The sequence below is a fragment of the Delphinus delphis genome, chromosome X (genome assembly GCF_949987515.2).
Source record: "Delphinus delphis chromosome X, mDelDel1.2, whole genome shotgun sequence".
NCBI lineage: Eukaryota > Metazoa > Chordata > Mammalia > Artiodactyla > Delphinidae > Delphinus > Delphinus delphis.
The window spans coordinates 80,133,483-80,205,571 of NC_082704.1; positions in this window are offsets into that span (position 1 = coordinate 80,133,483).

Consider the following 72,089-nt stretch of genomic DNA (forward strand, 5'->3'; position numbering starts at 1 on the left):
TTATTGATGGGAAAAGGCTTACAATATCAATCTTCTGGGAGAGTGAGCACATTCCCTTAATTTCATTCTTCTTGATGTTAGATTTTAGTAGAGAACACTTGGGATGGAGATTGATGTCCAATTAACAAGGATTTACCTCTTTGGAATTGGTTTGAAACCATGGGTTGTCCTGTGATGGCCATGTCTGATGTCTATGATATGTGAACCTTCCTTAATGACCATCGTAACTTATTCCAGGGAAATATCCCTGACCCAACTAGTTTCTCTGTCCCAGGAACATGACATTTTGAGTTGAAACAGAGATTGGGATTACTGGGGGGTGGGGAGTCACTTTAAAGTGGAGAGAAGATCCATAAATGTACACTGTTTTTGTACCCAGATCTAACCTGGTTCCTGCTGTTTCTGAGTCAACTCTTCCCTTAACCCTGTGAGATAGCCCACTATCCTTTCAATAAGTTCCCTAGTCCCCTATTTTTTTAAACTTTTATTAATTATTCTAGCTAGAGTCTACTTATTTACTGCTATAATCACTATGTGCCTGGAAAAAAGTTGAAGCTCAATACTTTTTATAACAAGTATTTATTGAACTTATTTTTCTACCAGACATACAGTGAGTATGTAGCAGTAAATAAGAAGATGAACAAGCTCTCCCTCACCAAGTCATTTGTCCAGACCTGATCCAAATCCTCACTTCTCTATGCTTCCATTACGTCCACATTGTCTTAGGATACAGTTGTATAGATGCTATCTTACTGGACTGTACAAGCTCCTTGGGAATATGGTTTGTGTCTTTTTCATTTTCAAATCTTTTGCGATGACTACCTCAGAGTTTTGTACATAATAGACACTCAAGGCATATTGGAATGAATTCAGTTCCGCACTACACATGTAACCTCAGTCATTCATGTAGCAAACCCAAAAGCCTCCCAGATATGAAAAGTAGCTGTGATGCCTTGGAAAGAAGACTGGATTTGGAATGAGGAGACTTCCATTTCTAAATTTGTCATTGCCTAGCTGTTTTGCTTGTGGCAAGTTACCTAATTCCTTTGAGCTCTAGCTTCTTCAAAATACAAAATACAAAAATACAGGAGACAATAATAATACTTCTTTCAAGTTCCTCTGTGCACATCCTAAGGTGGCTAAGGAAGTAGAAAGTGATCATCTCCATGTTATTAAATCAAGTGGCCACTTTTCAGTTCTTAATTTGCTTTACCTTTTTTTGGCATAGTTGACCGCTGTTGTTTTCTTGAAGCATTTTTTTTTCTCTTGGCAAAAATACTTCCATGATTTTACTCGTGCCTCACTGACTTCTTCTTTTTAGTCTCCTTTTCTCCTCCTCTAACTAAGTCTATATATTAGAGTACCTCAAGCCATCTCCTTAACCCTCTTTTCTTTTCTATCTATGCTCTCTCCCTAGGGTGATCTCATTCAGTTCTGTAGCTCTGACTATAAGCTGATGAATACCTAGATCTGTCTCAAAACCAAACCTCTCTGAACTCTAGATCCATATATAGATTCTCTCTGAACCTTAGTTTTCTTATCTGTAAAGTGGGGACAATAATAACACCCACCTCAAGATTGGATTCTTGCTACCTCTTCTCAATCTATTGAGTAGCCAGATTAATCTTTTAAAATTGGCCAACCAGAGCATGTTATTCCTCTGCCTAATGACTTCCATTGCACTTAAAAAGCCCAGATCCTCACTATGATTTAAAAGGCACTTTGTAGTCCCTCCCTGGGCTGCTGCTCCAAACTCATCTTCAATTACTCTTCCCTCAAGTCTCAGTACTCCAGAGTCACTCATGTTCCTTTCTATAGTTCCTCAAGATTGGTGTGCTTTTGCCCAACTCAGGACCTTAACACATGCTATTCTTTCACATGAAGTACTCTTCTACTCACTCTTTACCTGGTTTGCTTCTATTAATTATTCAAATAGAAATTAACAATAGAGTAATGCAACGCAATGACCAGATTTTAATAACATAATGTTGAATGGACAAAGCAAGCCCCAGAAGACAGACAGCACATGATTTAATATCAATTGATAAAGTTTGAAAATAAGTAGAACTAAGAAATATGTAGCCTATTCATTTCATATATACATATATATAATAAAACTATTTTTAGGTCAAGGGAATAAGAGATACTTCTAGGTTACTTCTGAGGAAGGAGAATGGGATAGAATAGATACCCATAGGTAGATATAAGTTATTGGTAATGTACTAGCTTTTGGGTTGAGTGGTGTTTCCCAGATATTTGTTATATTATTTTTAAAAAGTGATGTAAATGGACAAGGAATAATGTGTCAAGGACTAAAGATTATCATTAATCTAATTCTACATAACTGAACTCCACTAACAATGTTTTTAGAAACTATAAAAGACCAGAGAAGAATACTGGAATTCTCTCAGAATGAGAAAGCTATTTTAAAACATGACACCAGTGGAAACACCACAAAGCAAAACATAAGTAGACTTGTTAACAGACAAAAGTTAAATATTCCACCACATACCATAAGTAAAGGCAAAAGGCAAAGGACAAATTGGGTGAAAGTATTTGCAACAAAGGGTTAATGTCCTTAATATATAAAGTGCTCTTATAAATATTAAGAAAAATAGTCATCAGCACGGAGAAAGTGAGTCATCTTAAAGCAAATTTTATTTTATTTTCAGCTTTGAGGTATAATTGACAAATAAAATTGTATGAGTTGAAAGTGTACAACATGATGATTTGATAATTGAGAAGTGATTATCAAAATCAAGTTATCTAATACATCCATCCTCTCATGTAGTTACCTTTTTTGTCCAGTAGTAAGAATGCTTAAGATCTACTTTCTTAGTAAATTTCAAGGATGAAATACAATATTATTAACTATAGTCACATGTTGTTCATTAGATTCTCAGGACTTATTCATCATATAACTAAAAATTTGGACACTTTGACTAACATTTTTCCATTTTCCCCACCTCCCAAACCCCTGGCAACCATCATTCACTCTCTTTCTCTGTGAATTTGACTTATTATTTTTTCAGATTCCACATATAAGTGATACCATACAGTATTTGCCTTTCCCTGTCTGGTTTAGCATAATGCCCTCCAGGTTCATCCATGTTGTTGCAAATGGCAGGATTTCCTTCTTTTTACGGCTTAATAATACTCTATTATATGTATATTATAATATATATTATATTATATATGCCACCTTTATAGTATATATATATATATATATATATATATATATATATATATATGCCACATTTTCTTTATGCATTCATTTTTCAGCACACACTTAGGTTCTTTCTATATCTTGGCCGTTGTGAATAATGCTGAAATGAACATGGGAGTGCAGCTCTCTCTTCAAGATACTCATTTTGTTTCCTTTGGATATATACCCAGAAGTGGGATTACTGCATCATATGGTAATTCTATGTTTAATTTTTTTAGAAACCTCCATACTGTTTTCCATAATAGCTATACCAAGTAACATTCCACCAACAGTGTACAAAGTTTCCCTTTTCTTCACATCCTCACCAACATTTTTTATCTCTTGCCTTTTTGATAATAGCCATCATGACAGGTGTGAGTTGATTCCTCATTGTGGTTTTGATTTGTATTTCCCTGTTGATTGATAATGTTGATCATATGTTCAAGTATCTGTTAGACATTTGTAAGTCTTCTTTGGAAATATTCAGGTCCTTTGTCGATTTTTTAATCTGAACATTTGTTTTGTTTTGTTTTTTGCTTTTGAGTTATGTGAGTTCTTTATATATTTTGAATATTAACACTTACCAGAAATGTGGTTTGCAATATTTTCTTTCATTCCATAGGTTGCCTTTTCATTTTGCTAATGGTTTCCTTTGCTGTGCAGAAACCATTTAGTTTATTGTAGTCCCACTTGTTTATTTTTGCTTTTGTTGCTTGGCTTTCGTTGTCATATTCATGAAATTATTGCCAAAACCAATGTCAAGGAGATTTTAGCCCTGTTTTCTTCAATTAGTTTTAGAGTTTCAGGTCTTACCTTTAAATATTTAATCCATTTTGAGTTAATTTTTGTGAGTGGTGTAAGATAGGAGTCCAGTTTCATTCAACTGAACGTGAGCATCCAGTCCGAAACATTTATTGAGGAGACTATCCTTTCCTCATTGTGTGTTCTTTGCTCCCACGTCAAAGATTAGTTGAGCATATATGCACGGGTTTATTTTTGTGCACTCTATTCTGTTCTCTTGATGTATGGGTGGTTTTTACTAGCTTTTTGTTTTGTTTTGTTTTGTTTTGTTTGTGGTACGCGGGCCTCTCACTGTTGTGGCCTCTCCCGTTGCGGAGCACAGGCTCCAGATGCGCAGGCTCAGAGGCCATGGCTCACAGGCCCAGCCGCTCCATGGCATGCAGGATCCTCCCAGACCGGGGCACGAACCTGTCACCCTGCATCGGCAGGCGGACCCACAACCACTGCGCCACCAGGGAAGCCCCGTATGGGTGGTTTTTATGTCGGAACCACACTGTTTCGATTACTATACTTTTGTAGCATAATTTGAAATCAGGAAACTTGATACCTCCAGCTTTGTTCTTCTTGCTCAAGATTGCTTTGAGTATTCAGAGCCTTTGGGGTTCCATACAAATTTTAGGATTTTTGCTTATTTTTCTGTAAAAAATTGACATCAGAATTTTGATAGAGGTTGCACTGAACCTATAAATCACTTTGGGTAGTATGGACATTTTATCAATATTTATTCTTCCAACCCAAGAACTCAGACTATCTTTCCATTAATTTGGGTCTTCATCAATTTCTCTCATCAGTGTCTTATAGTTTTCAGTGTACAGGTCTTTTACCTACTTAGTCAAATTTATTCCTAAGTATTTTATTATTTTTGATGCTATTGTAATGGCATTGCTTTCTTAATTTCTCTTTCAAGTAGTTTGTTGTCAGTGTATAGAAACATAACTGATTTTTGTATGTTGATTTTGTATCCTTCAACTTTACTGAATGTGTTTAGTAATTCCAACAGTTTTTTGTTTTGTTTTGTTTTTTGGAGTCTTTAGGGTTTTCTCTATAGAAGATCAGGTCATTTGCAAGCAAAGATAATTTAACTTCTTTCTGACTTGTATACCTTTATTTCTTTTTTTTCTATTTTTTTTTGGCCTAATTGCCCTGTCTAGGACTTCCAATAATATGTTGAATAAAAGTGGGAAAAATGGGCATCCTTGTCTTTCAGCTTTTTAGCGTTGATTATAATGTTAGCTGTGGGCTTGTTATTATAGACTTTATTATGTTGAGATACATTCCTTCTATAATTAATTTGTTGAGAGTTTTTATCATGAAAGGATATTGAATTTTTCAAATGTTTTTCCTGCATCTATTGAGGTGAACATATGATTTTTATTCTTTATTCTGTTAACGTGATGTATAACATTTATTGATTGTATATGTTGAACCATTCTTACATCCCAGTGATAAACCCCACATGATATATTATCCTTTTAATATGCTGGTGAATTAAGTTTGCTAGTAGTTTATGGAGGATTTTTGCATCCATGTTCATCAGAAATATTGGCCTGTAATTTTCTTTTCATGTAGTATCCTTTCCTGGCTTTGGTATCAGGAGAAATCTTGGTTGATAAAATGAGCTTGGAAGCATTCCCTCCTCTTCAACTTTTTGGAAGAATTTGAGAAAGATTGGCATTAATTCCTGTTTAATTGTTTGATAAAATACATCAGTTAAGCCATCTGGTCTGGGGTTTTCTTTGTTGGGAGATTTCTTATTACTGATTCAATCTCCCTACTAATTATAAGTCTATTCAGATTTTCTATTTCTTCATGATTCAGTTCTTAGTAGGTTGTATGTTTCTAGGATTTGTCTATTTCTTCTTGGTTATCCAATTTGTTGGCTGATTATTGTTTATAGCAGTCTTTTATGATCCTTTTTATTTCTGAAGTATCAATTGTAATGTCTCCTCTTTTGTTTCTGGTTTTATTTTAATCATCTCTCTTCTCTTAGTCTAGTTAAAGATTTCTCTTTCTTTCCCTGTCTTTTAAAAAAAACAGCTCTTAGTCTTGTTGATCTTTTCTATTTTTTTCTGTTCTCTTATATTTATTTCTGTTTTGATTTTTGTTATTTCCTTCCTTCTGCTAACTTTGGACTTAGTTTGTTCTTCTTTTTCTAGTTCCTTGAGGTATAGAGTTTAAGGGGTTTTTTTTTTTGAGAGATTTATATAAATGTATATATATATATATTTTTTCTTAATGTTGGTGTTTATCGCTATAAACTTCCCTCTTAGAACTACTTTTGCTATATGCTGCAAATTTTGGTGTGGTGTGTTTTCATTTTTGTTGCCTCAGGACATTTTTTGATTTCTTCCTTGAGACATTTATTATTTAAGGATGTATTATTTTGTTCCCACATATTTGTGAATTTTCCAGCATTTGTACTGTTTTTTTGTACTGTTTTTGATATCTAGTTTCATACCACTGTGGTTGGAAAAGATACTTTATATGATTTCAGTCTACTTAAATTTGTTAAGACTTGTTTTGTGACCCAACATATATCCTGAAGAATATTTCTAAGAATGTGTATTCTGCTGCTGTTGTATGTATGCCTTTTCTCCATCCTACAAATCCAGAGTGGGTGCTGAGAGCCTCCTATTTGTTTTTTCTAGGGTGGTGCCCTGAAATGCTTAAGTCTGTGAGCCTTTTCTTTATCTCTCATATTTGGGTCTGCTTTCTGTGCTTGCACACTAGCAAATACCAGCACTCACTGTCTACAAAAGTACATGTGAGGACCTGGCCATTGGAGGATTAAAGAGAGTGAAGGTGAGATGGGCAGAGCATTTGGGGTACATGTGTGCCAGTTTGGGTGTTCTTCAAGTGAGCATTCCTAGCAATTCATGGGCAGGATTCTTGATGGTGTCCAAGAATAAGTTAATAGGAAGAACAATGAAGAAGTTAGTAGTGTTCCTTTGATGAGTTCTGAGCCCTGGCTGCTATGCTCCCAACCTCTCTTAACCCCTCAGCCTTGCAGATTACCTTAGTAATCTGGGTAAGGTGAGAAAGAATGGGACCTTTTGGGCGGCATCCTGCGTGTCTGGGAAAGCCATTCACCCACATCTCTCACTTTCCCTTATGAGAAAAATTGTGTGTTGAGGGGATCTCCCTAGGCATTGAGTCATACCACCTTGAGAAAGGGATGATATGGGCAAAGTGAAGTTGCTCCTCTTAAACTCTTCAATGCATCTATTCTCAGACTTTTTTGCTCCAACAGTGCTCTGGACTCACGGACTCCCACAAAGGTACTCTCATCTGTGGGTAATGGACAAAATCAATGTTACAACGAGAAATGACAATAGAGAACTCCTCTTTTGCCATCTTCCTGTCATCATGCCCTTAAAGCAAATTGTAAAAATCAGTAATTTGGAAAGGACAGTCAGTTCAACAATTGGTTTGGGGAAAATTATGTCCACATGTGAAATAATGAAGTGACCCTTACCTTATATCATATACAAAAATTAACTCAAAATGGATTAAAGACCTAAATGTGAGAGATACCACTATCAGACTCTTAGAAGAAAACATAGGGGGAAATCTTCATGAAATTGGATTCCACATTGATTACTTGGATATGACATCAAAAACTTAGGCTACAAAAGAAAAAAAAACTAAATACATTGGATTTCATCAAAATTTAAAAATTTTCTGCACAATCAAGAGAGTGAAATGAAGACCCATTGAATGAGAGAAAATAATTTCAAATCATATATCTTATAAGAGATTAGTATATAAAGAACTCCTACAACTCAAAAACAACAAAATAACCCAATACAAAAAATGGACAAAAGAGTTTAATAGACATTTTTCCAAAGAAGATATGCACATGGCCAGCAAGCATATGAAAATATGATCAACACTACTACTCACTAGGGAAATACAAATCAAAACCACAATGAGATAACACTTCATATCCATTAGGATGGTTATTATCTTTAAAAATAAGAAAATAGATGTTCGTGAGGATGTGGATAAATTGGAAACCTTGTATATTGCTGATGGGAATGTAAAATTGTGCACTCATTGTGGAAAATAGCATGGTGTTTCCTTAAAAAATTTAAACATGAAATTACAATATGATCCAGCAATCCACTCCTAGGTGTAAACTTAAAAGAATTGAAAGCAAGGAGTCAAACAGATACTTGTACACTAATGTTCATAGCAGCATTATTCACTATAGCCAAAAGGTATGAACAACCCAAATGTCAACTAATGGATGAATGGATAAGTAAAATACAGTATATGCATACAATGGAATTTATTCTGCCTTAGTTTAGTTAATATCTGGAAGAATGAAATTCTGATATATGCTAAAACTTGGATGAACATTTAACAGACACAAAAGGACAAATGTTGTATGATTCCACTTATATGATATACTTAGAAAAGGCAAATTATTCAATAATAGAGACAGAAGGTAAAGTAGAGATTACCAGAGGCTGGTGGGGAAGGAGGAAGTGGGAAGTATTGACTAATAGGTAGAGAATTTCTGTATGGGATAATGAAAAAAGTCCGGAAATGTATAATGATGATGGTGGCACAACATTGTGAATGTACTTAATTGTATTCTTGAAAATGATTACTAAAAAAATCATACGCACATGGATTAATATCCATATTTAGCAGTACCTATCTGTATGAAAAGACATTTTCAAAGGTGAAATACATAAAATCTCATTGCAAATCATCATTGACAGACACATTTCAATTGATGTTGGTAATAGGAACAATAACTTTGAAATATTACCTTAAAAATTTAATTGTTGGATGAAGGTTGTCAAAAAGTACAAACTTTCAGGTATAAGATAAATAAGTACAACTTGTACATGTACAGCATGATGACTATATTTAACACTACTGTATGATATATATGAAAGTTGTTAGAGTAAATTCTAAGAGTTCTCGTTACAAGAAAAAATTTATTTACTTTTTTTGCATTTTCTTTTTATTGTATCTATATGGGATGGTGGATGCTGACTAAAATTTATTGTGATAATCGTTTTAATATGTATGTAAGTCAAACCATTATGCTGTATACTTTAAACTTATAAAGTCATGTATGTCAATTATATCTCAATAAAACTGGAAAAAATTTAAAAATCAAATTTAAAAAATGTATATATATCACTACTTTAAAAAATAATTCTCAATATTAAAACTATATTACAAAAATTATATTCAACTATAATAATATTATAATTATATTATTATTAGAATTTCATCAATAAAATATTTATGGGAATAAATATCAATAATCTGCCTTTTACTCTCTCCTTCATCTGGAGAGCCAGTGAGCCCACAGGAAATATGGAACTGCACTTCTCTTTGCCATAGGTTCTCTCTCTATGGGAGAGAAAAATTTTGCTAGTACCATCTACTTCTGAGAGGGAACGAGTATCTGGAACTTCCACCATCAGAAATCTAATACTTCATTTTAAATCCTGAAGTCTCTACGTATATTCTGCTAAAAGTAAATAACTGGGGAACTTCCTGTCTATTTAAGATGATATAGACCTATTTTTCCTTGCTCCCATCCACTAAGCACAACTATAAACCCTTGAAATTATTCAAGAGACAACCAAAGGAGAAATCTGCTGTAAGAAGGTCATAAGAGAAGGTGAACGTGTTTGTGACCTCAGGACTGGAGAAACATGTCAGCATGCCATCTTATGTCCCCTTCCCACACACAACAAAAGAAGGTGACTCAGAACCAGCATTTCCTAATCTTCAACCTAGCAACAAAAGACAACCCAAGTAAGCAATTATACTCCAATAAAGATGTTTTTAAAAAAAAAGACAACACAAGTAGGCACATTTATCCCCTAGATTAAAAGGGAATCCTTCTGACACCACCAGCAAGGGGTAATCCATTGGGAGCCCCACGAAGTATAAGAGTTCAGGGGAAGTCCTCTCCTTCCCTGAAGATCCTGAGACTGCTAAGACATACCCAGGTGGACAGACAAAACTAGCAAGAGAGACTGAGCCACAGTAACCAGCCTGGCCTGAGGGGCTTCTTTTTCCCCATTGGTCATGAGGCTCCCTTCACACTGAGATTATTGGACCAGGTAAGCAGATCCCCCTTCAATCTTACAGGCCTGAGAATCTCACTTGCCCAGAGAAGCCAAGGGGCACAAATAGAGGAATCCCACCACAACAAGCATCTGGCTCAGGAAATACTCACCATCACCCACTGCAGGGCATCATTTCCCACCACAACAAGGGCCTTCAAGGGAAGCATCTTTGATCTTGTAGCCATAAGACTTCCCTCTTCCACCTGGGGACCAGGTAACCTAGAGACACCAAGAAGCCTGTCCTGGAGAAACCTGAAGTTTCTCCAGGTGGCCTTTTTGCCACTTCAGGTTCCACCAGCAGGGTCCAGTGACAGCCCTAATGGCACCAAGTCAATCAAAATAAGACCAGAACGATTTAAACTGTCATTAAAACCACAGACAACCAAAGTAGGTGTGCTAAACTGAAACAAAGTAAGTGCCTTCTGAAATAAATTATATTAAGGTAGTAGACAAAATTTTCAGGATACAATAGAAAATAATACATCATGCCAAAGGTCAAGAAAATCACAACTCGAATAAGTAAAGGTAATCAACTTATACCAACGCTGAAATTTTGAATTGGTGGAATTATCTGGCAAAGATTTTTTTTACATCTTTATTACAGTATAACTGCTTTACAATGGTGTGTTAGTTTCTGCTTTATAACAAAGTGAATCAGTTATACATATACATATGTTCCCATATCTCTTCCCTCTTGTGTCTCCCTCCCTCCCACACTCCCTATCTCACCCCTCTAGGTGGGCACAAAGCACTGAGCTGATCTCCCTGTGCTATGCGGCTGCTTCCCACTAGCTATCTATTTTATGTTTGGTAGTGTATATATGTCCATGCCACTCTCTTGCTTTGTCACAGCTTACCCTTCCCCCGCCCCATTTCCTCAAGTCCATTCTCTAGTAGGTCTGTGTCTTTATTCCTGTCTTACCCCTAGGTTCTACATGACATTTTTTTTCTTAAATTCCATATATATGTGTTAGCATACGGTATCTGTATTTCTCCTTCTGACTTACATCACTCTGTATGAGAAAAGGGAGAAGACTCAAATCAATAGAATTAGAAATGAAAAAGGAGAAGTAACAACTGACACTGCAGAAATACAAGAGATCATGAGAGATTACTACAAGCAACTCTATGCCAATAAAATGTACAATCTGGAAGAAATGGACAAATTCTTATAAATGCAAAACTGCTAAGAAAGAATCAGGAAGAAATAGAAAATATGAACAGACCAATCACAAGCACTGAAATTGAAACTGTGATTAAAAATCATCCAACAAACAAAAGCCCAGGACCAGATGGCTTCACAGGTGAATTCTATAAAACATTTAAAGAAGAGATAACACCTATCTTTCTCAAACTCTTCCAAAATATAGCAGAGGGAGGAACACTCCCAAATTCATTCTACAAGGCCACCGTCACCTTGATACCAAAACCAGACAAGGATGTCACAAAGAAAGAAAACTACAGGCCAATATCACTGATGAACATAGATGCAAAAATCCTCAACAAAATACTAGCAAACAGAATCCAACAGCACATTAAAAGGATCATACACCATGATCAAGTGGGGTTTACTCCAGGAATGCAAGGATTCCTCAATATACACAAATCAATCAACGCGATACACCATATTAACTAATTGAAGGAGAAAAACAATATGATCATCTCAGTAGAGGCACAGAAAGCTTTCGACAAAATTCAACACCCATTTATGATAAAAACCCTGCAGAAATTAGGCATAGAGGGAACTTTTCTCAAAATAATAAAGGCCATATGCGACAAAACCACAGCCAACATCATTCCCAATGGTGAAAAACTGAAACCATTTCCACTAAGATCAGGAACAAGACAAGGTTGCCCACTTTCACCACTCTTATTCAACATAGTTTTGGAAGTTTTAGCCACAGCAATCAGAGAAGAAAAGGAAATAAAAGGAATCCAAATCAGAAAAGAAGAAGTAAAGCTGTCACTATTTGCAGATTACATGATGTTATACATAGAGAATCCTAAAGATGCTGCCAGAAAACTAATAGAGCTAATCAATGAATTTGGTAAAGTAGCAGGATACAAAATCAGTACACAGAAATCAGTGGCATTTCTATACACTAATGATGAAAAATCTGAAATTGAAATCAAGGAAACACTCCCATTTTACCACTGCAACAAAAAGAATAAAATATCTAGGAATAAACCTACCTAAGGAGACAAAAGACCTGTATGCAGAAGATTATAAGACACTGATGAAAGTAATTAAAGATGAAACAAAGAGATGGAGAGATATACCATGTTCTTGGATTAGAAGGATCAACATTGTGAAAATGACTCCACTACCCAAAGCAATCTAACGATTCAATGCAATCCGTATCAAACTACCACTGGCATTTTACACAGAACTAGAACAAAATATTTCACAATTTTCATGGAAACACAAAAGACCCTGAATAGCCAAAGCAATCTTGAGAATGAAAAATGGAGCTGGAGGAATCCAGCTCCCTGATTTCAGACTATACTACCAAGCTACAGTAATCAAGACAGTATGATACCAGCACAGAAACAGAAAGATAGATCACTGGAACAGGATAGAAAGCCCAGAGATAAACCGACACACATATGGTCATCTTATCTTTGATAAAGGAGGAAGGAATATACAGTGGAGAAAGGACAGCCTCTTCAGTAAGTGATGCTGGTAAAACTGGAAAGGTAAATGTAAAAGTATGAGATTAGAACACTCCCTCACACCATACACAAAAATAAGCTCAAAATGGATTAAAGACCTAAATGTAAGGCCAGAAACTATCAAACTCTTAGCGGAAAACATAGGCAGAACACTCTATGACATAAATCACAGCAAGATCCTTTTTGACCCACCTCATAGAGAAATGGAAATAAAAACAAAAATAAACAAATGGGACCTAATGAAACTTCAATGCTTTCTCACAGCAAAGGAAACCATAAACAAGACAAAAAGACAGCCCTCAGAATGGGAGAAAATATTTGAAAATGAAACAACTGACAAAGGATTAAGCTCTAAAATTTATAAGCAGCTCTTGCAGCTCAATAACAAAAAAACAAACAGCCCAATCCAAAAATGGGCAGAAGACCTAAATAGACATTTCTCCAAAGAAGATATACAGACTGCCAACAAACACATGAAAGAATGCTCAACATCATTAATCATTAGACATATGCAAATTAAAACTACAATGAGATATCATCTCACACTAGTCAGAATGGCCATCATCAAAAAATCTAGAAACAATAAATGCTGGAGAGGGTGTGGAGAAAAGGGAACCCTCTTGCACTGCTGGTGGGAATGTGAATTGGTACAGCCACTATGGAGAACAGTATGGAAGTTCCTTAAAAAAGTATAAATAGAAGTACCATACGACCCAGTAATCCCACTACTGGGCATATACCCTGAGAAAACCATAATTAAAAATGATTCATGTACCAATATGTTCATTGCAGCTCTATTTACAATAACCAGGACATGGAAGCACCCTTGGTGTCCATCAACAGATGAATGGATAAAGAAGATGTGGCACATATATACAATGGAATATTACTCAGCCATAAAAAGAAACGAAATTGAGTTATTTGTAGTGAGGTGGATTGACCTAGAGTCTGTCATACAGAGTGAAGTAAGTCAGAAAGAGAAAAACAAATACTGTATGCTAACACATTTATATGGAATCTAAGGGGAAAAAAGTTCATGAAGAACCTAGGGGTAAGATGGGAATAGGCACAGACCTACTGGAGAATGGACTTGAGGAGGGGGAAGGATAAGCTGTGACAAAGTGAGAGAGTGGCATGGGTATATATACAGTACCAAACATAAAATAGATAGCTAGTGAGAAGTAGCCGCATAGCACAGGGAGATCAGCTCGGTTCTTTGTGACCATCTAGAGGGGTAGGATAAGGATGGTGGGAGGGAGGGAGACACAAGAGGGTAGAGATATGGGAACATATGTGTATGTATAACTGATTCACTTTGTTATAAAGCAGAAACTAACACACCATTGTAAAGCAATTATACTCCAATAAAGATGTAAAAAAACAAACAAAAAAAAAGAGTCATGTAGAAAATGTTCTTTGCAGCTTTATTTACAATAGCGAGGAGATGGAAACAACTTAAGTGTCCATCATCGGATGAATGGATAAAGAAGATGTGACACATATATACAATGGAATATTACTCAGCCATAAAAAGAAACAAAATTGAGCTATTTGTAATGAGGTGGATGGACCTAGTTTCTGTCATACAGAGTGAAGTAAGTAAGAAAGAGAAAGGCAAATGTCGTATGCTAACACATATATATGGAATTTAAGAAAAAAAATGTCATGAAGTACCTAGGGGTAAGACAGGAATAAAGAAACAGACCTAGTATGGAATGGATTTTAGGATATGGGAATGGGGAAGGGTAAGCTGTAACAAAGTGAGAGAGTGGCATGGACATATATACACTACCAAACGTAAGGTAGATAGCTAGTGGGAAGCAGCCGCATAGCACAGGGAGAGCAGCTCGGTGCTTTGTGACCACCTAGAGGGGTGGGATAGGGAGGATGGGAAGGAGGATGGGAGGGAGGGAGATGCAAGAGAGAAGAGATATGGGAACATATGTGTATGTATATCTGATTCACTTTGTTATAAAGCAGAAACTAACACACCTTTGTAAAGCAATTATACTCCAATAAAGTTGTGTGTGTGTATATATATATATATATATATATATATATATATATATATATATGTCACAGATTAAGGAGAAAGTTAAAAACCTACAGTACTAAGTATATGAAAAAGAAAGAGGCAAACTACCTGAAGAAGAATTCAGAGTAATGATAGTAAAGATGACCTAGAATCTCAGTAATAGAATGGTAGCACAGATTGAGAAAAAACAAGAAATATTTAACAAAGATCTAGAAGAACTAAAGAACAAAGAAACAGATGAACAACAAAATAACTGAAATGAAAAATACACTAGAAGAAATCAATAGCTGAATAACTGAGGCAAAAGAACGAATAAGTGAGTTGGAAGACAAAATGGTGGAAATAACTGCTGAGGAGTGGAAAAAAGAATGAAAAGAATTGAATACAATCTCAGAGACCTCTGGGGACAACACTAAATGCACCAACATTCAAATTATAAGTGTCCCAGAAGAAGAAGTGAAAAAAATGTTCTTAGAAAATATTTGAAGAGATTATAGTGGCAAACTTCCTTAACATGGGAAAGGAAAGAGTCACCCATGTCCAGGAAGCAAAGAGAATGCCATACAGGATAAACCCTAGGAGAAACACAGCAAGATACATATTAATCAAACTAATAAAAATTAAATTCAAAGAAAAAATATTAAAAGCAGCATGGGAAAAAAAAAATAACATACAAAGGAATTCCCATAAAGTTATCATCTGATTTTTCAGTAGAAACTCTGCAGGCCAGAAAGGAGTGGTGGGATATACTTAAAGTGATGAAAGAGAAAAACGTACAACCAAGATTACTCTACCCAACAGTGGTCTCATTCAGATTCAATGGAGAATTCAAACTTTTGAGACAAGCAAAAACTAAGAGAATTCAGCACCACCAAACCAGCTTTAAAACAAATGCTAAAGAAACTTCTCTAGGTGGAAAACACAAGAGAAGAAAAAGACCCACAAAAACAAACCCAAAACAATTAAGAAAATGTAACAGGAACATACACATCGATAATAACCTTGACTGTAAATGGATTAAATGCCCCAAAAAAAAGACACAGACTGGCTGAATGGTTACAAAAACAAGACCCATATATATTCTGTTTACAGGAGACCCACTTCAGACCTAAGGACACATACAGACTGAAAGTGAAGGGATGGAAAAAGATATACATGCAAACAGAAATCAGAAGAAAACTGGAGTAGCAATACTCATATCAGACAAAATACAGTTTAAAATAAAGAATATTACAAGAGACAAAGAAGGACACTACATAATGATCAAGGAATCAATCCAAGAAGAAGATATAACAAATATAACTTTTTATGCACCCAACATAGGAGCACCTCAATGCATAATGCAAATGCTAACAGCTATGAATGGGGAAATCAACAGTAACACAAAAATATGGGGGAATTTAACACCTCATTGACACCAATGGACAGAGCATCAAGACAGAAAATTAATGAGGAAACAAAAGCTTTAAATGACACAATAGACCAGGTAGATTTAATTGATATTTATAGGGCATTCCATCTGAAAATAGCAGATTGCACTTTCTTCCCAAGTGCACATGGAACATTCTCCAAGATAGATAATATCCTGGGTCACAAATCAAGCCTTGGCAAATTTAAGGAAATTGAAATCATAACAAGCAACTGTTCTGACCACAACGCTGTGAGATTAGAAATCAATAACAGGAAAAAATGTAAAAAAAACAAATGCATAGAGGCTAAACAATATGCTACTAAATAACCAAGATATCACTGAAGAAATCAGAGGAAATCAAAATATACCTAGAGACAAATGACAACAAAAACATGACAACCAAAACATATGGGATGCAGCAAAAGCAGTTCTAAGAAGGAAGTTAATAGCAATTAAATCTCACGTCAAGAAACAAGAAAAACTGCAAATAAACAATCTAACCCAAAACCTAAAGCAACTAGAGAAAGAATAACAAAGAAAATCCAAAGTCAGTAGAAGGAAAGAATTCATAAATATTGGAGCAGAAATAAATGAAATAGAAATGAAGAAAACAATAACAAACATCAATAAAACTAAAAGCTGCTTCTTTGAGAAGATAAACAAAATTGATAAACACTTACCCCAACTCATTAAGAAAAAAAGGGAGAGGACGCAAATCAAAAAAATTCGAAAAAAAATAGGAGAAATCACAACTGACACCACAGAAATAAAAAGGATTATAAGAGACCACTGCAATCAACTATATGCCAATAAAATGGACAACCACGAAGAAATGGACAAATTCTTGGACAGGTACAATTTTCCAAGACTGAACCAGGAAGAATTAGAAAATATAAACAGACCTATCACAGTAACGAAATTGAAACTGTAACTAACAATCTTCCAACAATCAACAGTCCAGGACCAGATGGCTTCACAGGCGAATTCCATCAAACATTTAGAGAAGAGCTAACACCCATCCTTCTCAAACTCTTCCAAATATTTGCAGAGGGAGGAACACTCCTATATTCATTCTACAAAGCCACCATCACCCTGATACCAAAAACAGAAAAAGATATCATCACAAAAAAAGAAAATTATAGAAGAACATCACTGATGAACATACATGCAAAAATCCTGAACAAAATACTAGCAAACAGAATCCAAAAACATATTAAAAGGATCATACACCATGATCAAGTGGGATTTATCACAGGGATGCAAGGATTTGATACACCATATTAACAAATTAAGGAAGAAAAACCATATGATCATGTCAATAGATGCAGAAAAAGCTTTTGAAAAAATTCAACACCCATTTATGATATAAATTATCCAGAGAACGGGCATAGACGGAACCACCTCAACATAATAAAGGCCATACATGAAAAAAACCACAGCAAACATTATACTCAGTGGTGAAAAACTGAAAACATTTCCACTAATATCAGGAAGAAGACAAGGATGTACACTCTCACCACTCTTATTCTACATAGTTTTGGAGGTCTTAGCCACGGCAATCAGAGAAGAAGAAATAAAAGGAATCCAAACTGGAAAAGAAGTAAAGCTGTCACTGTTTGCAGATGACATGATACTATATATAGAAAATCCTATAGATGCCACCAGAAGACTACTAGATCTAATCAATGAATTTGCTAACGTTGCAGGATAGAAAATTAATGCACAGAAATCTCTGGCATTCCTATACAGTAGCAATGAAAAATCAGAAAAAGAAATTAATGAAACAATCCCATTTACCATTGCAACCAAAAGAGTAAAATACCTAGGAATAAACCTATGTAAGGAGGAAAAAGACTTGTACTCCAGAAACTATAAAACACTGATGAAAGAAATCAAAGATGACATAAACAGATGGAGAAATATACCATGTTCTTGAATTGGAAGAATAAATATTTTGAAAATGACTATACTACCAAAAGCAATCTACAGATTCAGTGCAGTCCCTATCAAATTACCAATGGCATTCTCAACAGAATTAGAACAAAAAAATTTACAATTTATATGTAAACACAAAAGACCCTGAATAGACAAAGCAATCTTGAGGGGGAAAAAAGGAGCTGGAGGAATCAGGCCCCCAATTTCAAACTATACTACAGAAAGACAGTAATCAAGACAGTACGGTACTGGCACAAAATCGGAAGTATCGATCAATGGTACAGGATAGAAAGCCCAGAGATAAACCCATGTACATATGGTCACCTAATTTAGGACCAAGGAGGCAAAGCATACAATATAGAAAAGACAGTTTCTTCAATAAGTCGTGCTGGGAAAACGACATCTACATGTAAAAGAATGAAATTAGAATACTCGCTAACACCATACACAAAAATAAACTCCAAATGGATTAAAGACCTAAATATAACACCAGACACTACAAAACTGGTAGAGGAAAACATAGGAAAAACAATGTTTGACATAAACCACAGCAAGGTCTTTTTTGAACCACTTCTTACAGTAATGAAAATAAAAATAATAAACAAATGTGACCCAATGAAACTTAAAATCTTTAGCACAGCAAAGGGAACCATAAACAAGATGAAAAAACAACCCTCAGAGTGGATGAAAATACTTGCAAGTGAAGCAGCGGACAAAGGATTAATCTCCAAAATATACAAACAGCTCATGGAGCTCAGTATCAAAAAAAACAAACAATCCAATTTAAAAATGGGCAGAAGACCTAAATAGACATTTCACCAAAGAAGGGATACAGATGGCCATGAGGCATATGAAAAGAAGCTCAACATCACTAATTATTAGAGCAATGCAAATCAAAACTACAATGAGGTATCACCTCACACTGGTCCGAATGTCCATTATCAAAAAATCGAGAAACAATAAAAGCTGGAAAGGGTGTGGTGAAAAGGGAACACTTCTGTGCTGTTGGTAGGAATACAAATTGATACAACCATTATGGAGAACACTATGGAGGTTCCTTAAAAAGTAAAAATAGGGCTTCCCCAGTGGCTCAGTTGTTAGTAATCTGCCTGCCAATTGAGGGGACATGGGTTCGAGCCCTGGTCCGGGAAGATCCCGTGCACCATAACTACTGAGTCTGCACTCTAGAGCCCATGAGCCACAAGTACTGAGCCTATGTGCCACAACTACTGAAGTCCCCGTGCCTAGAGCCCGTGCTCCACAACAAGGGAAGCCATCACAATGTAAAGACTGTGCAGCACGACGAAGAGTAACCCCTGCTCACTGTATAACCAGAGAAAAGCCCGTGTGCAGCAATGAAGACCCAATGCAGCCAAAAATAAAATAAAAATTAATAAACTTATTTTTAAAAACTAAAAATAGCGCTACCATATGACCCAGCAATCCTACTACTGAGCATATAGCCTGAGAAAAACATAATTCAAAAAGAGTCATGTGGGAGACCTTCACGATGGCGGAGTAGGACGTGGAGATCACCTTCTTCCCCACAAATACATCAGAAATACGTCTAGGTGTCAAAAAACTCCTAAAAAAGCACCTACTGAAAGCTGGTAGAAGACTTCTGACTTCTCAAAAGGCAAGAAACTCCCCACGTACCTGGATAGGGTAAAAGAAAAAACAGAGACAAAAGAATAGGGACAGGACCTGCACCTCTGGGAGGGAGCTGTGAAGGAGTAAAAGTTTCCACACACTAGGAAGCCCCTTCACTGGTGGAAACAGGGGGTGGCAGAGGGGCAAGCTTCAGAGCCATGGAGGAGAGCACAACAATAGGGGTGCAGAGAGCAAAGAGGAGAGATTCCCACACAGAGCATTGGTGCCAACCAGCACTCATCAGCCTGAGAGGCTTGTCGGCTCACCCACTGGGGTGGGTGGGGGTTGGGAGCTGAGGCTCAGGCTTCGGAGGTCAGATCCCAGGGAGAGTACTAGGGTTGGCTGCATGAACATAGCCTGAAGGGGACTAGTGTGCCACAGCTAGCCAGGAAGGAGTTGGTGAAAAAGTCTGGAAGTGCCTAAGAGGCAAGAGAGCATTGTTTCAGGCAGCACGATGAGAGAGGATTCAGAGCACTGCCTAAATGAGCTCCAGAGACAGGCACGCGCTGCGGGTATCAGCGTGGACACAGAGATGGGCATGAAATGCTAAGGCTGCTGCTGCAGCCACCAAGAAGCCTGTGTGCAAGCACAAGTCAATTTGAACACCACCCCTCCAGGGAGCCTGTGCAGCCCACCATTTCTAGGGTCCCGTTATCCAGGGAAATCCTCCCCGGGAGAACACAAGGTATGCCTTAGGCTGTTGCAACATCACGCCGGCCTCTGCCACCATAGGCTTGCCCCACATTCCGTACCATTCCCTCCCTCCAGCCTGAGTGAACCAGAGCCCCCTGATCAGCTGCTGCTTTAACCACGTCCTGTCTGAGTGAAGAACATATGACTTCAGGTGACCTACACGCAGAGGTGGAGCCAAATCCAAAGCTAAACCCCAGGAGCTGTGGAAACAAAGAAGAGAAAGGGAAATTTCTCCAAGCAGCCTCAGGAGCAGCCAATTAAATTTCCACAATCAACTGGATGTACTCTGCATCTCTGGAATACTTGAGTAGACAACTAACCATCCCAAAACTGAGGCAGTGGATTTTGGGAGCAACTGTAGACTTGGGATTTGCTTTCTGCATCTAATTTGTTTCTGATTTTATGTTTATCTTAGTGTAGTAATTAGATTTTATTATCATTGGAAGATTTGTTTATTGATTTGGTTGCTCTCTTCCTTTTTTAAATATATAGATATATTGATTTTCCTTTTTCTCTTTTTGTGAGTGTGTATGTTTCTTTGTGTGATTTTGTCTGTACAGCTGTGCTTTTACATTTGTCCTAGGGTTCTGTCTGTCCGTTTTTTGCTTTGTTTTGCTTTTATTAGTATAGTTTTTAGGGCTTGATAGCATTGGTGGATTTGTTTTTTTTTTGTTTGGTTACTCTCTTCTTTCTATATTTTTTAAATTACATTTTAATAATAAGTTTTTAATTTTTTATTTTAATAAATATTTTCTTTGCTTTTATTTATTTCACTTTTTTTCAATTTTCTTCTGAGCCATGTGGCTGACAGGGTCTTGGTGCTCTGGCTGGGTATCAGGCTTGTGCCTCTGAGGTGGGAGAGCCAAGTTCAGGACATTTGTCCACCAGAGACTTACCAGCACCACATAATAAAAAATGGCGAAAGCTTTCCAAGAGATCTCCATCTCAATGCTAAGACCCAGCTCCACTCAACCACCAGCAAGCTACAGTGTTGGACACCCTATGTCAAACAACTAGAAAGACAGGAAAACAACCCCACCTATTAGCAGAGGGGCTGTATAAAATCATAATAAGTTCACAGACACCCCAAAACACACAACTGTACATGGTCCTACCCACCAGAAAGTTAAGATTCAGCCTCATCCACCAGACACAGGCACCATTCCCCTCCACTGGGAAGCCTAGACAAACCACTGAACCAACCTTAGCCACTGGGGACAGACACCAAAAACAACAGGAACTATGAAACTGCAGCCTGTGAAAAGGAGACCACAAACCTAGTAAGTGAAGAAAAATGAGAAGACAGAGAATCACACAGCAGAAGAAGGAGCAAGGTTAAAACCACCATACCAAACAAATGAAGAGGAAATAAGTAGTCTACTTGAAGAAGAATTCAGAGTAATGAGAGTACAGATGATCCAAAATCTTGGAAATAGAATGGAGAAAATACGAGAAACATTTAACAAGGAACTAGAAGTACTAAAGAGCAAACAAACAATGATGAACAAAACAGTAAATGAAATTAAAAATTCTCCAAAAGGAATCAATAACTGAGGTAGAAGAACAGATAAGTGACCTGGAAGACAAAATAGTGGAAATAACTAATGTAGAGCAGAATAAAGAGAAAAGGATGAAAAGAAATGAGGACAGTCTCAGAGACATTGGGGACAGCAATAAATGCACCAGTGTTTGAATTATAGGGGTCCCAGAAGAAGAAGAGAAAAAGAAAGGGACTGAGAAAATATGTGAAGAGATTATAGTTGAAAACTTCCCTAATATGGGAAAGGAAATAGTCAGCAGAAGGAAAGAAATCATAAAGATCAGATCAGAAATAAATGAAAAAGAAAACAATAGCAAAGATCAATAAAACTACAATCCAGTTCTTTGAAACGATAAACAAAATTGATAAATCATTAACAAGACTCAACAAGAAAAAAAGGGAGAAGACTCAAATCAATAGAATTAGAAATGAAAAACAGGAGAAGTAAGGACTGACACTGCAGAAATACAAAGGATCATGAGAAATTACCACAAGCAACTATATGGCAATGAAATGGACAATCTGGAACAAATGGACAAATTCTTAGAAAAGCACAACCTTGCAGGACTGAACCAGGAAGAAATAGAAAATAAAACAGATGAATCACAAGCACTGAAACTGAGACTGTGATTTAAAATATTCCAGGAAACAAAAGTCCAGGACCAGATGGTCTCACAGGCAAATTCTATCAAACATTTATAGAAGAGCTAACAACTATCCCTCTCAAACTCCTCCAAAATATAGCAGAGAGATAAACACTCCCAAACTCATTCTACAAGGCCACCATCACTCTGATACCAAACCCAAAGATGTCACAAAGAAAGAAAACTACAGGCCAACATCACTGATGAACATAGATGAAAAATCCTCAACAAAATACTAGCAACAGAATCCAACAGCACATTAAAAGGATCATACAACATGATCAAGTGGGGTTTATCCCAGGAATGCAAGGATTCTTCAATATATACAAATTAATCAATGTGATAAACCATATTAACAAACTGAAGGAGAAAAAATTATATGATCATCTCAATAGATGCAGAAAAAGCTTTTGACATAATTCAGCCTCCATTTATGATAAAAACCCTCCCGAGAGTAGGCATAGAAGGAACTTACCTCAAAATGATAAGGGCCATGTATGACAAACCCACAGTCAACATCGTTCTCAATGGTGAAAAATTGAAACTATTTCCTCTTAGATCAGGAACAAGACAAGGTTGTCCACTGTCACCACTATTATTCAACACAGTTTTGGATGTTTTGGCAAGTAATCAGAGAAGAAAGAGAAATAAAAGGAATCCAACTTGGAAAAGAAGAAGTAAAGCTGTCACTTTTTGCAGGTAAAATGATACTATACAGAGAGAATCCTAAAAATGCGACCAGAAAACTACTAGAGCTAATCAATGAATTTGGTAAAGTTGCAGGATACAAAAATAATGCACAGAATTCTCTTGCATTCTTATACACTAATGATGAAAAATCTGAAAGAGAAATTAAGGAAACACTCCCATTTACCATTGCAACAAAAAAATAAAATACCTAGGAATAAACCTACATAAGGAGACAAAAGACCTGTTTGCAGACAACTATGACACTGATGAAAGAAATTAAAGAGGATACAAATAGATGGGAAGATATACCATGTTCTTGGATTGGAAGAATCAACATTGTGAAAATGACTCTACTACCCAAAGCAATCTACAGATTCAGTGCAATCCCTACCAAACTACCAATTACATTTTTCACTGAACTAAACAAAAATTTTCACAATTTGTATGGAAACACAAAAGATCCCGAATAACCAAAGCAATTTTGAGAAGGAGAAACGGAACTGGAGGAATCAGGCTCTTTGACTTCAGACTATAATACCAAGCTACAGTAATCAAGACAGTATGATACTGGCACAGAAACAGAAATATAGATCAATGGAACAGGATAGAAAGCCCAGAGATAAACGCACACACATATGGTCACGTTATTTTTGATAAACGAGGCAAGAATATACAGTGAAGAAAAGACATCCTCTTCAATAAGTGGTGCTGGGAAAACTGGACATGTAAAAGAATGAAATTAGGACACTGCTTAACACCATACATAAAAATAAACTCAAAATGGATTAAAGACCTTAATGTAAGGCCAGACAGTATAAAACTCTTAGAGGAAAACATAGCCAGAACACTCTATGAGATAAATCACAGCAAGATCCTTTTTGACCCACCTCCAATAAAATGGAAATAAAACCAAAAATCAATAAATGAGACCTAATGAAACTTAAAAGCTTTGCACAGCAAAGCAAGCCATAAACAAGATGAAAAGACAACCCTCAGAATGGGAGAAAATATTTGCAAATGAAGCAACTGACAAAGGATTAATCTCCAAAATATACAAACAGCTCATGCAGCCCAATATCAAGAAAGCAAACAACCAATCCAAAAATGGTCAGAAGACCTAAGTAGATATTTCTGCAAAGATGACATACAGATAGCCAAGAGGCACATGAAAAGCTGCTCAACATCGCTAATCATTAGAGAAGTTCAAGTCAAAACTACAATGAGATATCACTTCACACCAGTCAAAATGGCCATCATCAAAAAATCTACAAACATAAATCCTGGAGAGTGTGTGGAAAAAAGGGAACCCTGTAGCACTGTTGGTGGGAATGTAAATTGATACAGCCACTATGGAGAACAATATGGAGGTTCCTTAAAAATCTAAAAATAGAACTACCATACCATCCAGGAATCCCACTACTGGGCATATACCCTGAGACAACCATAATTCATAAAGAGTCCTGTACCACAACATTCATTGCTGCTCTATTTACAATAGCCAGGACATGGAAACAACCTAAGTGTCCATCGACAGATGAATGGATAAAGAAGATTTTGCACATATATACAATGGAATATTACTCAGCCATAAAAAGAAATGAAATTTAGTTATTTGTAGTGTGGTTGATAGGCCTAGAGTCTGTCTACCACAGTGAAGTAAGTTCGAAAGAGAATAACAAATACCATATGCTGACACATATATATGGAATCTGAAAAAGAGAAATGGTTCTGAAGAACCTAGGGGTAGGACAGGAATAAACACACAGATGTAGAGAATGGACTTGAAGACACAGGCAGGGGGAAGTGTAAGGTGGGACAAAGTGAGAGAGTGGTATGCACATATATACACTGAAAAATGCAAAATAGATAGCTAGTGGGAAGCAGCCGCATAGTACAGGGAAATCAGCTCGGTGCTTTTTGTCCACCTAGAGGGGTGGGTTAAGGAGGATTGGAGGGAGATGCAAGAAGGACGAGATATGGGTATATATATATATATGTATATATATCTGATTCACTTTGTTATAAAGCAGAAACTGACACACCCTTGTAAAGCAATTATATTCCAATAAAGATTTTTTAAAAATTCATGTACCATACATTCATTGCAGCACCATTTACAATAGCCAGGACATGGAAGCAAGCTAAGTGTCCATCGGCAGATGAATGGATAAAGAAGATATGGCACACATATACAGTGGAATATTACTCAGCCATAAAAAGAAATGAAAATGAATTATCTGTAGTGAGGTGGATGGACCTAGAGTCTGTCATATAGAGTGAAGTAAGTCAGAAAGGGAAAAACAAATACTGTATGCTAACGCATATATATGGAATGTAAAAAAAAAAAAAAAAAGGTACTGATGAACCTAGTGGCAGGGCAGGATTAAAGACGTAGACATAGAGAATGGGCTTGAGGACACGGGACATGGAGAGGGACACTGGGGCGAAGTGAGAGATTAGCATCAACATATATACCCTGCCAAATGTAAAATAGTTAGCTAGTGGGAAGCAGCCACGTAGCACAGGGAGATCAACTTGGTGCTTTGCGAGGACCTAGAGGGGTGCGATAAGGAAATTGGAGGGAGGCTCAATAGGGTGAGGATATGGGGATATATGTATGTTTATGGCTTATTCACTTTGTTGTACAACAGAAACTGACAGAGGATTATGAAGCAATTATACTGCAATGAAAGTTTATTAAAAAATAAACAATCCCCCTTCAAAAAATAAAGAAATAGAAAAAGCTTGTTAAAGTTTCCCTGTATCCCAATTCCACTCCTCCTTGCAATTGGTCCTGATCACTTACTTTCCCTTGACTTTCTCTCTATCAGTTATCTTATGTAACATGTGTTTTCTCTTCTCTGCCCCCACAAGCATCCTAATGTTGAATTCAGCCCCTTTACCAGTTTCCACAAGAAATCCACTTCAAGTATTTTGTGATTTTTTAGACTCTGCTGAGAATGATTTTGAGAGTTTTATAAGGAGAGTTAAATACTGTCCTGCTAGATCCAACCTCTCGCCCTCAAACACTCACATACATTCCAGTTATCTCTACCTCCCTCCTCTATCTTCTCTTTCTTCTCGTCTCCAACCTCACTTACCTCTAAGCCTGGAAGAGAGAATTTATTAGTCTTAGTGAAAGTCAAGCACATTTGAAAATAACTAATAACTTGATGCCAATTCTTCCATCAAAAATGTATCATACTGGAAGATCTTTCCATAGAATGTAGTCGGTGATCTTCATGAAATAGAGAAACGATTCCAGTAGGATTATTGTGAAATGATGATAAATCAGCAGCCTCTCTGGGAAAATGTGTTACTCCCTGACCGAGACCCACAGCCTACCCTACCTTAAACGTGCTCAGAACACTTTTATTAGTCTACAGTTGGGCATCACTTAACACAAAGCCTATTTTATAATAGTTTTGAATACATTATGCACTTTATTGAATATTGTACTGATTTTGAAAAATAGAATGGTTGTATGGGTACAAAACGTTTGCAAGTGTATCATTTGTTTATTCTTGTGATGGCATGTCTGACTGGGAGCTGTGGCTCACTGCTGATTGCCCAGTGTCACGGGAGAGTATCGTACTACATATCACTAGCAATGGAAAAGATAAAAATTCAAGATTCAATGTACAGTTTCTAGTAAATGTATACTGCTTTCACACCAGCGTACAGTCAAAAAAATCATAAGTCAAACCGTTGTAAGTTAGGGACCGTCTGTATTGAATTTTTATTATATGCTGGGCACAGTACTGACTTCACATGCTTTATCTCATTTAATCATCATAACAACTCTATGAAACAAATACTGTTACTATTCTAATTTTGTAGATAAAGAAGTTGAGGCTCAGAAAGGATAACATTTCAAAAGGTAACAAGACTAGCAAGGGATAGACACACGTTTCAAACACAAGCACTATGACCCCAGAGCCCTTAATCTTAACCTTTACCATATGCTCTTTTCTTACATAGACAGTCCAAATTTGTACCACAAAAGTGGACTCTGAGTATTCAAAAAAAGTCCAAAGATCTGGACCAGGCAGCAGAGCCTGAACAGAAACTGAATCTAAATATATAGCCTAAAACCAAGTTCTAGAGTAATGAATTAGAAAAAATGATATTATAATGAGATTCTTAGTACATAGAGATGTTATTAGTGTGAGACTCTCTGATTATAGTTATTTGGACTAATGGTGGCATCCATGTCACAGATATGAGTTGATGGGGAGAGACTAGAGTTAGGCAGGAGCAGCTCCAGCAGGGGATCACGGGCAGAGGGAATCACATGAATTGAATTCAGGCATAAGGATCCAGGTAGAAGCAGAGTGGGATTAAGATCTAGGGTACTTACTGGACAAAAGATGGAGTCTAGACTAAAAAAGCAGAATATATAGACCATTGTTCCAGTTAGGTCTATAAGCAGCCTACTTAGTGCCAACAGGTAAAGCCTGAAAAGATCTCATTGATGGCTTATATGCCATCCTCTTTCTACCTATTTTGCTTCCTGCTTATAATCTTTCCCTGTGTAGTCCATCTACTCTGGTCATAAGTCTCAAATTCTTGCCGACCTTATTCAATAATTATTCCATTGAAGCCTGCAATAATCCAGGCCTGCCTTACCCAGTCTGGTTAGAAGAGGCTCTCTACCATTTTTCTGTCTATTGTGCCTCATCCTGGTAGTTGTACTTGGCCTTTGTGATGATAGGAAAGGCAGGGTAAAATTAGGCAAATATTTGAGGTAAAGACTGCTAGGTATCCTCTGTTTGTTTGTCCCTCCAAATCCATTTTTGATCTCTTTCCACCCTGCTCTGTGCATCCAGAGGCAGACCTATATGGATCCTCTTATCTTCTGAATTCTTGTTGGGTCAGCCAATGTGAACCACTGACAGGAAGTCAAAGGGACAGCAGAAACTAAAGTTGAAATATTTATTTCCCTGGCTCCTTCCCTGAAGGGCCACAACTGGCTGGATACTCTTCTCAACCAAAATACACATCTTTGTCAAGCAACCCTCTCCACATAGCTCCTCTGAATCCAGGTTCCAGTAACTGCTCCTTCTCCTTGACTAAATCAAACCTAGGGATGATAATAACAAATGTCTGTTACTAGCTTATAGTACTATAATATGTATTGTGGTTTCTCTACACCATAAGTATTTAAACTCTCTTAAATAACCCAGTTTGAGTGTGTCATCTGTTTCCTGTCAAGACCTTGACTGTTACACTGCCCTTAGGTCTTTCCACCACCCTGGTTCCCACATCCTTGTAAGCCTTTTAGTAATAGCTTATAGGCTTTAGACATCTTTTGTTTTAATGAATAATCTGTATTTATTTTTCCTATAAGCTGTCAGTGATATCTTAAAAATATACTTTAAAAATTGGCTATAAATATAATTGAATTTGTCCTTTTTTTATTTAACCGGCAATTTTTTTTCTTTTTTTAAATTAGTTTTTATTGGAGTATAGTTGCATTACAATGTTGTGTTAGTTTCTTGCTGTAGAGCAAAGTGAATCAGTTATACATACATATACCCACTCTTTTTTAGATTTCCTTCTCATTTAGGTCACCATGGAGAGTTGAGTAGAGTTCCCTGTGCTAGACAGTAGGTTCTCATTAGTTATATATTTTATACATAGAAGTAGGTATATGTCAGTCCCAATCTCTCAATTCATCCCACCCCCTTTCCCCCTTGGTAACCATAAGTTTGTTCTCTATATTTGTGACTCTATTTCTGCTTTGCAAATAAGTTCATCTCTACCATTTTTCTAGATTCCACATATAAGTGATATTATATTTGTTTTTCTCATTCTGACTTACTTTACTCTGTATTACAATATCTAGGTACACCCACATCTTTGCAAATGACACTATTTTGTTCCTTTTTATGGCTGAGTAATATTCCACTGTATATATGTACCACATCTTCTTTATCCATTCATCCATCAATGGAAAATTAGGTTGGTTCCATGTCTTGGCTATTATAAATAGTGCTGCAGTGAACATTGGGGCACATGCATCCTTTTGAATTATGGTTCTCACCAGATATATGCTTAGGAGTGGGATTGCTGGGTCCTATGGTAGCTCTATTTTTAGCTTTTTAAGGAACCTCCATAATGTTCTCCATAGTGGCTGTACCAATTTATACTCCCACCAACAGTGTAGGAGGATTCCCTGCTCTCCACACCCTCTCCAGCATTTATTGTTTGTAGGTTTTTTGATGATGGCTATTCTGACTGGTGTGAGGTGATACCTCATTGTAGTTTTTGTTTGTTTGTTTGTTTGTTTGTTTTTGTGGTACGTGGGCCTCTCACTGTTGTGGTTTCTCCCGTTGCAGAGCACAGGCTCCGGACGTGCAGGCTCAAAGGCCAATGGCCCACGGGCCCAGCCACTCCGCGGCATGTGGAATCCTCCTGGACCAGGGCACAAACCCGTGTCCCCTGCATCGGCAGGCAGACTCTCAACCACTGCACCAGCAGGGAAGCCTGCTTATTGTAGTTTTGATTTGCATTTCTCTAATAATTAGTGATGTTTGGCATCTTTTCATGTGTTTGTTTTATGTCTTCTTTACTTCTAAAATTCTCAATTCATAGCAATATAATATCTTTATCTCAGTGTTCCACTAAACCTGAACTGGTTAAAGTATACAATAATAACCTTCTAATTGCCAAATCCAAATTAATATTTTCTAGTCCTTGTCTTATTAACCACTTATTTAACTACTGCATCTGTAACTGCTGAACATTTTCATTGTAAACACCTTCACCTTTGGGTTTCATAATACATCACCATCTAGGTTCTCTTCACATTTATCTGACCACTTCTTCTCTGTCCTCTGTCTTCATATGCCCTTTTTTTTGGTCTATCTTACCATTAAATGTTGGTGCTCTCAAGAACTCCATCTTCAGATCACTACTCTTTTCCCTCTATATACTCTCTTTGGATGATCACATTTACTCTCATAGTTTTGACTCCCATTTCTATCCTTATGACTCTCAAATTCATATCTTTAGCCCAGTCCTTTCCTCAAACTTCCTGATGTTCATCTTCACTTTAATATTACAAATTTAGAGATCAAACAGCCATACAGTCCCCTCCTGGGCTTCTTTGATATTTCATACAGTTGATTGCTTCCTTCTTCTTATAACTCTTTCCTTCCTTTAGCCTCTATGACAATTTTCTTAGTCATTTCAGGCTGCTATAACAAAGTACCATAGACTGTGTGGCTTATAAACAAAGGAATTTACTTCTCACCGTTCTGGAGGCTGAAGATCTCTCATGTCTGAGATCAGGCTGCCAGCATGGTCCAGTTCTGGTGAAAGCCCTTTTTCAGGTTGCAGACTGCTGACATCTTGTATCCTCACATGGAAGAGAGCAGAGGGTGAAGGGAAAACAGGTTCTTTCACGATGCTTTTAAGGACACTAATCCCATTCATAAGGGCTCCATTCTCATGATATCATCTAATCCTAATTAACTCTCAAGGCCCTACCTCCTAATACCATCACATTGGGGTATAGGGTTTCAATAATGTGCATTTTGAGGGGGACACAAACATTCATAACAATAATAAAATATTCTTGGCAATCTTCTACATTTTTGACTATTAATTCTTGTCCTCCTTGAGGATTTCTCCTCTTCCTAAGCTCCATGGCTTCAAATATTATCCACGTTATTAATCAGCCCAAGTCCTTAACACACCTGGATCATTCCAATAGAAAAAACAGGTAAAATAACTGGTGGAATTTCTCAGAAGAATCCTAGTAATGGACTGCTGTTTTCTTCTATGATGTCTTGCTATTGTGCAGATTCCCTTGTATCTGGACCCTAGATTTATGGTGACTTGGTAGATAACCTAAATGTCTCTTTTACATGATCTCACTGCCCACCTACATTTCCACTTTCCAAATACTGGACAAATATATATCCTTGATTAACGCTCACATTAATTAGTTATCCAACAGGCCTTCAGCTTTGACTCCTTCCAGTCTTGTCATGCCAAGGCATGACAGTCTTTTACACTTATATCTAGCTTTTCCATCAAAAAGAAAGAAAACATAAATTACAGCTCAAATTATGTCATTCTACTGAGAAACTTTTAATGGATTCCAGTTACTCACAGCACAATTTCCAAACCTATCCTTGGTCCCTAATAGCAGGTGATGCCCTCATGATACCCTATGACTTTAGCACTCCCTAATCACTTTGCTTTCTGGAGTTTCTTTGGTTTTGGGGCACTATGGATTTCTCTCACTTTATTGTAATCTCAGCTATGCATTGTAGAAGTTGTTTGCTCGATTTTATCTATAATTTCTAGGTGACTGTAGGGATTGGAGGAAGATTTAAAAAGTATTTAGGGGCTTCCCTGGTGGCACAGTGGTTGAGGGTCTGCCTGCCGATGCAGGGGGCACGGGTTCATGCCCCGGTCTGGGAGGATCCCACATGCCGCGGAGCGGCTGGGCCCGTGAGCCGTGGTCACTGGGCCTGCACGTCCGGGGCCTGTGCTCCACAGCGGGAGAGGCCACAGCAGTGAGAGGCCCACGTACCACAAAAATAAATAAATAAATATAATAAATAATAAAGAAGTATAGTATTCTTCTTTATATTTGTCAGTATTTTTCAACATTTTTACAGTGCATGTGTATTATTTTTAAATCAAGAAAAACCTTACTTATTTTGAAAACAAACTCACTTTGACTCAGTTATTTATATTCTAGAATTCAAATTCAAGGATTAGTAAAAAAAACATGGGCAAAGATTAGGTAAGATGTACAATGATGCAGAGAGTGTTTGTGGTGAACATTTGGACACAACCAACTTAATAAAGCTTGGAATAGTATGCAGTCTTTAAACTGATGCTTGAGAAGATGTTTTAATGTCATAGAGAATTTCTTCTGATATAAAGCTAAAGCAAAACTCTGGTTACAAAATTGTATATTGGTATAGATTCAATTCTCTAATGTAAAAAACAAAAAATACATAGACAAAAACTAGAAGGAAATATCTCCAAGGGCTTCTATGTAATTGCCTCTGGGTGGTGGGATTATACATGATGTTTGTTCAGTTCTTTATACTTTTCTGTATTTTCTAAATATTTTGATAATCAGGAGAAAAGTAAGATACAGGCAGTTGCTTCTGCAGGATACTAGGTGGGAATATAGCCTATGGAATGGAGAGACATCTCCCTAAAATAAAGGAAAAATATGATGAAAATTCAGTTAATTTCAAAGTATAGGATTCATGAATGATACAAGAGTATTTTTTGTTTTGTTTTGTTTTTTTACACACCAGCACCTCTAAAACTTATTTTAGAATATTATATACATCTTCTCATGTATTTGTTGGCCATCTGCATGTCTACTTTAGAGAAATGTCTATTCAGGTCTTCCAAATGTAAAATGGATGGCTAGTGGAAAGCTGCTGCATAGCACAAGGAGATCAACTTGATGCCTTTTGATGACCTAGAGGGATGGGATAGGGAGGGTGGGAGGGAGGCTCAAGAGGGAGGGAATATGAGGATACATGTATACATATAGCTTATTCACTTTGTTGTACAGCAGAAACTAACACAACATTGTAAAGCATTTATACTCCAATAAAGATGTGAGAATAGAAAAGAATATTATATACATACTGCCATTTTCTCTCTTCCACAGAGACAACTACAGGTTAATGCAATGCTTGGAGGAAAAGGGAAATAACATGTGCTGAACATTTACTAAATGCTGTCTATAGTGTCAAGCACTTTCCTACATTCTTTCATGAATCTTCATCATCAACAATTTTTTGAGATGAAGCTGTCACAACATGAGTGAAGTATTGCATGCAAATTTAATTTATGTAAATTTGAAGTAGTTGCATATGGAAATGTTGGTATGTATTAAATTTAAAACAATATAATCTCCCCAAATTAAAAAATAAATAAAGCAAAAAGAAGGGCTTAATTCTAAAGTTGGGAGCTAAAGGAATAATAAACTATTCCACATGGTAGCTTCACTTTGGTTGGTAAACATTAATTTGTCAGTATCCTGTGACTCGTGTATGCATTGTAACTTCTGGGAATACTCTTGGTGCTACCTTTTAGTGTTACTATTATTATTTAAATATTTTAAATATATTTTACGACATCAGCTTAGGTTCATCAGGTACTAGTACTAAGGAAAAATACATCTTAAAATCATTAACTTTATAGTAGAAGTCAGAAGTGATAAGAAAAAAGAAAAGCTATGAAGAGGGCCAAACTACCATCATAATAGGCTGTGCAATGTTTGATTGACCAAGCAATATCCTGTGAGGTATAAAAACCAATACCTAGAAAACTAAAAGTAGCATTAATGAAAAAATGGTTATAGATTTATGGGGCCCAAGGGTACATTCTCTCTAATTTACATTTATCCCTATGAGAAAATTAATATTGAATTGTGTAGCATCTTTAGCAATGCATCTTTTGCATAAAATAGTGCATTATCTCCACTTTAAACAAGAGGAAACTGAGGCTCAGAAAAGTTAAGAACTTTCCCAAATCACACAGGAAAATATGACTTGTGTGTGCTGGAGTGGTGGTGCTTTTGCACTCCTTCCCTTGATGATCCCACTTGATATCAGGCTTCAATTACCCATCTCTATATTCTCTTTATTACCAAATCTATATCTTCTGGACAGATTTTTTCCTAAGCTCCAAATTTCTATATGCATCTGCCTTTCACCGAGTTGCCTAAACCATAAATATGAGCATCATCTCATCTCTTCCCTCTCTCTTACCCCTTACATTCAATCAATGACAGAGTCTTGTTTATTTAGCCTCCTTAATACTTATGATATCTAGTTCCCCTTTTTTGATCCGTACTGCTGTGATCATGATACAGGCCACCATCATCATTCTATTACTATAATAGGTGCCAAAACCTCAGCTCTATCTACTGCCAGCTCTCCTCTTTTGTCTTCATTATAGGAATATGAAATTGTTTGTTCCTAGACAGTGCCACAAAAGAGGTATTCGTTTCATGCCTGTGTGTCTTTGTTTTCTTTGTTTCTGGTGTCTGGCCTTTCTTCTCCCAACCCCAACAAGTACCGCACCCCCTCCAATGTGAGATAATGGTTACACTTAAGGTGAGACTTTAAAAAGTGAGTATTGTTTATCAGTGAAAAATGTATGTGTAAAGATAAGTGATAATGATATCTACCGCATAGAGTAGCTGCAAGGAATAAATGCATTAATACATATAAATCACATAGAGCAGACGGCCTAACAGAGATCAACAAATATTAGCTTTTATTGCTATTATCATTGTTTCTGCAGTTGAGTCCATGTTTAGGAGGGATACAGTTTGAGCTCTTTCCAAATACTCACATTTGCCCATATCACAAATTTTATGATTCCTTCATCTATAAACTGTGGATAATTTCAATTTCAGAGGGAAGTTGATAAGATGAAATATGATGATAAACAAAATAAAAACAATAAAGACACATAGAGTTGTAAATGCTTAACATTTACTTAGGCTCACTCATGCTGAGTACTTGTCATGGTACACTGATAATAAATGCCATTTTACTAGGACATAATTTGGAGTCACATGTGTTGGAGGCTGCAGTACATATGTTAAATCTGAAAATGCCAAGGGTAAATCTAATGTATTTTGCATTATGTATGTGTAATGCAATGTATTTGACTTCATCAGCTAGGGAGCACTGGGCTTGGAGATGATTTGAGGTTCAGCAGCTATGGTTTATTTTCTTAGTATTTAATGTCAATGAGCAAAGTTACCGATTTCTTCCTTCCATTTAGAGAAAAAGGTTTTCAACTGATCATGACTGTTGCTTCTGTACTTCTGACACCATCTCTCAACCAATCATGATGGGACTTGAAAATCTGCTATTTACTAAATTTTATAAAGAAGGAGGCGTAGTGGAGGGGAAGATGGTGGAAGAGTAAGATGCAGAGATCACCTTCCTCCCCACAGATACACCAGAAATACATCTACACGTGGAACAACTTCTACAGAACACCTACTGAACGCTGGCAGAAGACCTCAGACCTCCCAAAAGGCAAGAAACTCCCCATGTACCTGGGTAGGGCAAAAGAAAAAAAGAAAAAACAGAGACAAAAGAATAGGGACGGGACCTGTACCAGTGGGAGGGAGCTGTGAAGGAGGAAAGGTTTCCACACACTAGAAGACCTTTCGCGGGCGGAGACTGCAGGTGGCAGAGGTGGGGAGCTTCGGAGCCACAGAAGAGAGTGCAGCAACAGGAGTGCAGAGGGCAAAGTGGGGAGATTCTCGCACAGAGGTTCGGTGCCGACTGGCACTCACCAGCCCGGGAGGCTCGTCTGCTCACCCGCTGGGGTGGGCGGGGCTGGGAGCTGAGGCTCTGGCTTTGGTCGGAGAGCAGGGAGGGGACTGGGGTTGGCGGCGTGAACAGAGCTTGAAGGGGTTAGTGCACCACGGCTGGCCAGGAGGGAGTCCGGGAAAAGGTCTGGAGCTGCCGAAGAGGCAAGAGACTTTTTCTTCCCTTTTGTTTCCTGGTGCGCAGGGAGAGGGGATTAAGAGCGCTGCTTAAAGGAGCTCCAGAGACGGGCGCGAGCCACGGCTAAAAGCACGGACCACAGAGATGGGCAGGAGACGCTAAGGCTGCTGCTGCCACCACCAAGAAGCCTCTGTGCGAGCACAGGTCACTATCCACACCTCCCTTCCGGGGAGCCTGTGCAGCCCGCCACTGCCAGGTTCCCAGGATCCAGGGACAACTTCCCCGGGAGAACGCACGGCACGTCTTAGCTGGTGCAACGTCACGCCAGCCTCTGCGGCCACAGGCTTGCCCCGCTCTCCGGGTCCCTCCCTCCCACCCGGCCTGAGTGAGCCAGAGCCCTCTAATCAGCGGCTCCTTTAACCCAGTCCTGTCTGAGCGAAAAACAGACGCCCTCTAGCGACCTACACACAGAGGCGGGGCCAAATCCAAAGCTGAGCCCCTGGGAGCTGTGAGAACAAAGAAGAGAAAGGGAAATCTCTCCAAGAAGCCTCAGAAGCAGCGGATTAAAGCTCCACAATCAACTAGATGATTGAGGAGGTAGAGTTTGAGAGCAAGATTTATGATTTTTTCCCCTTTTCCTCTGTTTCTGAGTGTGTATGTGTATGCTCCTTTGTGAGATTTTGTCTGTATAGCTTTCCTTCCACCATTTGTCCTACGGTTCTATCTGTCAGTTTTCTTTATTTTTAATTTTTTTAATAATTAATTTTAATAACTTTATTTTATTTTACATTATCTCCTTTCTTTCTTTCTTTCTTTCTTTCTTTCTTTCTCTCTCTCTCTTTTTCTTTCTTTCTTTCTTTCTTTCTTTCTTTCTTTCTTTCTTTCTTTCTTTCTTTCTTTCTTTCTTTCTTTTCTTCCTTCCCTCCTTTAGACAATGAATCATCCCAAATTGAGCAGGTGGACTTTGAGACCAAGATTTATGATTCTTTCCACTTTTTCTCTTTTTGTGAGTGTGTATGTGTATGCTCCTGTATGAGATTTTGTCTGTATAGCTTTGCTTCTACCATTTGTCCTAAGGTTCTATCCATCCGATTCTTTAAAAAAAATTTCTTAATAATTATTTTTTAATTTAATAACTTTATTATATTTTACTTTATTTTATTTTACTTTATCTTCTTTCTTTCTTTCATTTTTTCCTTGCTTCCCTCCTTGCCTCCTTCGTTCCTTCATCCCACCGTCCCTCCCTCCCTCCCTCCTTTCTTTATTTCTTTCCTTCTTTTCTTCCTTCCTTCCCTCCTTCCTATCTTTCCTTCCTTCTTCCTACTTCTACTAATTCTTTCTCTCTACGTTTTCTCCCTTTTACTCTGAGCTGTGTGGATGAAAGGCTCTTGGTGCTCCAGCCAGGAATCAGTGCTCTACCTCAGAGGTGGGAGAGCCAACTTCAGGACACTGGTCAACAAGAGACATCTCCGCTCCACATAATATCAAATGGCAAAAATTTCACAGATATCTCCATCTCAACGCCAGCATCCAGCTACACTCAGCGACCAGCAAGCTACAGTGCTGGACACCCTATGCCAAACAACTATCAAAACAGGAACACAACCCCACCCATTAGCAGAGAGGCTGCTTAAAATCATAATAAGTCCACAGACACCCCAAAATACACCACCAGATGTGGACTGCCCACCAGAAAGACAAGATCCAGCCTCACCCACCACAACACAGGCACTAGTCCCCTCCACCAGGAAGCATACAAAATCCACTGAACAAACCTTAGCCACTGGGGACAGACACCAAAAACAACGGGAGCTATGAACCTGCAGCCTGCAAAAAGGAGACTCCAAACACAGTAAGATAAGCAAAATGACAAGGAAGAAAAACACACTGCAGATGAATGAGCAAGATAAAAACCCACCAGACCTAACAAATGAAGAGGAAATAGGCAGTCTACCTGAAAAAGAATTCAGAATAATGATAGTAAAGATGATCTAAAATCTTAGAAATAGAATACACAAAATGCAAGAAACATTTAACAAGGACGTAGAAGAACTAAACATGAAACAAACAACGATGAACAACACAAAAATTGAAATGAAAAGTACTCTAGATGGGATCAATAGCAGAATAATTGAGGCAGAAGAACGGATAAGTGACCTGGAAGATAAAATAGTGGAAATAACTACTGCAGAGCAGAATAAAGAAAAAAGAATGAAAAGAACTGAGGACAGTCTCAGAGACCCCTGGGACAACATTAAACGCACCAACATTGGAATTATAGGGGTTCCAGAAGAAGAAGAGAAAAAGAAAGGGACTGAGAAAATATTTGAAGAGATTATAGTTGAAAACTTCCCTAATATGGGAAAGGAAACAGTTCTTCAAGTCCAGGAAGCACAGAGAGTCCCATACAGGATAAATCCAAGGAGAAATATGGCAAGACACATATTAATCAAACTGTCAAAAATTAAATACAAAGAAAGCATATTAAAAGCAGCAAGGTAATAACAACAAAAAACACACAAGGGAATCCCCATAAAGTTAAAATCTGATCTCTCAGCAGAAACTCTGGAAGCCAGAAGGGAGTGGCAGGACATATTTAAAGTGATGAAGGAGAAAAAATGGCAACCAAGGTTATGCTAACCAGCAAGGATCTCATTCAGATTTGATGGAGAAATTAAAACCTTTACAGACAAGCAAAAGCTGAGAGAGTTCAATACCACCAAACCAGCTTTACAACGAATGCTAAAGGAACTTCTCTAGTAAAGAAACACAATAGAAGGAAAAGGCCTACAATAACGAACCCAAAACAATTTAGAAAATGAGAATAAGAACATACATATTGATAATTACCTTAAATGTAAATGGACTAAATGCTGCCACCAAAAGACACAGATTCGCTGAATGGATACAAAAACAAGACCCATATATATTCTGCCACAAGAGACCCATTTCAGTCCTAGAGACACATACAGACTGAAAGTAAGGGGATGGAAGAAGATATTCCATGGAAATGGAAACAAAAAGAAAGCTGGAGTAACAATACTCATATCAGACAAAATAGACTTTAGAATACAAACTATTAGAAGAAACAAAGAAGGACACTACATAATGATCAAGGGATCAATCCAAGAAGAATATATAACAATTATAAATATTTATGCACCCAACATAGGAGCACCTCAATACATAAAGCAAATACTAACAGCCATAAAAGAGGATATTGACAGTAACACATTCATAGTAGGGGACTTTAACAACCAACTTCAAAAATGGACACATCATCCAAAATGAAAATAAATAAGGAACAAGCTTTAAATGGTACATTAAACAACATGGGCTTAATTGATATTTATAGGACACTCCACCCAAAAACAACAGAATACACATTTTTCTCAAGTGCTCATGGAACACTCTCCAGGATAGATCATATCTTGGATCACAAATCAAGCCTTGGTAAATTTAAGAAAATTGAAATTGTATCAAGTTTCTATTCCGACCAAAATGCCATGAGACTAGATATCCACTACAAGAAAAGATCTGTAAAAACATACAAACACATGGAGGCTAAACAATACACTACTTAATAACGAAGTGATCACTGAAGAAATCAAAGAGGAACTCAGAAAATACCTATAAACAAATGACAATGGAGACACGACGACGCAGAACCTGTGGGATCCAGCAAAGCAGTTCTAAGAGGGAAGTTTATAGCAATACAAGCCCACATTAAGAAACAGGAAACATCTCGAATAAACAACCTAACCTTGCACCTAAAGCAATTAAAGAAAGAAGAACAAAAATACTCCAAAGTTAGCAGAAGGAAAGAAATCATATAAAACACATCAGAAATAAATGGAAAAGAAATGGAGGAAACAATAGCAAAGATCACTAAAACTAAAAGCTGGTCTTTGAGAAGATAAACAAAATTGATAAACCATTAGCCAGACTCATCAAGAAAAAAAGGGAGAAGACACAAGTCATTAGAATTAGAAATGAAAAAGGAGAAGTAACAACAGACATTGCAGAAATACAAAAGATGATGACAGATTTCCACAAGCAACACTATGCCAATAAAATGGACAACCTGGAAGAAATGGACAAATTCTTAGAAATGCACAACCTGCCAAAACTGAATCAGGAAGAAATAGAAAATATGAACAGACCAATCACAAGCACTGAAATTGAAACTGTGATTAAAATCTTCCAACAAGCAAAAGCCAAGGACCAGATGGCTTCACATGTGAATTCTATCAAATATTTAGAGAAGAGCTAACACCTATCCTTCTCAATCTCATCCAAAATATAGCAGAGGGAGGAACACTCCCAAATTCATTCTAAGTGCCCACCATCACCTTGATGCCAAAACCAGACAAGGATGTCACAAAGAAAGAAAACTACAGGCCAATATCACTGACGAACATAGATGCAAAAATCCTCAACAAAATACTAGCAAACATAATCCAACAGCACATTAAAAGGATCATGCACCATGATCAAGTGGGGTTTATTCCAGGAATGCAAGGATTCTTCAATATACGCAAATCAATCAATGTGATAATGCATACTAACAAATTGAAGGAGAAAAACCATATGATCATCTCAATAGATGCAGAGAAATCTTTTGAGAAAATTCAACACCCATTTATGATAAAAACCCTGCAGAAAGTAGGCATAGAGGGAACTTTTTTCAACATAATAAAGGCCATATATGACAAACCCACAGCCAACATCATCCTCGATGGTGAAAAACTGAAAGCATTTCCACTAAGATCAGGAAAAAGAAAAGGCTGAACACTCCCACCACTCTATTTTATTTAACAATATATTATTTTTTTGTGTGGTACACGGACCTCTCAGTGCTGTGGCCCCTCCCGCCGTGGAACACAGGCCCCGAACGGGCAGACCCAGCGGCCATTGCCCACGGGCACAGCCGCTGCGAAGCATGACGGATCCACCCGGACCGGTGCACGAACACGCATCCCCTGCATCAGCACGCGGACTCCCAACCACCGCGCCACCAGGGAAGCCCTCACCACTATTTTTTTTTTAACATCTTTATTGGGGTATAATTGCTTTACAATGGTGTGTTAGTTTCTGCTCTATAACAAAGTGAATCAGTTATACATATACATATGTTCCCATATGTCTTCCCTCTTGCATCTTCCTCCCTCCCACCCTCCCTATCCCACCCCTCCAGGCTGTCACAAAGCACTGAGCCAATATCCCTGTGCCATGCGGCTGCTTCCCACTAGCTACCTACCTTACTACGTTTGTTAATGTGTATATGTCCATGACTCTCTCTCGCCCTGTCACAGCTCATCCTTCCCCCTCCCCATAACCTCAAGTCTGTTCTCTAGTAGGTCTGCGTCTTTATTCCTGCCTTACCCCTAGGTTCGTCATGACATTTCTTTTTTCTTAAATTCCATATATATCTGTTAGCATACGGTATTTGTCTTTTTCTTTCTGACTTACTTCACTCTGTATGACAGACTCTAGGTCTATCCACCTCATTACAAATAGCTCAATTTCGTTTCTTTTTATGGCTGAGTAATATTCCATTGTATATATGTGCCACATCTTCTTTATCCATTCATCCGATGATGGGCACTTAGGTTGTTTCCATCTCTGGGCTATTGTAAATAGAGCTGCAATGAACATTTTGGTACATGACTCTTTTTGAATTTTGGTTTTTTCAGGGTATACGCCCAGTAGTGGGATTGCTGGGTCATATGGTAGTTTTATTTGTACTTTTTTAAGGAACCTCCATACTGTTCTCCATAGTAGCTGTACCAATTCACATTCCCACCAGCAGTGCAAGAGTGTTCCCTTTTCTCCACACCCTCTCCAGAATTTATTGTTTCTAGATTTTTTTTTAACATCTTTATTGGGGTATAATTGCTTTACAATGGTGTGTTAGTTTCTGCTTTATAACAAAGTGAATCAGTCATACATAAACATATGTTCCCATATCTCTTCCCTCTTGCATCTCCCTCCCTCCCACCCTCCCTATCCCACCCCTCCAGGCTGTCACAAAGCACCGAGCCAATATCCCTGTGCCATGCGGCTGCTTCCCACTAGCTATATACCTTACTATGTTTGTTAGTGTGTATATGCCCATGACTCTCTCTCGCCCTGTCACAGCTCACCCTTCCCCCTCCCCATAAACTCAACTCCGTTCTCTAGGAGGTCTGCGTCTTTATTCCTGCTTTACCCCTAGGTTCTTCATGACATTTTTTTTAACATCTTTATTGGGTTATAATTGCTTTACAATGGTGTGTTAGTTTCTGCTCTATAACAAAGTGAATCAGTCATACATAAACACATGTTCCCATATGTCTTCCCTCTTGCCTCTCCCTCCCTCCCACCCTCCCTATCCCACCCCTCCAGGCTGTCACAAAGCACCGAGCCAATATCCCTGTGCCATGCGGCTGCTTCCCACTAGCTATCTACCTTACTACGTTTGCTAGAGTGTATATGCCCATGACTCTCTCTCGCCCTGTCACAGCTCACCCTTCCCCCTCCTCATAACCTCAAGTCTGTTCTCTAGGAGGTCTGCGTCTTTATTCCTGCCTTACCCCTAGGCTCTTCATGACATTTTCCTTTTCTTAAATTCCATATATATGTGTTAGCATACAGTATTTGTCTTTTTCTTTCTGACTTACTTCACTCTGTATGACAGGCTCTAGGTCTATCCAACTCATTACAAATAGCTCAATTTCGTTTCTTTTTATGGCTGAGTAATATTCCATTGTATATATGTGCCACATCTTCTTTATCCATTCATCCGATGACAGGCACTTAGGTTGTTTCCATCTCTGGGCTATTGTAAATAGAGCTGCAATGAACATTTTGGTACATGACTCTTTTTGAATTTTGGTTTTCTCAGGGTATATGCCCAGTAGTGGGATTGCTGGGTCATATGGTAGTTCTATTTGTATTTTTTAAGGAACCTCCATACTGTTCTCCATAGTGGTTGAACCATTTCACATTCCCACCAGCAGTGCAAGAGTGTTCCCTTTTCTCCACACCCTCTCCAGCATTTATTGTTTCTAGATTTTTTGATGATGGCCATTCTGACTTGTGCGAGATGATATCTCATTGTAGTTTTGATTTGCATTTCTCTAATGATTAATGATGTTGAGCATTCTTTCATGTGTTTGTTGGCAGTCTGTATATCTTCTTTGGAGAAATGTCTATTTAGGTCTTCTGCCCATTTTTGGATTGGGTTGTTTGTTTTCTTGTTACTGAGCTGCATGAGCTGCTTGTAAATTTTGGAGATTAATCCTTTGTCAGTTGCTTCATTTGCAAATATTTTCTCCCATTCTGAGGGTTGTCTTTTGGTCTTGTTTATGGTTTCCTTTGCTGTGCAAAAGCTTTGAAGTTTCATTAGGTCCCATTTGTTTATTTTTGTTTTTATTTCCATTACTCTAGGAGGTGGGTCAGAAAGGATCTTGCTGTGATTTATGTCGTAGAGTGTTCTGCCTATGTTTTCCTCTAAGAGTTTGATAGTTTCTGGCCTTACATTTAGGTCTTTAATCCATTTTGAGCTTATTTTTGTGTATGGTGTTAGGGAGTGATCTAATCTCATACTTTTACATGTACCTGTCCAGTTTTCCCAGCGCCACTTATTGAAGAGGCTGTCCTTTCTCCACTGTACATTACTGCCACCTATATCAAAGATAAGGTGTCCATATGTGCATGGGTTTATCTCTGGGCTTTCTATCCTGTTCCATTGATCTATCTTTCTGTTTTTGTGCCAGTACCATACCGTCTTGATGACTGTAGCTTTGTAGGATAGTCTGAAGTCAGGGAGCCTGATTCCTCCAGTTCCTTTTTTTGTTCTCAAGACTGCTTTGGCTATTCGGGGTCTTTTGTGTTTCCATACAAATTGCGAAATTTTTTGTTCTAGTTCTGTGAAAAATGCCAGTGGTAGTTTGATAGGGATTGCATTGAATCTATAGATTGCTTTGGGTAGCAGAGTCATTTTCACAATGTTGATTCTTCCAATCCAAGAACATGGTATATCTCTCCATCTATTTATATCATCTTTAATTTCTTTCATCAGTGTCTTATAATTTTCTGCATACAGGTCTTTTGTCTCCTTAGGTAGGTTTATTCCTAGATATTTTATTCTTTTTGTTGCAATGGTAAATGGGAGTGTTTTCTTGATTTCACTTTCAGATTTTTCATCTTTAGTATATAAGAATGCCAGAGATTTCTGTGCATTAATTTTGTATCCTGCCACTTTACCAAATTCATTGATTAGCTCTAGTAGTTTTCTGGTAGCATCTTTAAGGTTCTCTATGTATAGGATCATGTCATCTGCAAACAGTGACAGCTTTACTTCTTCTTTTCCAATTTGGATTCCTTTTATTTCCTTTTCTTCTCTGATTGCTGTGGCTAAAACTTCCAAAACAATGTTGAATAATAGTGGTGAGAGTGGGCAACCTTGTTTTGTTCCTGATCTTAGTGGAAATGCTTTCAGTTTTTCACCATTGAAGATGATGTTTGCTGTGGGCTTGTCATATATGGCCTTTATTATGTTGAGGAAAGTTCCCTCTATGCCTACTTTCTGCAGGGTTTTTATCATAAATGGGTGTTGATTTTTGTCGAAAGCTTTCTCTGCATCTATTGAAATGATCATATGGTTTTTCTCCTTCAATTTGTTAATATGGTTTATCACATTGATTGATTTGCGTGTATTGAAGAATCCTTGCATTCCTGGAATAAACCCCACTTGATCATGGTGTATGATCCTTTTAATGTGCTGTTGGATTCTGTTTGCTAGTATTTTGTTGAGGATTTTTGCATCTATGTTCATCAGTGATATTGGCCTGTAGTTTTCTTTCTTTGTGACATCCTTGTCTGGTTTTGGTATCAAGGTGATGGTGGCCTCGTAGAAGGAGTTAGGGAGTGGTCCTCCCTCTGCTATATTTTGTAAGAGTTTGAGAAGGATAGGTGTTAGCTCTTCTCTAAATGTTTGATAGAATTCGCCTGTGAAGCCATCTGGTCCTGGGCTTTTGTTTGTTGGAAGATTTTTAATCACAGTTTCAATTTCAGTGCTTGTGATTGGTCTGTTCATATTTTCTATTTCTTCCTGATTCAGTCTTGGCAGGTTGTGCATTTCTAAGAATTTGTCCATTTCTTCCAGATTGTCCATTTTATTGGCATGGAGTTGCTTGTAGTAATCTCTCATGATCTCTTTTATTTCTGCAGTGTCAGTTGTTACCTCTCCTTTTTCATTTCTAATTCTATTGATTTGAGTCTTCTCCCTTTTTTTTTGATGAGTCTGGCTAGTGGTTTATCTATTTTGTTTATCTTCTCAAAGAACCAGCTTTTAGTTTTATTGATCTTTGCTATTGTTTCCTTCATTTCTTTTTCATTTATTTCTGATCTGATTTTTATGATTTCTTTCCTTCTGCTAGATTTGGGGTTTTCTGGTTCTTCTTTCTCTAATTACTTGAGGTGCAAGGTTAGGTTGTTTGTTCAAGATGTTTCCTGCTTCTTAAGGTGGGCTTGTATTGCTATAAACTTCCCCCTTAGAACTACTTTTGCTGCATCCCACAGGTTTTGGGTCATTGTGTCTCCATTGTCATTTGTTTCTAGGTATTTTTTTATTTCCTCTTTGATTTCTTCAGTGATCTCTTCATTATTAAGTAGTGTATTGTTTACCCTCCATGTGTTTGTATTTTTTACAGATCTTTTCCTGTAATTGATATCTAGTCTCATGGCATTGTGGTCAGAAAAGATACTTGATACAATTTCAATTTTCTTAAATTTACCAAGGCTTGATTTGTGACGCAAGATATGATCTATCCTGGAGAATGTTCCATGAGCACTTGAGAAAAATGTGTATTCTTTTGTTTTTGGATGGAGTGTCCTATAAATATCGATTAAGTCCATCTTGTTTAATGTATCATTTAAAGCTTGTGTTTCCTTATTTATTTTCATTTTGGATGATCTGCCCATGGGTGAAAGTGGGGTGTTTAAGTCCCCTACAATGGATGTGTTACTGTCAATTTCCCCTTTTATGGCTGTTAGTATTTTCCTTATGTATTGAGGTGCTCCTATGTTGGGTGCATAAATATTTACAATTGTTATATCTTCTTCTTGGATTGATCTCTTGATCATTATGTAGTGTCCCTCTTTGTCTCTTTTAATCGTCCTTATTTTAGAGTCTATTTTGTCTGATATGAGAATTGCTACTCCAGCTTTCTTTTTGTTTCCATTTCCATGGAATATCTTTTTCCATCCCCTTACTTTCAGTCTGTATGTGTCTCTAGGTCTGAAGTGGGTGTCTTGTAGACAGCATATATAAGGGTCTTGTTTTTGTATCCATTCAGCTAATCTGTGTCTTTTGGTGGCAGCATTTAGTCCATTTACATTTAAGGTAATTATCGATATGTATGTTCCTATTCCCATTTTCTAAATTGTTTTGGGTTCGTTATTATAGGTCTTTTCCTTCTCTTGTGTTTCTTTCCTAGAGAAGATCCTTTAGCATTTGTTGTAAAGCTGGTTTGGTGGTGCTGAACTCTCTCAGCTTTTGCTTGTCTGTAAAGGTTTTAATTTCTCCATCAAATCTGAATGAGATCCTTGCTGGGTAGAGTAGTCTTGGCTGCAGGTTTTTCTCCTTCATCACTTTCAGTATGTCTTGCCACTCCCTTCTGGCTTGTAGGGTTTCTGCTCAGAGATCAGCTGTTAACCTTATGCGGATTCCCTTATGTGTTATTTGTTGTTTTTCCCTTGCTGCTTTTAATATGCTTTCTTTGTATTTAATTTTTGACAGTTTGATTAATATGTGTCTTGGCATATTTCTCTTTGTATTTATCCTGTATGGGACTCTCTGTGCTTCCTGGACTTGATTAACTATTTCCTTTCCCATATTAGCGAAGTTTTCAACTATAATCTCTTCAAATATTTTCTCAGTCCCTTTCTTTTTCTCTTCTTCTTCTGGAACCCCTATAATTCGAATGTTGGTGCGTTTAATGTTGTCCCAGCAGTCTCTGAGACTGTCCTCAGTTCCTTTCATTCTTTTTTCTTTATTCTGCTCTGCAGTAGTTATTTCCACTATTTTATCTTCCAGGTCACTTATCCGTTCTTCTGCCTCAGTTATTCTGCTATTGATCCCATCTAGAGTACTTTTCATTTCATTTATTGTGTTGTTCATCATTGTTTGTTTCATCTTTAGTTCTTCTAGGTCCTTGTTAACTGTTTCTTGCATTTTGTCCATTCTGTTTCCAAGATTTTGGATCATCCCTACTATCATTATTCTGAATTCTTTTTCAGGTAGACTGCCTATTTCCTCTTCATTTGTTAGGTCTGGTGCATTTTTATCTTGCTCCTTTATCTGCTGTGTGTTTTTCTGTCTTCTCATTTTGCTTATCTTACTGTGTTTGGGGTCTCCTTTTTGCAGGCTGCAGGTTCGTAGTTCCTCCTGTTTTTGATGTCTGTCTCCAGTGGCTAAGGTTGGTTCAATGGGTTGTGTAGGCTTCCCGGTGGAGGGGACTAGTGCCTGTGTTGTGGTGGATGAGGTTGGATCTTGTCTCTCTAGTGGGCAGGTTCACGTCTGGTGGTGTGTTTGGGGGTGTCTGTGGCCTTATTATGATTTTAGGCAGCCTCTCTGCTAATGGGTGGGGTTGTGTTCCTGTTTTGCTAGTGTTTGGCATAGGTTGTCCAGCACTGTGGCTTGCTGGTCATTGAGTGAACCTGGGTGCTGGTGTTAAGATGGAGGTCTCTGGGAGATTTTCGCCGTTTGATATTATGTGGAGCTGGGAGGTCTCTTGTTGACCAGTGTCCTGAAGTTGGCTCTCCTACTTCAGAGGGAGAGCCCTGACTCCTGGCTGGAGCACCAAGAGCCTTTGATGCACACGGCTCAGAATAAAAGGGAGAAAAAGTAGAGGGAATTAGTAGAAGTATGAGGAAGGAAAGATGGAAAGGAGGGAAGGAAGGATGAAAGAAGGAAAGAAAGAAGCAAAGAAGGAAAGAAGGCAAGAAGGAAAGAAAGGAGGGAGGGAGGGAGGGAGGAAGGAAGGAAGGAGGGAAAGAAGGAAAAAAGACAGAAAGAAAGAAGATACAGTAAAAATAAAATAAAGTATAATAAAGTTATTGAATTAAAAAATTCTTATTTAGAAAAAAAGACAGGGATGGATAGAACCTTAGGACAAATGTTGGAAGCAAAGCTATACAGACAAAATCTTACATAGAATCATACACATACACCCTCACTAAAAGAGGTAAAGGGGGAAAAATCATAAATCTTGCTGTCAGAGACCACCTCCTCAATTTGGGATGATTCGTTGTCTAAAGGAGGGAAGGAAGGAAGGAAAGAAAGAAAGGAAGAAAAACGAAGGTAAAGTATAATAACGTTATTAAAATTAAAATTAATTATTAAGAAAAAAATTTAAAAAAAAACATGGACGGATAGAACCCTAGGACAAATGGTGGAAGCAAGACTATACAGACAAGATTTCACACGGAAGCATACACATACACATTCACAAAAAGAGGAAAAGGGAAAAAAATCATAGATCTTCCTCCTAAAGTCCACTTCCTTAATTTGGGATGATTGGTTGTCTATTCAGGTATTCCACAGATGCAGGGTATATCAAGTTGATTGTGGAGCTTTAATCCACTGCTTCTGAGGCTGCTGGGAGAGATTTCCCTTTCTCTTCTTTGTTCTCACCACTCACAGGGGCTCAGCTTTGGATTTGGCCCTGCCTCTGCGTGTAGGTCGCTGGAGGGCGTCTGTTTTTTGCTCAGACAGGACGGGGTTAAAGGAGCCGCTGATTCGGGGGCTCTGGCGCACTCAGGCCAGGGTGTGGGGGGTGGGGGGGTGGGGAGGGAGGGGCACGGCGTGTGGGGCGGGCCTGCGGCGGCAAAGGCCGGCATGACTTTGCACCAGCCTGAGGCCCGCCGTGCGTTCTCCCGGGGAATTTGTCCCTGGATCCCGGGAACCTGGCAGTGGTGGGCTGCACAGTCTCCACGGAAGAGGGGTGTGGAGAGTGACCTGTGCTCGCACACAGACCCCTTGGTGGCGGCAGCAGCAGCCTTAGCATCTCCCGCCCGTCTCTGTGGTCCGCGCTTTTAGCCGTGGCTCGCGCCCGTCTCTGGGGTTCGCGCTTTTAGCCGCGGCTCACGCCCGTCTCTGGAGTTCCTTTAAGCAGCGTTCTTAAACCCCTCTCCTCACGCACCAGGAAACAAAGAGGGAAGAAAAACTCTCTTGCCTCTTCGGCAGGTGCAGACTTTTCCCCGGACTCCCTCCCGGCTAGCCGTGGTGCACTAACCCCTTCAGTCTATGTTCAAGCCGCCAACCCCAGTCCTTTCCCTGCGCTCCGTCCGAAACCGAAACCCGAGCCTCAGAGCCTCAGCTCGCAGCCCCGCCCGCCCCGGCGGGTGAGCAGACAAGCCTCTCGGGCTGGTGAGTGCAGGTCGGCACCGATCCTCTGTGCGGGAATCTCCCCGCTTTGCCCTCCGAACCCGTTGCTGTGCACTCCTCCATGGCTTCGAAGCTCCCCGCTCCGCCTCCCGCAGTCTCCGCCCACAAAGGGGCTTCCTAGTGTGTGGAAACTTTTCCTCCTTCACAGCTCCCTCCCACTGGTGCAGGTGTCATCCCTATTCTTTTGTCTCTGTTTTTTCTTTTTTTTTTCTTTTGCCCTACCCAGGTATGTGGGGAGTTTCTTGCCTTTTGGGAGGTCTGAGGTCTTCTGCCAGCCTTCAGTAAGTGTTCTGTAGGAGTTGTTCCAAGTGTAGATGTATTTCTGGTGTATCTGTGGGGAGGAAGGTTATCTCCGCTTCTTACTCTTCCGCCATCTTCAAGGACCCCCTCACCACTCTTATTCAACATAGTTTTGGAAGTTTTAGCCACAGCAATCAGAGAAGAATAGGAAATAAAAGGAATCCAAATAGGAAAAGAAGAAGTAAAGATGTCACTGTTTGCGGATGACATGATACTATACATAGAGAATCCGAAAGATGCTACCAGAAAACTACTAGAGCTAATCAATGAATTTGGTAAAGTGGCAGGATACAAAATTAATGCACAGAAATCTCTGGCATTCCTATACACTAATGATGAAAAATCTGAAAGTGAAATCAAGAAAACACTCCCATTTACCACTGCAACAAAAAGAATAAAATATCTAGGAATAAACCTACCTAAGGAGACAAAAGACCTGTATGCAGAAAATTGTAAGACACTGATGAAAGAAAATAAAGATGATACAAATAGATGGAGAGGTATACCATGTTCTTGGATTGGAAGAATCAACCTTGTGAAAATGACTCTACTACCCAAAGCAATCTACAGATTCAATGCAATCCTTATCAAATTACCACTGGCAGTTTTCACAGAGCTAGAACAAAAAATTTCACAATTTATATGGAAACACATAAGACCCCGAATAGCCAAAGCAATCTTGAGAACGAAAAACAGAGCTGAAGGAATGAGGCTCCCTGATTTCAGACTATACTACAAAGATACAGTAATCAACACAGTATGATACTGGCACAGAAACAGAAAGATAGATCACTGGAACAGGATAGAAAGCCCAGAGATAAACCGACGCACATATGGTCACCTTATCTTTGATATAGGTGGCAGGATTGTACAGTGGAGAAAGGACAGCCTCTTCAGTAAGTGGTGCTGGTAAAACTGCACAGGTACATATAAAATTATGAGATTAGATCACTCCCTAACACCATACACAAAAATAAGCTCAAAATGGATTAAAGACCTAAATGTAAGGGCAGAAACTCTCAAACCCTTAGAGGAAATCATAGGCAGAACACTCTATGACATAAATCACAGCAAGATTCTTTTTGACCCACCTCCTAGAGAAATGAAAAGAAAAACAGAAATAAGCAAATGGGACCTAATGAAAGTTCAGAGCTTTTGCACAGCAAAGGAAACCATAAACAAGACCAAAAGAGCACCCTGAGAATGGGAGAAAATATTTGCAAATGAGGCAACAGACAAAGAATTAATTTCCAAAATTTAAAAGTGGCTCATGCACCTCAATAACAAAACAACAAACAACCCAATCCAAATGGGCAGAAGACCTAAATAGACATTTCTCCAAAGAAGATATACAGACTGCCAACAAACACATGAAAGAATGCTCAACATCATTAATCATTAGAGAAATGCAAATCAAAACTACAATGAGATATCATCTCGCACAAGTCAGAATGGCCATCATCAAAAAATCTAGAAACAATAAATGCTAGAGAGGGTGTGGAGAAAAGAGAACACTCTTGCACTGCTGGTGGGAATGTGACTTGGTACAGCCACTATGGAGAACAGTATGGAGGTTCCTTAAAAAACTACAAATAGAACTACCATATGACCCAGCAATCCCACTACTGAGCATATACCCTGAGAAGACCATAATTCAAAAAGATTCATGTACCAAAATGTTCATTGCAGTTCTATTTGTAATAGCCCAGAGATGGAAACAACCTAAGTGCCCATTATAGGATGAATGGATAAAGAAGATGTGGCACATATATACGATGGAATATTACTCAGCCGTAAAAAGAAACAAAATTGAGCTATTTGTCATGCGGTGGATAGACCTAGAGTCTGTCATACAGAGTGATGTAATCAGAAAGAGAAAGACCAATACCGTATGCTAACACATATATATGGTATTTAAGAAAAAATAATGTCATGAAGCACCTAGGGGTGAGACAGGAATGAAAACAAAGACCTACTGGAGAACGGCCTTGAGGATATGGGGAGGGAGAAGGGTGAGCTGTGACAAAGCGAGAGAGAGGCATGGATATATATACACTACAAACGAAAGGTAGATAGCTAGTGAGAAGCAGCCGCATAGCACAGGGATATCAGCTGGGTGCTTTGTGACCACCTGGAGGGGTGGAATAGGGAAGGTAGGAGGGAGGGAGCTGCAAGAGGGAAGAGATATGGGAACATATGTATATTTATAACTGATTCACTTTGTTATAAAGCAGAAATTAACACACCATTGTATAGAAATTATACCCCAATAAAGGTGTTAAAATTAAATAAATGAAAAATCAAAGCAGCAAGGGAAAAACAACAAATATCACACAAGGGAATGCCCATAAGGTTAACAGTTGATCTTTCAGCAGAAACTCTGCAAGCCAGAAGGGACTGGCAGGACATGTTTAAAGTGATGAAGGAGAAAAACCTGCAACCAAGATTTCTCTACCCAGCAAGGATCTCATTCAGATTTGATGGAGAAATTAAAACCTTTACAGACAAGAAAAAGCTGAGAGAGTTCAGCACCACCAAACCAGCTTTACCACAAATGCTAACGGAACTTCTCTAGGCAAGAAACACAAGAGAAGGAAAAGACCTACAATGAAGAACCCAAAACAATTTAGAAAATGGGAATAGGAACATACATATCGATAATTACCTTAAATGTAAATGGACTAAATGCTCCCACCAAAACACATAGATTGAATGAACGGATACAAAAAGAAGACTCATATATATGCTGTCTACAAGAGACCCACTTCAGACCTAGAGACATATACAGACTGAAAATAAGGGGATGGAAAAAGATATTCCATGCAAATGGAAACCAAGAGAAAGCTGGAGTAGCAATTCTCATATCAGAAAAAATAGACGTTAAAATAAAGACGATTAGAAGAGACAAAGAAGGACACTACATAATGATCAAGGGATCGATCCAAGAAGGAGATAAAACAATTGTAAATATTTATGCACCCAACATAGGAGCACCTCAATACATAAGGAAAATACTAACAGCCATAAAAGGGGAAATCGACAGTAACACACTCATTGTAGGGAAATTTAACACCCCACTTTCACCAATGGACAGATCATCCAAAATGAAAATAAATAAGGAAACACAAGCTTTAAATGTTACATTAAACAAGATGGACTTAATTGGTATTTATAGGACACTCCATCCAAAAACAACAGAATACATATTTTTCTCAAGTGCTCATGGAACATTCTCCAGGATAGATCATATCCTGGGTCACAAATCAAGCCTTGGTAAATTTAAGAAAACTGAAATTGTAACAAGTATCTTTTCCAACCACGACGCTATGAAACTAGATATCAATTACAGGAAAAGATCTGTAAAAACTACAAACACATGGAGGCTAAACAATACACTATTTAATAACGAAGTAATCACTGAAGAAATCAAAGAGGAAATGAAAAATTACCTAGAAACAAATGACAATGGAGGCACGACGACCCAAAACCTACGGGATGCAGCAAAAGCATTTCTAAGAGGGAAGCTCATAGCAATACAAGCCCACCTTAAGAAACAGGAAACATCTCGAATAAACAACCTAACCTTGCACCTCAAGCAATTAGAGAAAGAAGAACAAAAAAACCCCAAAGCTAGCAGAAGGAAAGAAATCATAAAAATCAGATCAGAAATAACTGAAAAAGAAACGAAGGAAACGAAGCAAAGATCAATAAAACTAAAAGCTGGTTCTTTGAGAAGATAAAAAAAAAAAACAGATAAACCATTAGCCAGACTCATCAAGAAGAAAAGGGAGAAGACTCAAATCAATAGGATTAGAAATGAAAAAGTAGAAGTAACAACTGACACTGCAGAAATACAAAAGATGATGACAGATTTCTACAAGCAACTCTATGCCAACAAAATGGACAACCTGGAAGAAATGGACAAATTCTTAGAAATGCACAACCTGCCAAAACTGAATCAGGAAGAAATAGAAAATATGAACATAACAACCACAAGCAATGAAATTGAAACTGTGATTAAAAATCTACCAACAAACAAAAGCCAAGGACCAGATGGCTTCACAGGCGAATTCTATCAATCATTTACAGAAGAGCTAACACCTATCCTTCTCAAACTCTTCCAAAATATAGCAGAGGGAGGAACACTCCCAAATTCATTCTACGAGGCCACCATCACCTTGATACCAAAACCAGACAAGGATGTCACAAAGAAAGAAAACTGCAGGCCAATATCACTGATGAACATAGATGCAAAAATCCTCAACAAAATGCTAGCAAACAGAAACCAACAGCACATTAAAAGGATCATGCACCATGATCAAGTGGGGTTTATTCCAGGAATTCAAGGATTCTTCAATACACGCAAATCAATCAATGTGATAAACCATATTAACAAATTGAAGGAAGAAAACCATATGATCATCTCAATAGATGCAGAGAAAGCTTTTGACAAAATTCAACACCACATTTATGATAAAAACCCTGCAGAAAGTAGGCATAGAGGGAACTTTCCTCAACAAAGTAAAGGCCATATATGACAAACCCACAGCCAACATCATCCTCAATGGTGAAAAACTGAAAGCATTTCCACTAAGATCAGGAAAAAGAAAAGGTTGCCCACTCTCACCACTGTTATTCCACATAGTTTTGGAAGCTTTAGCCACAGCAATCAGAGAAGAAAAGGAAATAAAAGGAATCCAAATCGGAAAAGAAGAAGTAAAGCTGTCACTGTTCGCAGATGACATGATACTATACATAGAGAATCCTAAAGATGCTGCCAGAAAACTACTAGAGCTAATCAATGAATTTGGTAAAGTAGCACGATACAAAATTAATGCACAGAAATCTCTGGCATTCCTATACACTAATGATGAAAAATCTGAAAGTGAAATCAGAAAACACTCCCATTTACCACGGCAACAAAAAGAATAAAATATCTAGGAATAAACCTACCTAAGGAGACAAAAGACCTGTATGCAGAAAATTGTAAGACACTGATGAAAGAAAATAAAGATGATACAAATAGATGGAGAGGTATACCATGTTCTTGGATTGGAAGAATCAACCTTGTGAAAATGACTCTACTACCCAAAGCAATCTACAGATTCAATGCAATCCCTATCAAATTACCACTGGCATTTTTCACAGAGCTAGAACAAAAAAATTCACAATTTGTACGGAAACACAAAAGACCCCGAAGAGCCAAAGCAATCTTGAGAATGAAAAACAGATCTGGAGGTATCAGTCTCCCTGACTTCAGACTATACTACAAAGCTACAGTAATGAAGACAGTATGATACTGGCAGAAACAGAAAGATAGATCAATAGAACAGGATAGAAAGCCCAGAGATAAACCGATGTACATATGGTCACCTTATCTTTGATAAAGTTGGCAGGAATGTACACTGGAGAAAGGACAGCCTCTTCAGTAAGTGGTGCTGGTTAAACTGGACAGGTACACATAAAAGTATGGATTAGAACACTCCCTAACACCATACAGATACATAAACTCAAAATGGATTAAAGACCTAAATGTAAGGCCAGAAACTATCAAACTCTTAGAGGAAAACATAGGCAGAACCCTCTATGACATAAATCCCAGCAAGATCCTTTTTGACCCATCTCCTAAAGAAATGGAAATAAAAACAGAAATAAACAAATGGGACCTAATGAAAGTTCAAATCTTTTGCACAGCAAAGGAAACCATTAACAGACCAAAAGGCAAACCTCAGAATGGGAGAAAATATTTGGAAATGAAGCAACTGACAAAGGATTAATATTCAAAATTTACAAGCAGCTCATGCAGCTCAATAACAAAAAAACAAACCCAATCCAAAAATGGGCCGAAGACCTAAATAGACATTTCTCCAAAGAAGATATACAGACTGCCAACAAACACATGAAAGAATGCTCAACATCATTAATCATTAGAGAAATGCAAATCAAAACTACAATGAGATATCATCTCACACAAGTCAGAATGGCCATCATCAAAAAATCTAGAAACAATAAATGCTGGAGAGGGTGTGGAGAAAAGGGAACACTCTTGCACTGCTGTTGGGAATGTGAATTGGTACAGCCACTATGGAGAACAGTATGGAGGTTCCTTAATAAACTACAAATAGAACTACCATATGACCCAGCAATCCCACTACTGGGCATATACCCTGAGAAACCCATAATTCAAAACGATTCATGTACCAATATGTTCATTGCAGCTCTATTTACAATAGCCCGGAGATGGAAACAACCTAAGTGCCCATCATCAGATGAATGGGTAAAGAAGATGTGGCACATATACACGATGGAATATTACTCAGCCATAAAAAGAAACAAAATTGAGCTATTTATAATGAGGTGGATAGACCTAGAGTCTGTCATACAGAGTGATGTAATCAGAAAGGGAAAGACCAATACTGTATGCTAACACATATATATGGAATTAAAAAAAAATGTCATGAAGAACCTAGGGGTAATTCAGGAATAAAGACACAGACCTACTAGAGAACGGACTTGAGGATATGGGGAGGGGGAAGGGTGAGTTGTGACAAAGCTCAAGAGAGGCATGGACATATATACACTACCAAACGTAAGGTAGATAGCTAGTGGGAAGCAGCCGCATAGCACAGGGATATCAGCTTGGTGGTTTGTGACCACCTGGAGGGGTGGGATAGGGAGGGTGGGAGGGAGGGAGCCGCATGAGGGAAGAGATATGGGAACATATGTATATGTATAACTGATTCACTTTGTTATAAAGCAGAAACTAACACACCATTGTAAAGCAATCATACCCCAATAAAGATGTTTAAAAAAAAACAAAATAGGAGGCTTAGGTATTTCAGTTCTCAATTTGCAGATAGTAGTAACAGCAAAAGTAGTCCCCTCAGTAATGTGATATATGCCAATTTTTTATTTTATTCCTTCTCAGTCCCTACATCTGCTTTGAGTAAAGAAAAGTGGGAAATACTGTGCACATGAAACTGAACGTTCAGATGCTTTGTGTGCATGAAGGAACTTACCAAATTCATGTAGAGTAGATGTTTACTTATCATTAGTAATCTTTCTTAAGTGATCCTCCACAGGGTAGAGTAGAAAATATTAGAGAATACAGAGCATTAAATTATTAAAGTTGCAACGGCCACAAGACACAATCTGGTCCTATCTGCTGCCTTTACACAGGTAAGTTATTATTATCTCCACTTTCCAGATATGGCAACTGAGGTCTGGCAAATGGTTCTTAACCCTGTGTAAACATCAAAATTATCTCAAATGATTTATAATGTGAAACTGAACATAATTTTTGTGGATTTAATATGCAATTTATTTTACATTTCAATCAATGGGGTGAAGGGAAAACGATTATTGGACAATTTGTTATTCATTTAAGAATATGTTTAGATCTCCGTTTCACTCCATTGGTTAAAGCAAATACTGGGCACATTAAAGGTCTAAATTTGTAAAAGAGGGAAGTATAAAAGAAATACAGAGTAATATTTATGAATGTGGTTTTAAGGAAAGCTTTCTTAAGACATGAACTACAAAATACAGAAAAGATTGATAAATCTGACTTTGCTAATTACAAGAAAGACAGCATAAGCAAAGTTAATAGACTAGTAAAAGACTAGAGAAATAGCTGCAACACCTATCACCAATAAAGTGTCTTGAAAAAGTATATATATACAGACACACACACACATACTCACTTACATAAAGCAATATGTAAAACAAAAACAACTTAATGGGGATGAGGAAGGGTAGGCTGTGACAAAGCGAGAGAGTGGCATGGACATATATACATTACCAAACGTAAAATATATAGCTAGTGGGAAGCAGCCGCATAGCACAGGGAGATCAGCTCGGTGCTTTGTGACAGCCTGGACGGGTGGGAGAGGGAGGGTATAAGGGAGGGAGACGCAAGAGGGAAGAGATATGGGAACATATGTATATGTATAACTGATTCACTTTGTTATAAAGCAGAAACTAACACAGCATTGTAAAGTAATTATACTGCAATAAAGATGTTAAAAAAAAAAGAATGAAAAGAAAAATGGCCAAAAGGTATGAGCAAAAGAGGAAATACAAAAGGCTAATAAACACATGAAAAGATTCTCATCTTAACTAGAATTTAAGGAAATTTACATTAAAACAATGAGATGACTTTTTTAACATTGAAAGTTTGATAACATCCAGTAGTGACAAGAGTATGTGGAAATAGGTGCTCTTATACCATTATGGTGGAATATAGCCACTTTGGACAGCAATTTGGAAGTATCTCTTAAAATTTTAAATGTGCATAACTTATGACATTTATGACCCTTTACCCCACAGTATATACATTTGAAAAAAATCTTGCCTAAGTACATAAGGACACATATACATTGGAGCATTGTTTTTATTAGCAGAAATATTAAAACAACCTAAAAGAATAATGCATCTTTTTATGTATAGACAAGGAAAGATCTTGAAGACATACAGAATTTTTTGGAAAAAGCTTCAGAACAATAGATAAAATATGAGGCCATTTGTATTTTTAGAAAATTCCTCAAATGTTACTGAGACACAGGCCTACTTTAGAACCACTGCAATGAAGTAGAATCTTTCCAAGGGCAGAGAATACAGTATCCCATCCTTTAAAAATATTTTTATTGTCAAATATACATAACATGAAATTTACCATTTTAACAATTTTGTGTATAATTCAGTGACATTAAACACTATCCACCTCCAAACTTGTTCATCAGTCCAAACTGAAACTATGTACTCATTGCCCATTAAACAGTAACTCTCTATTATTATCTCCCCCTAGTCCCAGGTAACCACTATTCTACTTTCTGTCTCTACGACTGTGAGTCTTTTTTTTTTTTTTTGCAGTACGTGGGCCTCTCACTGTTGTGGCCTCTCCCGTTGCAGAGCACAGGCTCCGGACGCACAGGATCCAGACGCACAGGCTCAGCAGCCATGGCTCACGGGCCCAGCTGCTCCGCGGCATGTGGGATCTTCCCAGACCGGGGCATGAACCCGTGTCCCCTCCATAGGCAGGTGGACTCTCAACCACTGCGCCACCAGGGAAGCCCGACTGTGAATCTTTTAGGTACCTTATATTAGGACAATATTTGCCCTTTTGCCTCTGGCTTATTTTACTTTGCATGATACAGACACACTTTGCATAATATTTCCAAGGTGCATCCATGTTGTAGCATGTATCAGAATTTCATCCCTTTTAAAGTTTGATTAATGTCCCCATTATATGTATGTGTATATATATATATATATATATATATATATATATATACACACTCATACCACAAAAAATGTATATATACATATATATACACACACAACACATTTTGTTTATCCATTCATCTGTCGATGGACATTTGGGTTGTTTTTACCTTTTGGTTATGGTGACTAATGTTGATATGAACATCAGTGTACAAATATCTCTTCAAGTCCCTGCTTTCAGTTATTTTCGATATATACCTAGATTTGAAATTACTGGATTATATGGTAATTCTATGCTTAATTTTTTTGAGGATGTACCATGTCATTTTCCACAGCGGCTGCACCATTTTACATTTCTACTAGCAATGCACAAGGGTTCAAATTTCCCTACATACTCACCAACACTTGCTATTTTCTGGTTTGTTTTGGAGGGGCAGAGGGGGGAGAAATAGTCATCCTAATGGGTGTGAGGTGGTATCTTATTGTGGTTTTGATTTGCATTTCCCTAATGAGTAGTGATGTTGAGCATCTTTTCAAGTGCTATTGGTCATTTATATATCTTCTTTGGGGAAATGTCTATTCAAGTCTTTTGTCCATTTTTTAATTGGTTTGTTTATTTAAATTGAGATGTTTTTGAATTTGTTGTTGCTGAGTTGTAGGAGTTCTTTATATGTTCTGGATATTAATCCCTTATGAGATATATGATTTGCAAATATTTTCCCCTATTCCATGGATTGCCTTTTCACTCTCTAGATAATGCCTTTTGATGCACAAAAGTCTTAAATTTTGATGAAGTACTATTTATCCATTTTTTTATTGCCTATGCAATTGGTGTTATGTCCAAGGAATCATTGCCAAATCCAATGTCATGGAGATTTTCCCCTATGTTTTCTTCGAAGAGTTTGATAGTTTTACCTCATATGTTTATGTCTTTGATCCATTTTGAGTTAATTTTTGTATATGATGTAAGGTAAGGGCCCACACACATTCTTTTCCATGTGGATATCCAGTTTTCTCAGAACCAATTATCGCATTAACTGTCTTTTCCCCATTGACTGGTCTTGGCATCCTTGTCAAAAATCATTTGAATATATATATATATAATATATATATATATATATATATATATATTTCTGGGCTCTCTATTATATTGGTCTACATGTCTGCCTTTATGTAAGTACTACACTGTTTTGATTAATGTAACCTGTGGTGAGCTTTGAAATTAGGAAGTGTGAAGCTTCCAACTTTGTTCTCCTTTGTTGATTGTTTTGTTTTCTATATCTGTGAGTCTATTTATATTGATATACAGAAAAACTAGTGGTTACCAAAGGGGAGAAGGAGAAGGAGAAGGAAAGGGAGAGGGTAAAATTAGGGGTATGAGATTAAGAGATACAAACTACGATGTATAAAATAGATAAGGATAGCACAGGGAATTATAGCCATTGTCTTGTAATAAATTTTAATGAAGCATAATCTGTAAAAATACTGAATAACTATGCTGTACACCTGAAACTAATATAGTATTGTAAATCAACCAATACTTCAATAAAAAAAGATTGTTTTGACTATTTGGGGTCCCATGAAATTGTATATGAAATTTAGGATTTTTCTTTTATTTCTACAAAAAAAATTGTTGGGATTTTGTTAGGGATTGCATTGAATATGTAGATCACTTAGGGTAGTATTGTCATCTTAACAATATTAAGTCTTCCAATCTGTAAACATAGGGTGTCTTTCCATTTATTTATGTCTTTAATTTTTTTCAGCAAAGTTTTATAGTATTCATTATACAAGGGTTTTGCTTATTTCGTTAACTTTATTTTTAAGTATTTTATTCTTTTTTGATACTATCCTAAATAGAATTGTCACCCTAATTTCCTTTTGGGATTGTTTACCATTAGTGTATAGAAATGAAACTTCCTTTCTTTTTTGCGTAATGATTTTATATTCTCTAACTTTGTTGAGTTCATTCATTAGCTCTACCAGGGGTGTGTGTGTGTGTGTGTGTGTGTGTGTGTGTGTGTGTGTGTGTGTGTGTAGAATCTTTAGGGTTTTCTACATATAAGATCATGTCATCTGCAAACAGAGATTTTACTTCTTCCTTTCCACTTTGGATGCCTTTTATTCTTTTCTTGCCTAATAGCTTTGGCTAAAACTTGTAACTCTGTGCTGAATAGAAGTAATGAAAGCAGTATCCTTGTCTTCTTCCTGATCTTAGAGGAAAAGCTTTCAGTCTTTTACCATTGAGTATGATGTTAGCTGTACATTTTTCATATATGGCCTTTATCATGTTGAGAAATTTCCTCCTATTCCTAGTTTGTTGAGTGTTTTTTCATGAGTGGCTGTTGAATTTTGTCACGTGCTTTCTGCATCAGTTGAGATGATCATGTGGGTTTTTCCCCTTCATTCTGTTATTGGGATGTGTTAGATTGATTGATTTTGATATGTTAAAACATCTTTGCCTTCCAGGAATAAATCCCACTTGGCCATGGTGTATAATCCTTTTAAGGTGTATAATCCTTTTAATATGCTGCTGAATTCAGTTTGCTAGTGTTTTTGCATCAATGTTCATGAGAGATATTTGTCTACAGTTTTCTTTCCTTGTGGTACATTTTTCTTGCTTTGGTATCATGGTAAAGCTGGCCTCATAAGAATGAGTTAGGAATTGATTTACCCTCTTCAATTTTGGGGGGAAGTTTGAGATGGATAAGTATTAATTCTTCTTTAAATGTTTCATAGAATTCACCAGTGAAGCCATCTGATCCAGAACTCTTCTTTGTGCTTCTTATCCTTTTAACACTCAACCCTGATTCAGAGTTGTCTGCTTACCTAGGAGGAAGGTCCTAATATCAATCAGGAAACCCTGGTCTCAGTCAGTGATCTCCAAAGTGGGGATGTTTACCCCCTTGGTGCCTAAGGTGATCTACGGAGATGTGGGAAGTTATTATAATTCTAATTTTTAGCTCTTAAATCCCCATTTTTGTGCATGTTCTATAGAGTATGATACACACATATTATCACCTTTAATGAAAGCATTTATTTGTAGAGCTATGACTGTTAGGATGTAGGATTGTGCCTCTTTGTACCCTCTTTTCTTTGACCCTCATATTGCCCTTTCAGATCATATAGAGCAAGACTATCCCAAGTAGGATAAATCTTGTTCTTACAACATTCTGCCATGTTTGAAAGCAGTGCTTACATACTCCCTTAGTGTACAGGGCAAACACTACTCCCAAGCCAATTCCATTTGTTTCTCTGTGTGTGACATAGTTTCTCCTCCTGTTACCATTTATAGTCATCTTCCTCTAGATGTGTTCAATTATTAATTTTTTCTTACAAAATCTAGTATCAAGAACTCCAAAGTATGTTGCTATCAGTACTGAGGATAGTGAAATGGCTAGTGTTGCCTCTCACTATCTGACTTTATTGGCCTACAGATCACACATAATTAATTTCCAAACTACAACTGACCATGACATTTATACTCATTGATTCATTTATTCAGATGTTTTTTGAGCACATTATATTTACTCTTCTAGGTACTGAAAAGACTTGGCCCCTGCTTTCAGTGACTTTAATCTATATGATGTCCCTGAAAAATACAAACAAAACTTGCATATGTAAACTATATCTCAATAAGTTTAGTTTTATAAAAGCTGTGTTACAATATAGACTGTAATAAATAACATTTGAACATTGGGATAATCAGGAAAAGCTTTCTAGAAGAAGTGTCATTTGAATAAGAAATAAGTGGGGCCATGGTGTAATACAAAAGTGAATGTTTTTTATTAATGTCTAGCAGAGGAATATGGACTTAATCCTGAAAGCAATAATGAATAATTGAAAGGTTTTACTCAGGGAAGTGACATGCTCATATGTGTGTATCAGAAATTACTTTGGCTGTTTTTTGAAGAATGGGCTGGAGATAGGTAAAAATATAAGGGAGAGATAATAAAGGCCTAGGCTAAAGTGTTGGCAAGCAGGTTAGAGAGTAGGGGGGCAAGTGGAAATATACTTAGGTGAGGAATAGTAGTTGATTTTATGTGCAGAGTGAGATAGAGATATCTTTGTGCTGGGCTTCTCATGAGAATTTATTGTCAACTTTTCAGGAATTTTGAGAGCTGTTTGTTAACCATTGGCAGCTTGAGATAGTCATGGTAGTCATAGTTGCATCGTGGAAATGAGGAAATACTACAAATCAGGGTTTGTTTGTTTATTAGTATGTTTCCTCAGAGAGATAGTTTTCCAGCCTACACTGTGGTACTGTATGGGGTGGATGGATAGACAGTAGGTCCATTCAAAGAGATGAAGTTTCTAGTAAGAGGAGTAACTGATGTATGTAGAGGAGGGCACTGAATCCAGATTTAGGCATAGTGCTTATGAGGTACATGTAGAACACTCAGGTGGATATTTCCCCTTGGATAGTCAGATCCAGATGTCAGATGAAAGGTAGAGACTGGAGAGAGATATAGTTGAGATGCATATATTTTGGATGTAATGTATATAAGTAGTATTTGCAATGGTAGGGATAGATGTGGTCATCCAAGTGGAGCTTGGAAAAGAGAAGAGGCCTAGGAAAGAGTTCTAGAGAACAATTAAATTAAGGGCCAGGATAAAGAGCCTACAAAAGAGACCAAGAAGTAACAGTAAAAATGTGTTCAAGAAGCCAAAGGAGAATTTCAAGAAGTATGGAATTATAAAATATATAAAATTCTGCAGAGATACAATAGGAACAGAAAAATGTTGATTGCATTCACCACCTATGAGGTCATTGGTCACATTGTAGAGACAAGTGAAGTGGTGGGAATCAAAGCTGAATTCCAGGGGTATGAATAAGAAATGAGAGGTAAGACAGTAGCAAAAAAGAAGTATAAAATACTCCTAATGTTTATTAAGCTAATGTTTATTAAGCAGCTACTTTGAACTTCTAAACACTTTACATATACTAACTCAATTAATCCATATCACAACTCTGTGAAGTAGGTATTTTTACTATCCCCATTTTATAGGCAATAATAGTCACTAACATTTCATATCATGCTTTATGCATGTCAGACACAATTCTAATTGCTTCAAAATATATTTCCTCACTGAATTCTTTCAATAACCTAGAAAGTTAAGTACTACTATTAGCCTCATTTTAGCAATGAGACAGTGGAGGCACAGAAAGGATAGGAAGCATGCTTAAGATAACAAAGTTGGGAAGTGGCAGAGCTGGCTTAAACCCAATCAGGCTGGATTTAGAGCCCATGCTATTAATCAGTAGTTAACCATGATTTTCTCAAGAAGCTCCAACAAGGAGAAAAGATGAAAAAAGAAAAGGGGGCATGAGTACAAAATAAGGAAGAGATTGAAAGTGCACGAGAGTAGTAAATTAATAAAGAAAATCCCTGAGGAGACAGGAAGAAGTAAATTCAAAGAGCAGGTTGGGAGTGGTGTAGGGTGTGCTTTACCCCAGAGGAAGGCAAGGTCATCCACACTGTCAGAGGGAAGGTGGGCAGGATGAGTAAAGATACAGATAGGTTTGGTTGTTGCCAAGGAGGAAGAGGAGGAAACTGAGATTGTTCCAATCTGGCAACCTATATTTTTTAGAAAAACAGTTTGAGTAATGTTCTCTGATGAATGATTGGAAATAGCTTCTGGGCTTCCCTGGTGGCGCAGTGGTTGAGAGTCCGCCTGCCGATGCAGGGGACGCGGGTTTGTGCCCCGGTCCGGGAAGATCCCACATGCCGCGGAGCGGCTGGGCCCGTGAGCCATGGCTGTTGAGCCTGTGCGTCCGAAAGAAATAGCTTCTGAGTAAAATAGGAGAAGGAGCAGGATAGAGACATGTAAAAGGGTTGCTAGTGGTATGGAAGACATCGATTCACTTGACTGCGCAATTGGTGCTCTGCTTTGCAGTCTAGGTTCTATAGGACAGGGGCCCAGCATTAACCTACAAACATTATTCTGGGTTTTCCTTTCATCTCCTTAAGAAATCCAGATTTTGGCAGAGAGGCAGTATTGAACAGAGGAAAGAGCTTCTACAAGCTTAGGAGTCAGACACGTCTAGATTCAAATCCTTGCTCTTTACAACATGCCCAAAACCTTCTCAACAGCTCCTTGAAGGCAGCAAGTTTCTCATGGCAGTAAGCTCTTTCCCCACCCCACTATACTTATGAAGCATCAAGGAGTGAGGAAAATGACAGAAATTTGAAAGACTGAGCCTTTCTCAATAGAGACTGAATTCTCCCAAAGAGATTACTTAAACCAGCAGGTGTCTGATATAGCACTTATTAAAAGTTTTAAAGCTTAAGGTCTCCCTCCCCTGTCTCCCTGTCATTTCCAAGAGTTGGGAATGGTGGGAGTTATGATGAATTTTTGTAAATAATAGAAAATAAAGATGTGGAAGATGTGATGTTTTCTTTGGAGAAAAAAAAAGAACCACTCTGGCTGTACCACTTCCTAGCTTGATTTCTTTAGGCAAATAAACTCTCTAAGGTTTACTTTCTTTACCTATAAATTTTAGAAAATAATATTTATGTCATAGAATTGTTGTGGGGATAAAATAAGGCTATATATGTGTAGATGGATAGATAGATGATAGATAGAGAGAGATAGGACCTGACAGATAGTAGGTAATTATTTTTTTATATTTTTTAAATTGAAGTATAGTTGATGTACAATATTATATGTTAGAGGTGTACAATATAGTGATTCACAATTTTAAACGTTATACTCTATTTATAGTTACTTAAAATATTGGCTATATTCCCCATGTTGTATAATATATTCTTGTAATTTACTTGATACCTAACAGTTTGTACCTCTTAATCCTCTTCCCCATATAGCCCCTCCCCCTCTCCTCTCCCTACTGATAACCACTAGTTTGTTCTCTATATCTGTGAGTCTGCTTCTTTTTTGTTATATTCACTAGTTTGTTGTGTTTTTTATATTCCACATATAAGTGATATCATACAGTATTTGTCTTTCTCTGACTTATTTCACTTAGCATAATATCCTCCAAGTCCATCCATATTGCTGTAAATGGCAACATTTCATTCTTTTTTATGGTGGAGTAATATTCCTTTGCATATATATATACTATATCTTCTTAACTCATTCATCTGTTGATGGACACAAGTTGCTTCCATATCTTAGCTATTGTAAGTAATGCTGCTATGAACCCTGGGGTGCATGTATCTTTTTGAATTAGTGTTTTTGTTTTGTTTTCTTTTCAAATATATACCCAGGAGTGGAATTGCTAGGTCATATCGTAGTTCTATTTTTATTTTTTTGAGAAACCTCTATATTGTTTTCCACAGTGGATGCACCAATGTATATTCCCAGCAACAGTGTGCGAGGGTTCCCTTTTCTCCACATCCTCACCAACATTTATTATTTGTGTTCCTTTTGATGATAGACTTGTGGTTTTGATTTGCATTTCCCTGATGATTAGTGATATTGAGCATCTTTTCATGGTCTTGTTGGCCATATGCATTTCCTCCTTGGAAAAATGTCTATTCAGTTCTTTTGCCCATTTTTTAAATTGGGTTGTTTGGTTTTTTGATGCTGGGTTGTATGATCTGTTTATATATTTTGGATATTAACCCCTTATCGGTCATATCATTTTCAAATATTTTCTCCCATTGAGTAGGTTTTCTTTTGTTTTGTCAGTGATTTCCTTTATAGTAGATAATTATTAAATGGTTCAAAATTACAAGTTTTTTCTCTCCCAGCCTTCTCATAATGGTTCTTGTACTTAGAATGTAGGGATAGCCTCACAAATCTTATTAGCATTATAGAGGCAGCTGCCATGCTACCATCTCTATAAAATTATCTTGTCCTCCTGGAATATATTACCTCTCTCTTACTAATGATTCCCCCAGATATTCAGATCAAATTAAACAGTCTTCAGAACTTTATATTATCTAACTGTACATTGTTTGGCAGGTGAATACCAAAATTGGCAGTGGTTTCATCTATAGAAAAACATGACTGGGACAATTGCTTTTCCAAGGGACTTTTCAACAGGATACAGTCATAGGAGTAATATTCTCATTGAAGTCATTTATGATGACAATATAATCATGCTAAAATACAGTTTATGGGATAAGCCGAGTGGGAATAACATATATTACTTTAGCCATGGAGCCAATGTGTTGCCTACTTAATAAGCAGAAGTATCTAGGACTGTGAGAAATGTGGGAGGCAGTATACAGAACTTAAAAACTTCAATGCTTTCCAAGGATAAACTAGTAATATAAATATGTGAAGTAGTCATGAATAAAATAATAGGGAATAGTGGGTTCTGTGGCAAAGTGGAAAGCCATACCTCGCCTAAAGACATTTAAATTTTTAAACAGTTTAAAACATTGTTCCAGCATAACATAATGGGTCTTGTGGACTGGATTCAGCCAAAGTGCCAACATTTTAAATTCTGGGAGGGTAAAAGAGCTCCATGGGCTCTGGAGCTGAAAGGACCTCGTCAAATCTCAGCTCTATCACTTACAAGCTGTGTCACTTTAGTCACTTAACCTTTCCATTCTTTGGCATTCTCATCTATAAAATGAGAATAATTATGTCTCACAGGGTTGTTGTGAGGATTAGACTTAGAACCTGGCACACCATAAACCCTGAATAAATCTTAACTACAATTATCAATGTGTTTCTCAACCAAATATATGGGAAAAAAGATTTTAGACCTAGTTATTTCTGCAAGCCCCTGGCCAGTGGGTGGATGAGACATGAAATTAGCTTTCCATCCCTCCACGAGGAGTGTGTCTGGGGAAAGATAGGTCACTTGGGACCTGTAACATCTCTTCCTCCCTCCCTCTTGCAGGGGATAGCCAGGTTACTTTGATGACTTTTTCTCAGATTGTTGATTCCTGCTTCCCACTCTAGAATCCTACCAAAGCTAGAGCCTGGACCATGAGTAACAGCCCAATTAGCTGTGGGCCTGACTCTGCCCCACTTCCAGTAAACCTAAACTATAATTTTGACACTCATCTAACTCCAAGAACTGTTTAGAAGTTATTTCCCATCCATTCAGACCTTCGGACATTGATGATTGCTGGAGTCATTGTATTCTCATTGGACTTGGTGATTTGGAGTTCTGGCCTCTTCCTGTTGGTGGCCAGCCCTACTCTTCTAGTCTCTGTCTCTCCCCAGCCCTCTCAGCAGTAGGCTTCAGTTCACTTCCTCTCCCAGCATGTCTCCCAGGGACTTCCAGCAGGCCTACAGCTAGGTTATGGCAATTCTAATGTTACAATTCTACTATAACAAGTAGAATATGACGATTATTTAACATTTCTATAAATCACTATTATTTTTATCTCATAAAGAAAAGTTGATAACATAATACTGTTTGCAACATATATCATTCTTGAAATAAATTTTTTACTCAGCCACCTTGGAGTGAAATTTCATAAGCTGACTGCACAATACCTCTACTCAAAACAAAAAGTTAAAAAATTTAACTGTCCTGGGGCTTCCTGGTGGCGCAGTGGTTGAGAGTCCGCCTGCCGATGCAGGGGACACGGGTTCGTGCCCCGGTCCGGGAAGATCCCACATGCCATGGAGCGGCTGGGCCTGTGAGCCATGGCCACTGAGCCTGCGTGTCTGGAGCCTGTGCTCCGCAACAGGAGAGGCCACAAAAAAAATTTAACTGTCCTGATCTCCTTCTTTTAAACACTTTTCAATAACTTGATATAGTTTTCATTTATAATTCATTCACTGAACAAAAATTCAGTGAATACTTACTATGTGTTATGGTTATGCTAGGTGCTAATAATAAGAAAATAATTTAACAGCATTTGCATAATAGTATTGTAGCATTCAGATGTTAATTGGTGCTCAAAGAACAAAGAGTTTTGTCCTCAAATAAGCTTGCCGCTTGAAGCTGCTCAATATAAGTTAGTACATGAAAGGCTTTGAGAAGTCAAAAAGTAAAAAACAAAAACTGTTTAATTTTAAAAGAAGAAAACATTTTCCTTTACACTGTATTAACATCCTCTCCCAAAGCCCTTATTCCTTCAAATAGTTTTTCCTTAACTATTGAGAAAGCACTAGAAGCAAACTTAGTAGCAAATTTTCTGGCTAATTATTGTGAGAATGAGTAGCTTAGTGCCAACTGTGTTCAGATTAAGACTGTTGTATGAGAACTTCTGATCTACAGCATCTTAACATTGGGCTGAGCAGTGAAGGGAACACAATTTCAATTAAAATAATAATTTAGGTGTCAATTTTTATGTAGAAAGCAATTGAGTTTTGTGTTAAATTTTGGTTCTTTTGTGTGAAGTAGAAGAAAAATGCTTCAAATATGAATTTAAACAAATAATATTTGAAAATAAATGAAAGATAAATTGAAAACCAAGTACATGTGTATTTAACACACACGCGCGCACACACACACACACACACACACACACACGTATCAAGGACTGAGTCTAATGACCTTACCTATTAAGCTCATGAGCCATAGAGGTATTGCTGTGGCCCCTCATTACTATTTGCTGTTCTTTAATCTGTTTAGCTACCTGCCAAGAGAAAAACTAACATTTCACTGTTTACTATCTACCAGGTTCTGTGTGAAGTGCTTCCCACACACTAACAAGTAAAATGCAAGAAGCTTGCAGTAGGCACCAGTCATATCATAATATCATTCCCTGAGGCTACAATGCTGCACAACCACGTTACCCATACTTTAAGCCAGTGTTTCTCAATCTTTTTTTAATTGTCACCTCCTTAAAGAGAAATTAAATACTAAGGAATAAGACTTTGTCAGGTAGGGTTGAACTTTGGAGGGTACCAGACCATTGTAAAATCTATGAATTTTTCACTTTCCAGGAACCAGTTAACCCCTTGCAGGTGACATTACCTCATTAAGAATGTATGAATTCTCTCACTTCATCCCAGCTTACTCTTCCCCGTCCCCGTGTCCTTAAGTCCATTCTCTACGCCTGTGTCTTTATTCCTGTCTTGCCCCTACGTTCTTCAGAACCTTTGTTTTTTAGATTTTATATATGTGTGTGTGTGTGTGTGTGTGTGTGTGTGTGTGTGTGTGTGTTAGCATATGGTATTTGTTTTTCTCTTTCTGACTTACTTCACTCTGTATGAGACTCTAGGTCTATCCACCTCACTACAAATAACTCAAGGGCTTGCTGTTTTGTTTGGCTTGGTGATCACCTTGATAGTTTCTTTTTCCCCATAGTCTTCACTGACGGTGTCAAGGGTCTGTTTTTGACTCTGGTAAAGGTGAGAGACCTACTTTCCATCCTCTGCTGAGTGAATACACAAAGACAAAAGCCCAAATCAATTTCCATCAGTTTGAATTTTTGCTCCTAGTGAAAGAATCCAAATCATAAAGAGGTGAGGTGGAGATGGGGTAAAAAGTCAAGCATTGTACTACTGTAAGCTTTACATCTATTAATTCACTTAATGCTCAGATTAGCCCTATGAGGTATATACTCTTAATTATCCTTGTTTTAGATGTTAGGAAACAGAGGGACAGAAAGGTCAACTAGCTTGCCTGAAGTCATACAGCTAATGATGTGTGGAGATGCTGGGATTCCAACTCAGGCACTCTGGCTCCAAAATCTGAGCATTTAATTACTAGCTTTATTATGTCTCAGCCACCCAGTGAACTAACTCTTTACCTTATTAACTCCTAATAAAGCTCTATCCATGAATGTGGGACCAGAAACTCTCACCAAACTACATAAACTACATACAAGATTTTTATTGCCCCTACTGGCATTACTTTAAAACCTCATTATGGAGAAAAAAGGCTTCTGCTTCCTTCTTAACTTTGAGTTACACTGCAAGGTTTTATAAAATTTGTTATGTTTCTCTACCTCCTTCCAGGGTATCAGGCCTATGAGACAGATTCTTACTATGAAGAGTTATTCCCAGAGGGCTGGGTACTGCCTCCTTCTTGTTTGCCTGAGCTGGCTTGTATACTGGTCTCTATCTGTTTCCACGCTTCTGCAACTATCTTCACCCCAAACCCTTAAAAGGGATTTTTTTCAATTTTCCTTTCCACAGTTGAACCCAAGCCAGGATGTGGATGAGCTCACTGTACTTTCTCCAGGCTCAGTTTGCAGTTTTTGGCCCATCTCCAGGGCCTTAAATTTTGCCATATTTCCCCAAACATTCTCATTCCTGCTCTGTTATCTCCCATTATGTTCCCTGAATTTAGTTTCTATAGTGGATATCCAGTTTTTTTTTTGGCCCAGCACCCATCCCGACTTTAATTGGTTAATAACTTCTTGATTTTATTCTTGGTAATTGCCCCTCCTTCCAGTTTCCTTTTTGACCCAAATATCTGACTCCCAGCTAAAGGGGTATATGCATGACTCAGGCCAAGCCAATTTGTTCCTGTGGCCACAGTGGTTTACATAGAAATGGATATGTGACCCAATCCAGGCAATGAGAGCCAGTCCTAGGACTGTTGTGGGAAATACTGTGAAAGAGTTCCGTGGAACTCACAGTTTAGTTTCTTCCTTTCTCTTCTTCTCTGTCTTACTGCTCTTTGATCCCCAGTACATACCACCTATTAGATGTTCAAAAGAGATAATACTTTTCATAAATAAATGCTTTCTCTAATGCTTTAGTAAGGTTTTTTTGGCTTTGCTACACAGTGGTGACTCTTATTCTAGGGGATTTTTAAAGTACCAGACCATTTCCAAGTCCACTTTGAGTTTTTAACATACTCTTCTCCTTTCTCTCCTTAGCCAATTCAGAGTCAACTCTATGGAGTAGTGGAGTAGATCGTAACCAAATCAGTCACATTACATGGGTAAGGTGTAGTTTACAGGACTGTTTTTTTGAGATTACACCCTTCCTAAGCCATCACATCCTGGGTGTTTGTGAGGATCCAATATAAGCCACACCATGATCTTGGGTTCTCTCATGACTCCCTAGTGCCAGGCAAGAAGTGGAACAAGTGCATAGTACTCAAATTTTCCAAATGACTTTTTAAATTAATTTTTACTGGAGTATAATTGCTTTACAATGTTGTGTTAGTTTCAGTTGTGCAGCAAAGTAAATCATATATATATATATATATATCTCCAATCTTTTTTAGATTCCCTTCCCATTTAGGTCACCACAGAGCATTGAGTAGTGTTCCCTGTGCTATACAGTAGGTTCTCATTAGTTATCCATTTTATATATAGTAGTGTATATATGTCAATCCCAATCTCCCAATTCATCCCAACTCCCCTTCCCTCCTTAGTAACCATAAATTGTTCTCTACATCTGTGTCTCTATTTCTTCTTTGCAAGTAAGTTCATCTGTATCATTTTT